Consider the following 72,089-nt stretch of genomic DNA (forward strand, 5'->3'; position numbering starts at 1 on the left):
CTTTAATAGTTGCTCCGTAATTTTCTTATTAAATTATCACATTTCTTATTGTCGGTTAAATGCTAGTTAATAAACTATACCTGAAAAGTATCTAGAACGTATTTGTAAAAGACAGTGACAAAATTTAGTACAATTATTGCCATATTGTTAACAAGAATGCTACACTCAAATGCTTCTCCCTCCGGTAACAATTCTAAATATAAAATTTCTTCAATAATGGTACCATATTTATGCACAAATGTTTCTCGTAGAGAGCACATTACGTGAGCTAATTTCAAAATTTGACTGGTAACGACTGACTCCGCTACTGTCTGTCTGCCTGCTGTGCAATTCGCCCAGCAAAAATCCTCCAGATAGTGAAAAGAAAGGTAAAAGGCGTCGTAGATCAGAATGGCAACGGTTCCCGCAGTTCTTCAGTTTTCCCTAGTTTTCTTTTCGTTACAATAAATTCGTCTTTCCTCAAGAGGACAGACTACAGTTTCAATTATTGAAAATAATTGTATACAGGGCGTTACAAAAAGGCACGGCCAAACTCTCAGGAAACATTCCTCGCACAAATAAAGAAAAGATGTTATGTGGACATGTGTCCGGAAACGCTTAATTTCCATGTTAGAGCTCATTTTAGTTTCGTCAGTATGTACTGTATTTCCTCGATTCACCGCCATGATTTCATACTGGATACTCTACCTGTGCTGCTAGAACATGTGCCTTTACAAGTACCACACAACATGTGGTTCATGCACGATGGAGCTCCTGCACATTTCAGTCGAAGTGTTCGTACGCTTCTCAACAACAGATTCGGTGACCGATGGATTGGTAGAGGCGGACCAATTCCGTGGCCTCCACGCTCTCCTGACCTCAACCCTCTTGACTTTCACTTATGGGGGCATTTGAAAGCTCTTGTCTACGCAAGCCCGGTACCAAATGTAGAGACTTTTTGTGCTCGTATTGTGGCCGGCTGTGATACAATACGCCATTCTCCAGTGCATCAGGGATTCCATGCGATGGAGGGTGGATGCATCTATCCTCGCTAACGGAGGACATTTTGAACATTTCCTATAACAGTGTTTGAAGTCACGCTGGTGCGTTCTGTTGCTGTGTGTTTCCATTCCATGATTGTAATTTGAAGAGAAGTAATAAAACGAGCTCTAACATGGAAAGTAAGCGTTTCCGGACACATGTCCACATAACATTTTCTTTGTGTGTGAGGAAGGTTTCCTGAAAGTTTGGCCGTAGCTTTTTGTAACACCCTGTATACGACAATGCTGTAATGCAATAAGGTATTAAATATAAAATACGTACTCACCTACGTAACGCCATTTGTTTCACATAAAGTATCGATATAACCGACAATGTCTGTGTATCACTACATACTGCACATTACTGAAAATAAAGTGTAATGTTGTTCTGTTACGAGCTCGAAGAGAATAACAGTGCAAGTGAATTGTTGTGGCCAGACTATTAGGAATGTATGACACCCCAATTACAGAAACCCTAATAAAAACCCTTTGTTGTAAAAGAAGTAGGAAAATTAGTCATCCTGACAGTAACGGCAGCTACTGACGGCAAAATTTATACTTGCGTTGATTTGATGGACAGGACTGTTATGTGAATAATATTTATCATGAGATAGACTGCATGACAGATTGATAGGATACGCAACAAAAGCAAAGGAAGAATTGCAAAATAATTAATAACGAAGGTTAAGGCCCAGATGGTAAGTTGGCCAAAGATAACAATTACCATAGAAGAGTTATCTCTGGAATTACGTCGTGTAGTTATTAAACACGCGACGTAGCGACGTCTTGACGACGGGTTAACAATTTTATCAACTTAACATCCTCGAAATTCGATAATTTGGCCACGACTTGGGTGATGGAGTGAAGATTCAAGACTGAATATTATTAATATTCAACATCAATTATCTAACCGGGCATAATAAAAAGAACTACAGTTAGCCATTTCGCGCAAGCCGAAAAGTCTGTCGCGGACTCACAACAAAAGAAAACTCGTGGTCATCACTTCAGGTCAATGGATTCATCGCGTTATCAAGGAGTGCAATAGCGGCGTTTATCAGTGAAGAAGAAAGGGCGGTTTACACTCTCTGACGTGCTGCTCTATTGAAATATTGACACTAATCACAAAAGACAGTATCTGAAATACGACCAAACCACGCGAAGAATTTTTTTCCACTAGTTACAGGGCGGTGTTGTCGTGGGCGACGGACGCCGTTCCATGTTATACCCACGGGGACAACCATCACCACCGAGTAGTCAGCTCTAAAGAGACCCGACGTCATAGCTGGAGACAGGTATTTTCCAGCACCATTAACAATACCGATACTGACAGTAACTAGTTTCATGAGGCAGCGCTTTCTGTAGGTAGAAACAGGCAACGACAATATTCATATGCTGCCCCTGTGGCAAGCTGGCTTGCAGAAATGTCTGCGAAAGTTGCAACAGACGGCTTGAAGTCGGTGCATTGCCTGTTAGCTCTCAAGTTCGGTGGTTGGATCTGATATTTCTGAATGTAATTAGACGGATACACAGCGTTTACTATTGTTATTGGCTTACAGTGACTATTTTAACCCCATCTAGCAGGTCAAAGCATGATTTGCAGCTGTTAAGAGCACACCACTTGCCATCAAATTTCCACAGTTCAGATTCCTTTTGCTACCTCACCATCTCGCCGCCATTTGGCTGCAAATTACGTAGAGGTCCTTACTCAGTCCACCCTCTGTATAGGGTGCGGAGTGAAAAGTACTTAATGTGCTACAAAGTATCTTATTGATACACCAGAGAAAATAAAGCGATTAACGAAAGTGTGTGTGTGTGTGTGTGTGTGTGTGTGTGTGTGTGTGTTTGTTTTGTAGCAGGAAATTTTAGCATCAACTCTTTGAGTTCATGAATCATGTTTGATACTAAGGCGCGTTCAAGTCTTTGACAACAAACGACCTAGTACTTTCAATGGGCTTCAGATTCGGAGCAACAGGCTATAGCAACAGGCATATACCCTTTCCATCGAGATTGGACAGCACCGGTATATTGTTGCAAGATGAATATCACGGAGACTTTAAAGATACGGCACAACCATATATCTTAACACGATATAAATTTAAACACTAATGTCCAAATTAACAACTGCCTGAAGTGATAGTTGCGTACCCAATGTCAATATGTAACATTACTCAGCTGTTGTGCCTGTAGCACAATGACATATGTAATCGGGCAGTGTTAGTTGTCATCAGAGGCTCCCCATGTACATACTTCCATCCACATGCTGCACGCACAACTGAGACCCTTCTGAAGAGATGTTGTAACTCATGTATCCGTTGTTGTCACCGGGCGCACACTTCAGGTGCGTCTCTCTGCAGCTATGCCAATGGAAGTTTCAATGATGGAAGTTTCAATGATGGAAGTTTCAATGATGGAAGTTTCAATGATGGAAGTTTCAATGATGGAAGTTTCAATGATGGAAGTTTCAATGATGGAAGTTTCAATGATGGAAGTTTCAATGATGGAAGTTTCAATGATGGAAGTTTCAATGATGGAAGTTTCAATGATGGAAGTTTCAATGATGGAAGTTTCAATGATGGAAGTTTCAATGATGGAAGTTTCAATGATGGAAGTTTCAATGATGGAAGTTTCAATGATGGAAGTTTCAATGATGGAAGTTTCAATGATGGAAGTTTCAATGATGGAAGTTTCAATGATGGAAGTTTCAATGATGGAAGTTTCAATGATGGAAGTTTCAATGATGGAAGTTTCAATGATGGAAGTTTCAATGATGGAAGTTTCAATGATGGAAGTTTCAATGATGGAAGTTTCAATGATGGAAGTTTCAATGATGGAAGTTTCAATGATGGAAGTTTCAATGATGGAAGTTTCAATGATGGAAGTTTCAATGATGGAAGTTTCAATGATGGAAGTTTCAATGATGGAAGTTTCAATGATGGAAGTTTCAATGATGGAAGTTTCAATGATGGAAGTTTCAATGATGGAAGTTTCAATGATGGAAGTTTCAATGATGGAAGTTTCAATGATGGAAGTTTCAATGATGGAAGTTTCAATGATGGAAGTTTCAATGATGGAAGTTTCAATGATGGAAGTTTCAATGATGGAAGTTTCAATGATGGAAGTTTCAATGATGGAAGTTTCAATGATGGAAGTTTCAATGATGGAAGTTTCAATGATGGAAGTTTCAATGATGGAAGTTTCAATGATGGAAGTTTCAATGATGGAAGTTTCAATGATGGAAGTTTCAATGATGGAAGTTTCAATGATGGAAGTTTCAATGATGGAAGTTTCAATGATGGAAGTTTCAATGATGGAAGTTTCAATGATGGAAGTTTCAATGATGGAAGTTTCAATGATGGAAGTTTCAATGATGGAAGTTTCAATGATGGAAGTTTCAATGATGGAAGTTTCAATGATGGAAGTTTCAATGATGGAAGTTTCAATGATGGAAGTTTCAATGATGGAAGTTTCAATGATGGAAGTTTCAATGATGGAAGTTTCAATGATGGAAGTTTCAATGATGGAAGTTTCAATGATGGAAGTTTCAATGATGGAAGTTTCAATGATGGAAGTTTCAATGATGGAAGTTTCAATGATGGAAGTTTCAATGATGGAAGTTTCAATGATGGAAGTTTCAATGATGGAAGTTTCAATGATGGAAGTTTCAATGATGGAAGTTTCAATGATGGAAGTTTCAATGATGGAAGTTTCAATGATGGAAGTTTCAATGATGGAAGTTTCAATGATGGAAGTTTCAATGATGGAAGTTTCAATGATGGAAGTTTCAATGATGGAAGTTTCAATGATGGAAGTTTCAATGATGGAAGTTTCAATGATGGAAGTTTCAATGATGGAAGTTTCAATGATGGAAGTTTCAATGATGGAAGTTTCAATGATGGAAGTTTCAATGATGGAAGTTTCAATGATGGAAGTTTCAATGATGGAAGTTTCAATGATGGAAGTTTCAATGATGGAAGTTTCAATGATGGAAGTTTCAATGATGGAAGTTTCAATGATGGAAGTTTCAATGATGGAAGTTTCAATGATGGAAGTTTCAATGATGGAAGTTTCAATGATGGAAGTTTCAATGATGGAAGTTTCAATGATGGAAGTTTCAATGATGGAAGTTTCAATGATGGAAGTTTCAATGATGGAAGTTTCAATGATGGAAGTTTCAATGATGGAAGTTTCAATGATGGAAGTTTCAATGATGGAAGTTTCAATGATGGAAGTTTCAATGATGGAAGTTTCAATGATGGAAGTTTCAATGATGGAAGTTTCAATGATGGAAGTTTCAATGATGGAAGTTTCAATGATGGAAGTTTCAATGATGGAAGTTTCAATGATGGAAGTTTCAATGATGGAAGTTTCAATGATGGAAGTTTCAATGATGGAAGTTTCAATGATGGAAGTTTCAATGATGGAAGTTTCAATGATGGAAGTTTCAATGATGGAAGTTTCAATGATGGAAGTTTCAATGATGGAAGTTTCAATGATGGAAGTTTCAATGATGGAAGTTTCAATGATGGAAGTTTCAATGATGGAAGTTTCAATGATGGAAGTTTCAATGATGGAAGTTTCAATGATGGAAGTTTCAATGATGGAAGTTTCAATGATGGAAGCTTCAATGATGGAAGCTGTACTCAATCCTTAATGTTCGACATCATCATCCTGTCTGTGTGGATTCTTACGTTGCTGCAAATAAGCCCTTTTGTGACTTGCAGTCCAGTCTACCCAGATATTAGTCGCTAAATGTTTGTCCTTAAGTTAGAGGGTAAATCATCTTATTTGATGTCTTACAGCAATAAAGCCAGTTTCCATTGTCATCCGTGATTGCTTTTTCGCTATGGAATGCCTTAAGTGGCACGTGTCTTCCCCCCATGTTATTACCTTCAAAAGTCATAGCGCCGAAGCCCATTACTTAATCAATCAATGTAGGTGTCTAGGGAATGCTTTGTTCCTCCTTAAATTTTTCTATCCCTTTGTCACAGGTGTGGCTTTGCTCTGCTCCTTCATAGGTTGTCCATGGCAGACATCCAACCCAGGCATTGTCCTACTGGGTGGCTTTTGTACAAATTCTTAGATTCTCTTGGAACACCTTGTGAACCATTCTGCAATGAAATTAGCGTCAGCCTCCTGTCTAGACATCTTCATCCTCCAGGAACAGCGGTCTAAGGCTTTCCACTTAGGTTTTACCTCTTGTCAGGTGTAATCCTACAATGAACCTTCTATTGAATGGTAATTACTTCTGGCCCTCTTCTATTCCCACGATTCATTCCCTGGCCCCAACTCCATCCATAGCCAATTCCTTCAACGCCTCAATCCTCCATAAGTTTCTTCTCCAGGTCTTCAACTGTATTTTGCTCCAAGGCATTTTCCTCTCTTAATGGACCGACAGTATTGATTCCTGTCCTTCAGCTTAGTAAGGACCCGTCATTCCTCAATAGTTACTGATCGACCAGACTGGCCAACGTCCCCTTTCAGTTATTTGAATGGATGGTGGCTAATCAGCTCTTACATCCTCGAATCTGGGGACTTTTTCTTCCCTTATCAGTGCAGCTTTTGGGAGGGAAGCTCTATGATAATCTGTTTTGATTGGAACCTGCTGTTCAGCAGACCTTTTCTCAGTGCCACAATCTTGTTGCAGTATTCTTCGACCTTCATAAGGCCTATGACATGGTTTCGTGCCATCACATCTTACACTCCATGAGTGTGGTCTTCATGGACTCCTCCCAGTCTTCATTCGTCAAATCCTGTCCCACTGTTCGTTCAGAATTTAGGTTGGCAACCTTCTCTGCTCTCTGCAGACCTAGGAGAATGATGTTCCACAGGGCTCATATTGTCATTCCGTTTCTCATATTAATGGACTCGGTCTCTGATGAATTATTGATCACTGCTGCTCTGTGTATAGGTACTTGTATCTGGGTTAGTTCCCACTCTGTGGAGTGACAGCGCCAGTGTGCCATCTGGCATGCGTCAGTTTGGACACTGTGACGTGGTTTTCAATTATCTCCATCCTGATGAAGAGTTCTATCTCGCTGCTGAACTCCTGACCATGGTTCCTTAGTCATGATTCTTGCATGTTAGTTTTAACAAGGTTGCTTGGTCACCTAAGACCGAGTGTTTCAGTAAATTCAATGTCCATCATGTCTTGTGACACAGATTCCTTGACACTTCTCTACCTTTATCAGGCCTTACTTCTCTCCTGTCTGGCCTATGCTTGTCAAGTTTATGGTTCAGCTGCCCTTTTCACACTGCTTCTCTTAGACCCAGTCCACCACTGTGATATCCATTTGGCCACTGGTGCCTTTTGCTCTCTCCTTGTTAATAGCCTTCTGGTTCATGCTGGAATCCCCCTGGTTTGTTGAGTGATCTCAGCTCCTAGTTTCCTATGCCATCGCTATCTGCTCTTTCCCTGCTCCTCCATCTTTTCTTCTTTTCACAGCTTCACATCACCTGCTTGCTCCTTGGCTTCAGATAGGCTTACTGGTAGGGCTTTACCTGACTTTTGTCACGATTTCCATATTACCTATGTCATGTTTCCCGTTTCTTCCCCAAATGCCCTTCCTTAGTTAGCTCCTTGGCCCCAGATTTGGATGGGTCCCATCTGGAGTTCAGAAGCCTCCATCGCTGCAGTAGTGATTTCATTGTTCTCTCCACCCACTCTTATGGGAGTTCAAGGATGGCATTGCTTTTACACGAATGGCTCTAAATCCACCAATCACATGGATATGCCTACATGTCTTCTGTTGGCATGGAACATGATACCTAGCTTGCCTCGTGTGGTGTGATTACTGTGAAACTGGTGGCCATTTAGTGCGCCATCTGCACTATTGAGCAGTCTTCGCTCACCCAAGTTTTGTTAGATATGCACTTGATGAGTGGCCTTCAGTCTATCATCCAGTATTACTCCCACCATCCCTTCCATGACCTTCTCGCTGATCTTGACCAAGCTGCTTGTTATGTTTATTCCCTTTTTGTCCCCAGCCTCACAGGTTTCCCACATAATGAGCTTGCTGATCGCTTGGGCAGCCATCTACCTCCATTCTCTATGAGTGAGGTAGATTTGTGGCTATACATGAAATTCGTTCTTGCTCAGTGCTGGGCTGACTATTGGGAGCCACCCCTCTAATATGCTTCATGTCATCATAGAGACTCCCACCAAGTAGCATATCTATTTCTCTCTCTCTCTCTCTCTCTCTCTCTCTCTCTCTCTCTCTCTCTCTCTCTCTCTCTCCCTCTCTCTCTCCCTCTCTCTCCCCCCCCTGCGGGTCCGGGGTAAGAATAGGCCCGAGGTATTCCTGCCTGTCGTAAGAGGCGACTAAAAGGAGTTTCAACCGTTTCGGCCTTCTATGTGATGGTCCCCCTTGGGGTTTGACCTCCATTTTTCAAAATTCTACAGAAGTACGAGCCTTTTGGGGAAGGACACCTTACATGGTGTACCACTGGTCCTAAGTGCACTAAGACCTTGGCACCCAGCATTGCTCCGGCGTTGTAACCATACCCACTATTCCTCAAATTGGGCCTAAACGCCTGATGGGTTGTCCAAGTTACGCCCATAGTGCATCTCCATCTGCACCAGCGATCATGATGGACTTTCCATGGCACCAGAAATCCAGCACGGTAGCCAGCCCGTTGTGGTGGGGTCGTCATGTACCCTCTAGGTTGTAGCCCCCTGACAACACAGGGATCGTACTGCCGATACCTGAGCTGCACCCTCCCCACGTCGGCCAAGGAGTAGATGCCCGTCTCCTTGGGGCATCAGGACTCCTGGCAATGGTCATCCTGCCAGGTGGCCCTTGCTGCGGCTGGGTGGCGCCCGTGGGGAGAGCCGCTGGTCGGAGTGGGTGGTATCGGGGCGGACGTTTTGCAGATGAAACGTCAACACGTATCAGGTTGCTCTGCGGCCGAGTCTTTCAAAACAAAAGGTACCGTTTCTAGTTCTGGTTCTCCTGCTCTTTCCCCCTTGGCCACTCCATGGGAGGAGGGACAGGCCCGCCGGCTTGGGGCAAAGTACTTCCCCCGCTATTTGGTCTGTCCTCGAACCGATGGGGGGACGTTCGCCACCTCCAAGCCCATATTCTTTGTTCAGCACATTGAGGACGTCTTCGGGGAAATCGAGGCTCTCAGCAAGATGCGATCAGGGTCCGTTCTTATCAAGACCACCTCCGCCACACAGTCGGCGGCGCTCCAGGCGTGCGACCGCCTAGAGGACATCCCAGTATCCATTGTCCCACATCTGGCACTAAATAGGACGCAGGGGGTTATTTTTCATCGTGACCTCCTGCTACAATCTGATGAGGAGCTCAGGGCCAACCTGGAGCGCCGTGGCGTGCATTTCGTCAGGCGAGTCCAGCGCGGCCCCAAAGACCGTCGCATCGACACGGGGGCCTTTATCCTCGCCTTCGAGGGGGACGTTCTCCCAGAGAAGGTAAAGGTGATGCGCTACCGGTGCGACGTGCGACGTGCGACCTTATGTCCCGCCTCCTATGCGCTGTTTTAGGTGTTTGCGCTTTGGGCATATGTCGTCACGGTGTGAGGCTGAGCCCCTTTGTGGCGATTGTGGACGTCCTCTTCGTGAGGAACATACATGCACCCCACCACCTCGGTGCATTAATTGTCCTGGCGTCCACTCCTCAGACTGCCCTGCCTATCAGAAGGAGAAGAAGATACAAGAAATCAAAACTTTGGATCGGCTCTCTTATTCTGAGGCCAGGAAGAAGTATGACCACCTTCATCCCGTGCCATTGACCACTTCGTTTGCCTCAGTTGTGTCCACTCCTTCCGCGGTGTCCTCACCCCTATCCTGTCCCCCCTCCGCCTCCTCCGCCCATCAGGGGGCTCTGCCTCCGCCTCCCAAATCCCTCCCTTCCAAATCCTCCTCCCCCGTGGCCCCCACCCCCTCTGCCCCAGGGGCCACCCTTCCTCCTCCTCCTCCTCCTCCCCCCACGCCACCTGAGAAGCGATCCTCTTCTCAGGCGTCCATCGGGGAAACGTTCCAGACCCCAGCTTCTGAGGTCCGGCGTTCCAAAACGGACCCCGCGCGTGAGGACCTTCTTCGGGTCCAGCCCACCATCCCTGTGCCTCCTCGGCCTTCCAAGAAGGCCTCCAAGAAGAAGTCTCTATCCCCCTCTCCACCCTGGCGCGTTTCGTCTGACGCTTCATCCGCGAGTCGCTGCTCCCGGCCGTCCTCAGTTTCGCCGGGACGCTCTGCTGCCAGGCGCTCCGCCGGCCTTTCGTCGGCAAATGATGCTGCCCCTCCTACACAATCAGGGACAGTGGCCGCAGCTGGCGACGAGTCGATGGAACCGGATCCGCCTCCCATTGGTTGTAGCGTTGTTCCCTCGCAGCCTGGCCCTCTGCGGCCGTCGAGGTGACCAGCTCTTCCCCCATCTCGTTCCCCCAACTTTTTGACTAGCGATGGCGTTGTTTCATTGGAACATAAGAGGTATTCGATCTAATCGGGAGGAATTACAACTGCTTCTCCGCCTGCACTGTCCGCTCGTCCTTGGTATCCAGGAAACCAAGTTGCGCCCGACTGACCGTATTGCCTTCACCCACTATACCTCTGAGCGGTATGACCTCACCCCTGTGGACGGTATCCCAGCTCATGGTGGGGTCATGTTGCTCGTTCGAGACGATGTCTATTACCATACCATCCCATTGACCACCCCACTCCAAGCAATAGCTGTCCGCATTACTCTTTCTGCTTTTACTTTTTCAGTTTGTACCATCTACACTCCACCGTCATCTGCTGTTAGTCGGGCTGACATGATGCACCTGATCGTTCAGCTTCCCCCGCCGTTCTTATTGTTAGGCGACTTCAATGCCCACCATCCCCTTTGGGGCTCTTCTGCATCCTGTCAAAGAGGCTCACTCTTGGCAGATGTCTTCAACCATCTCAATCTTGTCTGCCTCAATACCGGCGTCCCGAGTTTCCTCTCGGACTCTACTCATACCTACTCCCACTTGGACCTCTCGATCTGTTCTACCACTCTTGCCCGTCGGTTCGAGTGGTATGTCCTTTCTGACACCTATTCGAGCGACCGCTTCCCCTGTGTCTTTCGTCTCCTGCACCACACCCCATCCCCACGTCCTTCGAGCTGGAACATACTGAAAGCTGACTGGGGACTTTACTCCTCCCTGGCGACCTTTCCGGACCACGATTTTCCCAGTTGTGACAGTCAGGTCGAATACCTCACGGCTGTTATCAATGCTGCCGAACGTTCCATTCCTCGTACTACTTCTTCTTCACGTCGCGTTTCCGTCCCCTGGTGGAACGAGGCTTGTAGGGACGCTATCCGTGCTCGACGACGTGCTTTACGCACCTTTCGCCGCCATCCTACGTTGGCGAATTGTATTGAATACAAACGACTCAGAGGGCAATGCCGTAGAATCATCAAAGACAGCAAAAAAGCTTGTTGGGCCTCTTTCACCAGCTCCTTTAACAGTTTTACTCCGTCTTCCGTCGTTTGGGGTAGCCTGCGCCGGCTGTCGGGCATTAAGGCCCACTCCTCGGTACCTGGCCTGACCTCAGGTAATGAGGTCCTTGTTGATCCTGTGGCTGTCTCCAACGCCTTTGGCCGCTTTTTCGCGGAGGTTTCAAGCTCCGCCCATTACCACCCTGCCTTCCTTCCCAGGAAAGAGCCAGAACAGGCTCGGCGACCTTCCTTCCACTCACTGAATCTGGAAACTTATAATGCCCCCTTTACTATGCGGGAACTCGAACGTGCGCTTGCACTGTCCCGATCCTCTGCTCCGGGGCCAGATGCCATTCACGTTCAGATGCTGGCACACCTTTCTCCGGCGGGCAAAAGCTTCCTTCTTCATACCTACAATCGCGTCTGGACCGAAGGTCAAGTCCCCAGGCGTTGGCGTGACGCCGTTGTTGTTCCTATACCCAAACCCGGGAAGGATAGACACCTTCCTTCTTGTTACCACCCCATTTCTCTTAAAAGCTGTGTCTGTAAGGTGATGGAGCGCATGGTTAATGCTCGGTTAGTCTGGATTCTTGAATCTCGACGACTACTTACTAATGTCCAATGCGGCTTTCGTTGCCGCCGCTCCGCTGTTGACCACCTTGTGACCTTGTCGACATTCATCATGAACAACTTTTTGCGAAGGCGCCAAACGGTAGCCGTGTTCTTAGACTTGGAGAAGGCTTATGATACCTGTTGGAGAGGAGGTATCCTCCGCACTATGCACAGGTGGGGCCTACGCGGTCGCCTGCCCCTTTTTATTGATTCCTTTTTAACGGATCGAAAGTTTAGGGTACGTGTGGGTTCTGTATTGTCCGACGTCTTCCTCCAGGAGAACGGAGTGCCTCAGGGCTCCGTCTTGAGCGTAGCCCTTTTTGCCATCAATCCAATTATGGATTGCATTCCACCTAATGTCTCAGGCTCTCTCTTTGTCGATGACTTCGCGATCTACTGCAGTGCCCAGCGAACATGCCTCCTGGAGCGCTGCCTTCAGCATTGTCTAGACAGCCTCTACTCATGGAGCGTGGCAAATGGCTTCCGGTTTTCTGAAGAGAAGACGGTTTGTATCAACTTTTGGCGATATAAAGCGTTCCTTCCGCCATCCTTACATCTCGGTCCTGTTGTTCTCCCATTCGTGGACACAACTAAGTTTCTAGGGCTCACGTTGGACAGGAAACTGTGTTGGTCTCCACATGTATCTTATTTGGCGGCCCATTGTACACGTTCCCTTAATGTCCTCAGAGTTCTTAGCGGTTCATCTTGGGGAGCGGATCGCACTGTCCTGCTTCGCTTTTATCGGTCCATAGTCCGGTCGAAGCTGGATTATGGGAGCTTAGTCTACTCGTCCGCTCGGCCATCCCTCTTACGCCGGCTCAACTCCATCCACCATCGGGGGATACGTCTTGCGACTGGAGCCTTCTACACTAGTCCTGTCGAGAGTCTTTATGCTGAAGCTGCCGAGTTACCATTGACCCACCGGCGCGACGTACTGCTTTGTCGGTATGCCTGCCGGCTGTTGTCTATGCCCGACCACCCCTCTTACAAGTCCTTTTTCGCCGATTCTCTCGACCGTCAGTACGGGTTGTATGTGTCTGCCCTGCTGCCCCCCGGAGTCAGCTTCCGTCGCCTGCTTCGACAATTGGCTTTTGCCCTCCCTACCACCTTCAGAGAGGGTGAGAGCCCGACACCACCTTGGTTCCAGGCTCCGGTTCATATTTATCTTGACCTCAGCTCACTCCCGAAGGAGGGTACTCCGGCTGCAGTGTATTGCTCACGGTTTGTCGAACTTCGTGCTGGCCTTGCCGGTCACACCTTTATTTACATCGATAGCTCCAAAACTGACGATGGTGTCGGCTGTGCCTTTGTCGTCAGGGCCGCCACCTTTAAATACCGGCTCCTCGACCAATGTTCGAGCTTTACGGCCGAGCTTTTTGCTCTCCATCAGGCCGTTCAGTATGCCCGCCGCCACCGCCATTCATCGTACGTACTCTGCTCTGACTCACTCAGTGCGCTTCAGAGCCTTGGAGCTCCCTATCCGGTCCATCCCTTGATTCAACGGATACAGCAATCCCTCCATTCTTTCGCTGATAATGGTGGTTCTGTCAGCTTTCTGTGGGTTCCTGGACATGTAGGAGTGCCTGGGAATGAGGCTGTGGATGCTGCAGCCAAGGCTGCAGTCCTCCTGCCTCGGCCAGCCTCCCACTGTGTCCCGTCATCTGACGTTCGTGGGGATGTATGTAAGAGGCTTGTGTCGTTGTGGTGGGATGCTTGGTCATCCCTCCAAGGAAACAAGCTCCGGGCAGTAAAACCGCTCCCAACTGCTTGGACAACATCCTCCCGACCATCTCGGCGCGAGGAGGTCCTTCTGACCAGGTTGCGGATTGGGCATTGCCGGTTTAGCCACCGCTACCTGCTCTCCGGTGGCCCAGTCCCGCAGTGCTCTTGTGGTCAGGCATTAACAGTGTGCCATGTTTTATTGTCGTGTCCCCGTTTTAGTCAATTTCGTGTTGTCCTGTCCCTGCCATCTACTTTACCGGATGTTTTAGCTGATGACGCTCGAGCAGCTGCTCGTATTCTGCGTTTTATAACTTTAACTGGCTTGTCCAAAGACATTTAACCTTTTTACTTATTTTATCTGCATCTTTGTCAGGTCCTTCTGGTGTCCCCCATCCACTTGAGTTTTAACAGATTCCATGTGCTCTAACAACACTGACTGGGCGCTAATGACCTCAGCAGTTGAGCGCCCTTAAACCCAACCAAAAAAAAAACTCTCTCTCTCTCTCTCTCTCTCTCTCTCTCTCTCTCTCTCTCTCTCTCTCTCTCTCTCTCTCTCTCTCTCTCTCTCCCTCTCTCCCCCCCTCCCTCCCCCCCTCCCTCCACCTCCCCTTCCCCACCCCCCTCCCAGTGGGAATCTATAATGCTGTCATGTTTGTATTAGCCATAGTAGGTTGACCCATGACATTTTAATCCCTAATGAGCAGTCCTCCCCCTCCCATTTGTAGTTCCAGAGGCACCCACAGTGATACATAGGTTGCTGGACTGCCCTTACCTTTTGGCCCTTCACACTAAATATGCCCTACCACCTTCCTTGTCCACGTGTTAGTGGACAACTCTTGCATGGTTGCCTGTCCTCAGTTTTCTTCATGTAAGTAGTTTGTCCTCCCAGATTTAAGTACCTGAATTACATTCTGGAATTGGAGGACTCAGCATTCTTGGTTTGAGAGGCCTTTGGCCTTGCCTCCATGCTGACCAGGTTTTTCTCACTTTCTCCTACGTTTTGTCTGGTCTTTTGTGCTGTTCTGTTAATCCTTTTCGTGTCTTCTTCCCCTTGTGCTATCACCACCGTCACGATCATGGTCTGGTGCCTGCATCAGCGGCGTTGCTAGTGTGCCATCATGTTAAATGCCTTTGGGGCGCCTCCTGCTCTCGTCCTTCCCCATCTCTCCCTCCTGTTTTTTACTCTTCCTACCACTCCGACGTTACTTCTTTTTGCCTCTTTGTTCGCTTATTTTCCTTTCCCAGCGACTGAACTGCGCTGTTTGCTTTCTTCCTCCCTTAGTTTCTGTCACCTTAGATCGCGGGACCGATGACCTCGCTCTTTGGTCCCTTCCCCCATCCCCACTCAACCAGCCAATCAAGCATAAACATTTCGGACTGGGATATTGTATCTAAAGTGACGAACTATGTGATACCATCACCAAGAGACGTTGTTGGCAAATGGACTGAAGAGGACTTTTGTAACAGTGTTTGTCTCTCAGTGAACCTGGCGACGGTGTCTGCGGGCGCGGTGATGGCGTGGTCGTCGCCGGCGCTACCGCTGCTGCCGGGTCTGGGCAGCGCGCAGGCCTCGTGGGTGGGGTCTCTGCCGTCGCTGGGGGCGGCGCTGGGCCCCTGGCTGGGCGGCTGGGCGGCGGACCGCGCGGGCCGCCGCACCGCGGCTCTGCTGTCGGCGCTGCCGCTCGCCGCCTCCTGGGTGGCGCTGCTCTTCGTCCGGCAGCAGCCGCTCTGGCTGTGCGCCGTGCGCTTCTTCTCCGGCATCGGCGTCGGGCTCGTCTACGCCGTGCTGCCCATCTACTCCGCGGAGATTGCACAGGTACCTCTATTGCTAGCTGTCAACTAGGTCTTACGTAAGCTTATTCTCGAGAGCCCCCTGCAGCACGCATTCCTGGATGCACCAGTCACTTAATGCTGGTCGTTATCGTGAAAGCCAGCTGAATTTTCCCGGTTTCCAGGGAAGAGGGACTATGCTCCAGACTGGAGGTAATGAGCCAACCTTCCCTTAATGGAGATAAATCGTGGTGATCTGGACATATCCTACAGATTTCATACTGGAGCGACTTACACATGTTCGTATTTCCTAACTCCCTTTGTGAAAGATATTTCTCAGGGGGATGGCAGGAAGCGACATCCTCAGCGGGTACTATGAGTGTTGGTAGGAAATGGCTTATTGACTAAAAAGGTCTGCATGTTCAAAGAATTCGGTGGAGTGCTCGCTGAGTGTCAACTCAAAGGGGGCCATATGGCAGGCATCATTTCCTTCTACCAGAGTAACTGTAATGCAATTTTTGTCATCATACTGTAATCCACCTGAGATTTAAATTACCCTCTCTGCGAGTCCGAAGGTTAGAATAGGTCCGAGGTATTCCTGCCACTCGTAAGAGGCGACCAAAAGGAGTCTCTCACATTTCGGCCTTTGTGATGGTCCCCTGTAGGGTTTGACCTCCATTTTTCAAAATTTTCCCAAAGAGCGAGCCAACTGGGTAAGGATGCCTTACATGGTGCATCGTGTCCATGTCCTTCATCAACGTGGATCTGCACTTCTGCTCTTTCTCGGACTGTTGGGCGAGGTCACCCTCCTAGGTGCGTATTTTTCCATCAACTGTGCAGTATCGTTCTCTACGCTGACGATAATGGACTTGTTTACTTGGTTGCACTTGATACCCAGCACAGTAGCCAGTCTGTTGTGGTGGGGCCGCCATGTACCATTTTGGTTGTAGCCCCCTGTCCACACAAAGATTCCTCTGCTGGTACCTGCGCCTTTAACTCCCCACATACGCCAAGGGGTAGATGCCCATCTCCCTGGGACATAGGGACTCCTGGCAATGGCCATCCTGCCATGTGGCCTTTGCTGTGGCTGGGTGGCGCCTGTGGGGAGGGCCCCTGGTCAGAGTGGGTGGCATCAGGGTAGAGGACGTGCGTTGAAGTGTAGTACATCATCTCTTGCTGTTGGTCAAACACCTTCAGTCTCTAAGCATTCATGGACTCAATTCAGTGCACAGAAGTAAGACCTCAAATTGTTCCCCTCCCATGCCACACCATGGGAGGAACGTCAGGCTAAAGGCGGCAGCAGATCTTATTCACCTTGGTATCTTGTATGTTCTAGAACTGATGGGGAATCTTTCATGATGATGAAGGCTGTTTTTTGTTGAGCATTTAGAGGACAAGTTTGGGAGGTGGAGGGGCTTGTCCAAAATGAAATCTGGGTCAGTCTTGATCAAAACAGCATCCTCTGCCCTGTCGCAGGCGTTGCTCGCTTGTGACAAGCTGGGGGATGTTTCTGTAACCATCACGCCCCATAAGAGGTTAAATATGGTGCAGGGTATCATATTTAACGGGGACCTTCATCTGCAGCCCGATGACGAGCTGTGTGCCAACTTAGAATTACGACGTGTACATTTCGTTTGGAGTGTCCACTGGGGTCCAAGGGATAATCAGGTTGCCACCGGTGCCTTCATCTTGGCCTACAAGGGTGATACATTACCCGATAAGGTCAGAGTGATGCTCTACTGCTGTGATGTAAAACCCAGAATCCCTCCCCCAATTCGGTGATTTAAGTGCTGGAAGCTTAGCCATGTCTTCCTGCTGTACTTCATGTCACATGTCGAGATTGTGGACGTCCATCACATCACAATACGCATGTGCCCCACCTCCCATCTGCCAACTGTGGAGAGCACCATTCGCCTTGGTCGCCAGACTGCAGGATTCTCCAGAAAGAAAGGAAACTCATGGAATAGAACAACCTGGACCGACTGACCTACACTGAGGCTATGTGGACATTTGAAAACATCTACATCCTCTATGCATATCATCTTATGCCACTGCTACAACAGTTCTAGCCCCATCAGCGCCGCCAACCCCAGCCCCCTCTAGGAGCCAGAAGACGACACCTGCCCCCTTGTTGGTGGGGGCACTTACCTCCCTGTTGCTCCTGCATCACCAACTTCAGGAGACACCCCCCCCCCCCAATGAGGACATCCGTCCCCCATTCTATGCTGGAGAAGTGTACAACTTCTTAGGCTGCTCTCGCTAGTAAGGGGTCCCTTGGGTCACTCCCTTCCCAGGTTTCTTCTAGTGGTAAAGACGACAACCACCAGTGGCTGAAGAGCCCAGAAGTAGGTCACAGGGCTTCACACTCATCCTTCATCCTAGAGACTGAATCAGTGAAGTACTCCCAGCCAGGGAAACTCAAGGCACAGCGAGAAAAATCCAAAAAGAAGGTCCCCAAGACCAAAGGAATTGCGGTGGCACTCACACCACTGCTACCTCCAAGCTCTGTGTCTGCGGATGAGGTGGAGATTCTGGCGTCCACTGAGGACATAGATCTCCCTGGACCCTCAGACAGAATGAATACAGATAGCTCAGGCAAAAAGTCGGTGACAGCAGGTGCCCCTGAGGTGTAAACTGCCTCATCAAATGTTCCGTGCCTTTCCAGTCTCACGATGTCATCGTCCAGTGGAACTGCGGCGGGTTTTTCCACCGCCTGGCTGAGCTACGGCAGCTGTTAAGCTTTACACCTGCTTCCTGCATTGCCCTCCAGGAAACCTGGTTCCTGGCAATGCGGACCCCCTACCCCTATGTGGCTATAGGGGGTACTACAGGAACCACAGAGATTGTAATAGAATGTCAGGTGGAGTTCGCATCAATGTCTTAAACTCAGTCTGTAGTGAACCTTTGCCCCTCCAAACACCTCTGGAAATTGGACGCAGGAAATAACTCTCTGCCATGTATCTCTTCATCCAGGTGGTGTAGTATACCTGAATGTATTAATTGCACTGATTAATCAACTCCTTAAAGCTTTGCTGCTTTTGGGAGATTCTAACACCCATAACCCCTTGTGGAATGGATCCGTGCCTACTGGCAGAGGCAGAGATGTCGAAACTTTACTGTCTCAATTAGACCTCTGCCTCTTAAATACTGGGGCCGCCATACATTTCATTGTGGCTCGAGTTAGTCGCTCAGCATTTATTTATCAATTTGCAGCTTAGGGCTTCTCCCATCAATCCACTGGAGAGCACATCACGACCTGTGTGGTAGTGACCACCTCCCCATCTTCCTGTCACTGCCCTAGCATCAGGCGCACGGACGCCTGCCCAGATGGGCTTTAAACAATGCGGACTGGAGAACTTTCACCTCTGCTCTCACCGTTGAATCTCCTTCACATGGGAACATAGATGTGATGGTTGAGCAGTTGACTAAAACAATCGTGTCTGTGGCAGAAAACGCTATCCGTCGCTCTTTAGCGTGCCGCCATCGAAAGGCAATCCCTTGGTAGTCGCTGAAGCAATTAAGGAGCGTCGGCGAGCTCTACAGCGGCATAAGAGGCACCATTCCCTGAAGCTCCTCATGGCCTTCAAACGGCTCTGTGCTCGCGTTCTCAAACTTACCAAACAATGGAAGCAGGAGTGTTGGGAGAGATATGTCTCGACCATTGGGTGCCATACGTCACCTTCCCGAGTCTGGACAAAGATCAATCGTGATTTCGAGTGCCAGACCCCAACAGGTGTTCCTGGTGTTATCTAACGACGCAAACGCGATTGCCGAGTACTTGGCTGAGCACTATGCTCGAGCCTTTCGCACTATCAAATGGGGGATGGAAGAGAAACTCCTCTCGTTCACTACATGCCACAGTGAACACTAGAACGCCCCATTTACAGAGTGAGAGCTCCTTAGTGCCCTTGCACATTGCCCCAACACAGCTCCTGGGCCTGATCACATCCACAGCCAGATGATTTAACATCTCTCATCTGAAAGTGACATCTTCTCGTCATCTTCAGCCGGATCTGGTGCGATGGCGTCTTTCCATCGGAATGGTTGGAGAGCACCAACATTCCAGTGCTCAAACCCAGTAAAAACCCACTTCATGTGTATAGCTATTGCCCCATCAGCCTCACCAACGTTATTTTTAAGCTGCTGGAATGTATGGTGTCAGCAGTTGGATTGGGTCTTGGAGTCACGTAGCCTACTGGATCTACGTCAGGACGGCTTCCGCCAGGTCGCTCTACCACTGACAATCTCGTGTCCCTGGAGTCTGCCATCCGAAAAGCCTTTCCCAGACGCCAACACCTGGTTGCCGTCTTCTTTGATTTACGAAAAGCGTATGACACGACCTGGCGACATCACATCCTTGCCACATTCTACGAGTGGGGTTTCGAAGGCCCACTCCCGATTTTCATTCAGAATTTCCTGTCGCTTTGTACTTCCGTGTCAAAGTTGGTGCCTCCCATCGTTCCCCCATATCCAGGAGAAAGGAGTCCCGCAGGGCTCTGTATTGAGCGTCTCTATTTTTAGTGGCCGTTAACGGTCTAGCAGTAACTGTAGGGCCGTCAGTCTCGCCTTCTCTGTGTGCAGACGACTTCGGCATTTCGTCCTGCTCCACCAGTACTGGCGTTGCTGAGTGGCGCCTCGAGGGAGCCATCCACAAGGCGCAGCCATGGGCCCTAACCCATGGCTTCCAGTTTTCGGCCTTAAAGACGTGCCTCACGCATTTGTCGGCGTCGTACCGTTCATCCAGAACCAGAACTTCACCTTAATGACGATCCACTCACTCCGATTGACTTGGCTTCCTCACCTTCGTCAGTTTAAGCGGAAGTGCTGTCAGCACCTTGATTCCCTCCACTGACTGACAACACTGAGTTGCAGTTCGCTCTAAGCTGATGCAGTTCTACAGAGCCTTTGTTCAATCCTGCCTTTCCTCAGTCTGGTTTATGGTTCGGTGGAGTCCTCAGCATTGCGTTTCCTCGGCCCAGTGCACCACTGTGGCGTTCGCCTAGGGACAGGAGCTTTTAGGAAGAGTCCGGTGACCAGCGTCCTTGTAGAAGTTGGAGTGCGTCCATTGCAGGTTAGACATGCACAGCTGCTGGTCAGTTACATAGTACATGTTCTTAGTTCTCCTGCAAATCTGAATCACCGTCTCCTTTTCCCAACCACAGCAGTTCATCTCCCGCATTGGCGGCCCAGTTCATGTCCAATCCATTCTTTCTGAACTGGAGTCCTTGCCTTTACCAGATATACTTGAGGTCCATTCACGTAAACCTCCATGGTGTACACATAGGTCGCAGCTTTGCCTAAACCTTTCGCATGGTCCTAAGGACTCCGTTAACCCTGCAGCTATCTGCTGCCACTCTCTCAATTGTAGACAAGTACTGAGGCCACGAAGTGGTCTACACTGATGGCTCGATGGCTGATACTCTGGAGCACATCCGTTCATGCCCTGGTGAGTCGTTTCTTCTGTTTACGGACTCCATGAGCAGCTTACAAGCTCTCGACCAGTGCTACCCTCGTCATCCTTTGATAGCGACCATCCAGGAGTCCCTCTATGCCATGGAATGGTCTGGTCGATCAGTGGTCTTTGTGTGGAACCCAGGTCACGTCGGAATCCCAGGCAACGAACTCGCCGACGGGCTGGCCAAACAGGATACGCAGAAACCGCTTCTGGAGATGGGCATCTCTGAACCTGACCTGTGTTCTGGCTTATGCCGCAAGGTTTCTCGGCTTTGCGAGACGGAATGGCATAACAGTTCGCACAACGAACTGCATGTCATTAAGGAGACTACGAATGTGTGGAAGTCTTCCATGCAGGCCTCTCGCAGGGAATCAGTTTTCCTCTGCTGACTCTGCATTGGCCACGCTTGAGCGACCCACGGTTACCTTGTGGGCCGTGAAGAACTGCTCAGTGTTGGTGTGGCGCCGGGTTGACGGTGGCCCATGTTCTGGTGCACTGTGCCACTTTGACTGCCCATCGACGACATCTCCAGTTATCTGACAACGCCTCATTGACTGATCGTTTTTTTTATTTGTGTGGGTGGGTTTTATCATTTAGTCTAAGTTGTAGTACATGTCCTTCGTCCCTCTGTGTCATCCACCCTAGTGCTTTTGGGGTGGAGGTTTTAATGTGTTGGAGCATGGCTGGCTTCTCCTTTTTATTCTCGTGGTTCTCGTGGTGGGCCAGCCGCTATAATCAGCTTTCTTGTTTTTCTACTGTTTCCAGTCTGTTGTTTTCTTGTCCTCTTTTGTTTTTTTAGTGTTCGTTGGTTTTCCTTCGTTCTTGTGGTTTTCCTTTGTTTCCGTTTTGTGTCGTATGTTTCGTCTGTTTTATTCTCACACTTGTGGCATTGTTTTAGTAGGAACAAGGGACCAATGACCTAGTAGTTTGGTCCCTCCCCCCCCCCCCCTTTTAAACCAAGCAAACAACTGAAATTATTCCTAGGAGCCCAGCACCTCGAAGTTCTGCCAAACATCTGTCAGCTCGTATAAAGTTGTATACTGAAACTCAATGAATTCATGTTTCCCAGTGATACCTCCTGGGGATAGGATTGCTCCTCTCTGTTTCAATAGGGCTCTGGTTTATCATGACTGAGCTGTTGATGCCTCGTATATGGCTTAGCATCACCCTCAACATTGTCTGCTATAACCAGTTCACCATCTTGAGTATGGCTTACCACCGCAGCTTACTGAACAAGTCCAGAAGACAGTCCTCCAATGGAGTCTGGAATCGTGTCGTTGCTACATTAGTGTCATCAGCTACTACGCAAGTTTGCATCTACTGTCCGCCATTCTCAAACCTCCTGAACTCCCATTCTTCCCCTCCCAGGCGTTTGATTCCCCCTCCCCCCCCCATAACCCTGACGCTCGCCTATAGGAAGTTTCCAAATTAGAATACAACTTTAAATACTAGGTGCAGATCTTTCTCCCATTTTACTGCATCAAATGAATCATATCATGCACTTCTCCCTAGCGCAGGTTAGACTACATACCTCCTTCGGCCCTAAAAGTTACTTCTCTCATATCCCTACCGAGCGAGGTGGCGCAGTGGTTAGACACTGGACTCGCATTCGGGAGGACGACGGTTCAATCCCGCGTCCGGCCATCCTGATTTAGGTTTTCCGTGATTTCCCTAAATCACTCCAGGCAAATGCCGGGATGGTTCCTCTGAAAGGGCACGGCCGACTTCCTTCCCTAATCCGATGAGACAGATGACCACCCTGTCTGGTCTCCTTCCCCAAACAACAAACCAACCATCTCATTATCCATCGGTACATCTGTTATCCGTAAGTCCCAAGAGGCTGAAATTATTTATATCGATGGCTCTGCGGATACCTGAAAAACGGGACATGAGCTGTTGCCTTGCCGGTATAAATGATGACTATTGCCAGAGCCCTCTGTTTTGTCAATAAGACCACGACCTTTCTCTTGGACATTGTGAGCTAGCAGTCTGCCCGCTATTATTACCTAATACTACCGTCACGACTCAATGTTCATTATCAGTGAGAATCTTGAGTCACAGGGATCCAGAAGGAGACAGTTTATCGCCGAACTATTGAAGCGACTTAAATACCTTCTTGTCTGAGATACGGGACCTGACCAACGAAAGCTTCTGCGACAGGCAATCTCTCAGCTGAAATTGGCGAATGGCGTGCTTTCTCTCCCTCTAACAGCCTTCGAGGCATCAAGGAGACCACTGCTTTGTAGCATTCATCATCCTACTCAATTCAGAGGGAGTCCATGATTTTATGCTGGCCTATGTTGGACACTACACTGACCCATGTCTGCATGCTATGTAGTGACACGCTTCCCCTCACCCATCCATTTCTTGGTGTAGCTGTGCTGCTCTCTTCTTATAGCACTCCAACAGTTACATGGCCTTAAGGATATCTTATTCTTAATACTGGCCTACAACGAAATAAGTCGAACAATTTTTTGCAGACATCTTGTAGGTAGGTCTACCACAACTACGGCTAATCGTCTTGGGTGTTAATAAAACAATTCTGTTGTGTCTAGACAAGACAGCCTAGACACAATGAGAGGAAGCCGAAAGGCACGCGCTAAGCCAAAGCAGGGTGCGTGAGGTCTGAAACAGGATACGTAATGAATTCTATAAAGAAAAGTACGTAGCTTCTAGAATACTTAACTTTAATCCATCCTTGTGGTACATCTGGAGATTGTGGCGATACAAGTGAGACTCTTTAGATACATGCAATGTTAATAATGGCACCTTGCTAGGTCGTAGCCATTGACTTAGCTGAAGGCTATTCTAACTATTGGCTCGGCTAATGAGCAATGCTTCGTCCATGTAGTCGCTAGCAAAGTCGTCCGTACAACTGGGGCGAGTGCTAGTCCGTATCTCGAGACCTGCCTTGTGGTGGCGCTCGGTCTGCGATCACACAGTGGCGACACGCGGGTCCGACATGTACTAATGGACCGCGGCCGATTTAAAATTACCACCTAGCAAGTGTGGTGTCTGGCGGTGACACCACATTCCTCCCCCGCAAATCGGCGAACGGTCGTGTTATAAGGCTTCCGCCCGCCGTGGGGAGGACCCTATGTTGACGTATGCGATGAGGTGGGGAGCCTAACAGGCGAGGCTGTGCCACCCGCACCCGGCCATTCGGTCCGAGGGGAGCTAGGAAACGCCTGAAAACCTAGTCGAGGGTGCACGTCAACATGCGGTGTATGCGCCCGTAAAGACAGGAGGGGCCGAAGGGTCGACCTCCATTGCGTCGGGGTATCCGACGCGCGATGACGTCATGTGGTCCGGAGCGGGCAAGAGTTCCATGGCGGATGACAGCGGGTCACGGGAAGCGATCGGCGGCACGTGACCCAGGGAGGCGCGTGGCGGCTGCAGCGAAGCGTCGAATGCGGGCGGCGCCAGCTGGAGGACAGGCGGCGGCGGAGGCGGCAGCGGCGCGCCGCCATGGGGCAAAATGGAAGGCATCGTCGGTAACACCTGGGGATGAGGCGAGCCAGTAGATGGGTCCCCAGGGCGCTGACCGGACGGCACCGTCGCTGAAAGCAGACGGGGAGCGGCAGAAGCCGTGCGACGACAGAGGCGCAGCTGATTGAGATGCCGACGCACCTCACCAGAGGCCCCAAAACCAAATACACCGCGCGGCCGAGGCAGCGAAGAATGCGCCCTGCGACCGAACGCCGTGAACCTCGATAGTTGCGATAGAATAAATTCAGCTGTATTTAATCATTTATTTTTAGACGGTTACCGGTTTCATGGCACTAGAAGCCCCATATTCAGGTGAACATGTAACTAAAACTTTTATCTCTAATGCTGTAGTTATACGTTCACCAGATGATGTGGCTTTTAGTGCCATGAAACCGGTAGAGATAAAAAATAAACGACTAAATACAGCTGAAGCGGTTTATTAATACCCAAGATGAAATTTTTTAATGATGCTGCCACCATTTGACTATAATTTTTATGTTAGACATTTAAGATAATTCTAAATTGTTATTCCGTCTCGGTTGCACACTTTAATTCGGTTACATGTTTCGATCACTCTGTATCATCTTCAGATGTAAAACAAAGTAAAATTAAATATGCACCATCTAACATTTTACAACAGCAGAAAAGAAAATAACTGCACGTAAATGTAGAATTTACCTAAGTGCATCAGATACCTGTCCTGTATACTCAGAACAACATATCAGAGTACTGTATTTTACAACTGAGGTCAACGTTTTAGATACGTACAAGTAGATGTTGCAGTTATGGTAGGGGGGAGGCGGTGAGAATTTGAGTGAAGCTGATTGGGAGAGTATAGGAGGACCATGGAGGGAATGGTACGGATGTCATGAGTTTAACAAGAGGCAGGCACTTTGATACACTTCACTGAGCAAGCCTCATTTCATAGTAATAAAGTAGCGTTTGGTGAGCAGCTTTTAACATCGTAGCATGCTGTTGGAACTGTTAATACGCATTTGGAAGCGCTGCACAATGAACCTAAGGGATACCTGCTGACAATATTGGCAGAAATTGAGATTTGCTACACTCCATCTGCAAAAGCCTGGCAACACGATAAATCAACTGAACGAGTTTATTAACAGTGCATTTTTTAGAAACTTTGAAAGCCTCTTCCAACCGTCCACCTCACCGAAGCAGACGTGTGATCAACAGCCGCAATCACCGAGAGGAGACGAAGGCAGCGCATCAGCTCACACACTGTCCTCGCTGCAGGCCAGCATGAAGATTGGCCTCTGTACATACCCAAACTGCGCACCTTACAGCGCCACCAAGTAGGAGAAAACACAGTTAACCATAACTCACACCCTGTTCCCTATAACTTCAGTTGCTTCACATAGTTGAACTTTCATACTTCATTTTACGTTTCTTATGGCTTTGTACCTTCAATGTGTTCATTTTTGTAATTCATCATATTTAATTATACTTCATGCAGTGCTATGTCCTCTACACAATTCCACTTCTGTAATTTCACAATTTTTGTCTTTCAACATGTATATATTAATTGTTCTAGGCCTACAGTTTAAATATCATAGAGATGTGTGTGTTTCCTTTCTCTGACAAAGGCTTTGTTGGCCGACAGTGTTTTTGTTGTGCCTCTCCGCAACTCAGCATCTCCGCTGTATAGTGAGTAGCAAATATTGTTACTGTGAATGTATTCAGATACTTATTCTGTTTTCGCTACTTTATTTCCAACTTTGAAATCTACTATTTTATCACCCTTTTACAGTTCTATGCATCCATTCTGGTATTTTAAGTGACGGTTATTTACATTATTGACTTTGGCGGTTTTACGATATTGCAGAGACTGCGTTTTTCTGATGACGATGCACTGCGGTGACCACAGCCATTACGAAACACATCAGTAGAATTCACAATTGCGAATAATGACTACCATCAGTTGTAGAATGGAATGACAATCTGTGCTGGACTGGGACTCGAACCAGCATTTCCCGCCTATCGTGAGCAGTCGCCTTACCATTTGGCTATCCATGCAAGACTCACTGCCAGACCGAAGCTTCTACATGTCGTCGACCATACGTCTGATACTAAAATGTAAACTCTCACGGCCGGAAATATCATGTCCATTATAATTAACCGGGCTGTTATGCCGTGGTCGGTTGATGAATTCTGAGGTGATTCCCAACGTTTCGTCTCCGACTGCGGGAGACATCAAGGGGGTCCGTAGCTTGATGAAAGGTCCAACACACACACTGGCTCGCTACTGACTGCCGCTAAATTCCGTGTCCGCGCGCCCCCGCGTGACGTCACGTGTTTTGAAAACGTCAGTGCAATTGGCCGCTGTCCGTGCCGTCGATCGCCGTTGCCATCACCCAGTAGTGGACGAGTGGTACACATCTTTAACACTGGCACCCATATACCGTTTAATTTGACGCCCTCCTCCTTTCGGTTGAAATTATTTGGGTGTTAAGCGATTTCGATTGCCTCCCTGTAGAGCCTTTCGTAGTATCCGCTCGTGGCCGCTAGTATTTGCGTCTCCTCGAAACGAATATTGTGGTTCCCTGGCTGGAAAGCATGCTCCGCAACAGCTGATCGTTCCGTTTCTCCTCTTCTACAATTTCCCTTGTGCTCTTCCAAACGTTTAGAAGCAGTTCTTTTGGTGGTACCCACATAAACATCACCACAGCTGCATGGGATCCTATACACTCCAGGTTTTTCCAATGGTTTGCGAGCGTCCTTGGCAGGCCTAAGGTATTCCTGTATCTTCCTGGTGGGCTTGTAAATTACGGTAATATTCCGCTTCGTCAAGATCCTCCCTATTCTTTCCGTTACATTTTTAACAAACGGCAGGAAAACCTTAGATTTTGCAGTAGCCTGTACGTCAGTATGATTTCTGCGTAGCTGCCTCAACGCACGTTTTACTTCGGCGGACGAATATCCGTTCTTCATTAGTGCATTGTGGAGATGTTCCATCTCAGCGTCGAGCAACTCAGGTTCACAAATATTTCTAGCTCTGTCCGCTAACGTCTTGATAACACCCCGCTTCTGTTGTGGGTGGTGGTTCGAATCCCGGTGCAAATAACGGTCCGTGTGCGTCACGCCGCGGCGCGGGGGCGCGCGGACACGGAATTTAGCGGCAGTCAGTAGCGAGCCAGTGTGTGTGTTGGACCTTCCATCAAGCTACGGACCCCCTTGAAGATGTCTCCCGCAGTCGGAGACGAAACGTTGGGAATCACCTCAGAATTCATCAACCGACCACGGCATAACAGCCCGGATAATTATAATGGACATGAAACCATACGTCTACGATCCGTACTCGCACATCCATTATGTGTATTTCCATACAGATCAGATGTTGTGCTTTCAAGCACGTATGGTTGAAGACATACGCAGGTTTGGGTGTGGCCACGAGTCTTGCACGGATAGCCAAATCATGCCAGCATGGTAGCTTAGCGTTTTCTGTCAGAGGGTTAGCTGCCCTCTGTAATAAAAAAAAAACTGAGTGAATGGATCAACAAAACTTAAGTGGGTGTCATGGGACGTCCGTTCCGAACAAATGCAATGAACAAAATGAGATTATCTCCCTGGTTCCTTTTCCCTACCTCAATCAGCTTCACTCCATTTTCCCCTTCCCCCTACCTCCATCATCTATGCAATTAAAACCGAAAACATTGACCACAGTTTCAAAATACAGTGCTCTGATACATTGTTCTGTGTGGACAAGATGGGTTACTGATGCAGTTACTTGGGTAAATTCTACATTTATGTACAATTCTTGTGCACATATTTAATTTTACTTGTAGGTCTGAAAATGGTCGAGTGATTCACACGTAATCGAATTAACGGAACTGTAAATAAGAATTATGTTAAATATCTACTCGTATACAATTGCTGAAGTCTCTACAGATGATTATGTTGACTACAGTGAATTTTTATTGTATCGTTCCACGATCCAGATTTTGACCTTGAACCATTTTCAAGTACAAAAACTTGTGTGTTAAAAGCAGTTTTTATACTGGAAAATGGCTATGGCCGATATCTGGATCGTATAACAATAAAATAAAAATTGTTATAATCAAACGGCGGCATCATTCAAAAAATTTACGTGACTGTGGCTACAGCCAAAAGAAAATGATCAACAATAACAGTTTTTATACTTCCTCTCAAAGATTATATTTTATTGCAGACTTTTTCGATCATACCAGATTGACTGTAAGACATGTGTGGGAGGGATGCCTCTCGCCACACTTGAAACATTGTGATCGTTAATTTGTTGACCTGGAATAGAGATGTGCTTGTTGATGACTTTGCGATTCAAAATCCGAGGGACAACTAATGTAAATAGTTCGAAAGATGTAATGGAAGCCAAATATCTAAGTATTGAAGGATTAGCTGCATGTTGCATTGCAAAGTAGTGGGTTATTGGAAGATGCCCCCAAACGTTTGGGGTGCGATCGCTTCGCTGGTCTTAAGACAGGTACTAAGATTCAGCACCCGGTGCAGAAGAGTCCTTCAATTCAAACAAATTTAACCATCTCAGTTTGGAAAACACTTCTGTAGTACTAGCAGGACAACGTCCTGATCAACCGGTCATCCAGTGTTTCCTCTGTATTTAGTACATAGTAGATGCGATCAGGTTGCCACCTATCTCAGTGTAAAGTGACGTGCTCTGGCTAGCAAACCAGGCTGAAGATCATGGCGTCTCCAATGGAAGGACCAGATTGGAAACTCACGGATTTCTTATATCGTTACCGAGCGAGGTGGCGCAGTGGCTAGCACACTGTACTCGTATTCGGGCGGACGCCGGTTCAATCGCGCGTCGGGCTTTCCTGATTTAGGTTTTCCGTGATTTCCCTGAATCGCTCCATGCAAAGGTCGGGATGTTTCCCTTGAAAGGGCACGGCCGACATCCTTCCCTAATCTCTAATCTGACCTCGCTCTCTGGTCTACCTCCCCCCCCCCCCCCGCCCCCAACAACCCAACTCTTATATCGTTAAGATTACTTTTTTTCGTTTTATTAGTTACTCTACCTATTTTGCATTGATACTTTTTGTATGTATATAGTAGTTAAACTGAAACTTTAACTGAACGAATTTTGCTAATAGAGAATCTAGTATTTCTTTCCTTTTCGGCCAGGCCCGCAGCGTATATAATCATATATCTGATCGGTAGTGTCTATAGATAATTTTGTTAAAATGCACGATCAGACACATTACAATTTGTTTTAAGCTTTTAAGCAAGGATTTTTTCTTTTGGAATTATTTAGCTATTACCTGTAACAGAGGAAACGGTAAATTTCGTACTGGTACACACACTGTGTACTTCCGTTGGCTTTTAGACTTACTTCAAAGTTAAATTTAAAATATTTGTTAATATTAGTACCCCTACATCGGTTTAGTGTCGTGGGTGACAAATGTAAATGCTCTAGCAGACTGTTTTGAGACTGGTAGATTCTATAAATTCTGGCTTAATGTGGGCAACTGCAGTGGAGTTCAAAAGGAAGCACCTAATTTCATCCGAGACTTTCCAGGGGGTACACAAGATCTGTAGTAGTGGACAGAAAGAACACTTAAAGGACTCAAGAATTTGTGCTTTAAGCACAACTAGAGGTGGCATAATTTGGACTTCTTGTGGGAGGGGTGGTGTAGAAAAGGGGCGTAGAGGGGAGAGTTGACTAAGCTTATTCGGCGACTAGCTAAATAAATTTGAGGTAAGACACGAAGAGCCAGAAAAAAAAGTTGCAGCACGTCGCTAGGATGCCTGTTGCAGCCACATCAGATGCAAACTCAAGCGAACACTCCAGTTGTAGGCAGTAGTCGTGAGGGAGGAAGGAGTATTCCAGTAACTAGCTGTATGGCGAATAACTGAGAACAGGGTTGCGGCTACCTTCAGAAACATGTCACCTAAGAGATGTGACAGTTGATACTGGGATGTGGAAGGCGTCCGTTGCTCTCGCTGCAAATGGTATACACCAGACAGCCATAATATTATTACTTGTGCGTTCTATTTCCACACCAGCACTTTTTCGATCACGCTGTGACAACGATAGGAACAAATAGTTTCCAGTCACATTACACTCTCCCATCCAGAGCTCAATGTAAATGCTGTATTAAAATGTTGCTAAAACTACTTTCAAAGAATGTTTGAGAGTTTAATACTAAACTTACACTACTGGCCATTAAAATTGCTACACCAATAAGAAATGCAGATGATAAACAGATATTCATTAGACAAATATGTTATACTAGAACTGACATACGATTACATTTTCACGCAATTTAGGTGCATATATCGTGAGAAATCAGTACCCAGAACAACCACCTCTGGCCGTTATAACGGCCTTGATACGCCTGGGCATTGGCTCAGAGCTTGGATGGTGTGTACACCATCGCAGGCGCTCCTGTCTGTGATGCAGCGTCAAGGGTAACCGCAGCCACGGTCTCAGAGCTGATTGTCCATGCTGCTGCAAACGTCGAACTGTTCGTGCAGATGGTTGTCTTGCAAACGTCCCAATCTGTTGACTCAGGAATCGAGACGTGGCTGCACTATCCGTTACAGCCACGCGGATAAGATGCCTGTCATCTCGACTGCTAGTGACACTAGGCCGTTGGGATCCAGAACGGCGTTCCGTATTACCCTCCTGAACCCACAGATTCCATATTCTCCTAGCAGTTATTGGAGCTCGGCCAGCGCTAGCAGCAATGTCGCGATACTATAAACTGCAATCGCGATAGACTACAATCCGACGTGATGGTACGCATTTCTTCTCCTTAGAAAAGGCATCACAACAACGTTTCACCAGGCATCGCCGGTCAACCGCGTTTGTGTATGAGAAGTCGGTTGGAAACTTTCCTCATCTCAGCACGTTGTAGGTGTCGCCGCCGGCGCCAACCTCGTGTGAATGCTCTGAAAAGCTAATCATTTGCATATCACCGCATCTTCTTCCTGTCGGTTAAATTTCGCGTCTGCAGCACGTCATCTTCGTGGTGTAGCAATTTTAATGGCCAGTAGTGTATATTGTTTGGTATGTGGCATTATTAGTAAATCTATGCGGACTGTTACTAGTAGGCATGAGTGAAATCTGTACAGCAACTGAAACTTGTGTTGACAGGCAGACGTCAGAGGGGCCTTAGGTTCACTGATGCAGACGTCTATAACAGTGGGCTTCATGATCGACTACTGCGCCGGGCCGTTCGTGTCGTACACGACGCTGGCAGCCATCGGGCTGGCGACGCCCCTCTTGTTCGTGGCGTGCTTCGTCTGGATGCCGGAGTCGCCCTACTACCTGTTGGCTGTCGGGGACGAAGCCGCGGCGGAGCGAGCCCTGCGCTGGTTACGCGACATCAATCAAGACGTCATCTTCGAGCTCCGTGAGATAAAGGTATCCACTGCCATCTGTCTCCAATCCTCATATGTAGTCTGCGGTCACTGTTTATTGCCCCCGTACTTGGCTAAAGCACTTGACCATGTGACGGCGTACGTAATACCTTCGGAAGCAAGTCTGTCGATTTCGAATACTGCAGAATCGAAATGGTGCACCATATTGAATTTACAGTTGAGACTTGCAGCGTCAACCTAATCGGCTAAAACATTCTTTATAATTAATTATTAATGAATGAAAGGAAAAAAGTTGACACTGAACTTTAACAGAAATATATATTTATGTTGTTGTGGTCTTCAGTCCTGAGACTGGTTTGATGCAGCTCTCCATGCTACCCTATCCTGTGCAAGTTTCCTCATCTCCCAGTACCTACTGCAACCTACATCCTTCCGAATCGGCTTAGTGTATTCATTTCTTGGTCTCCCTCTACGATTTTTACCCTCCACGCTGCCCTCCAGTGCTAAATTTGTGATCCCTTGATGCCTCAGAACATGTCCTACCAACCGATCCCTTCTTCTCGTCAAGTTGTGCCACAAATTTCTCTTCTCTCCAAGTCTATTCAATACCTCCTCATTAGTTACGTGATCTACCCATCTAATCTTCAGCATTCTTCTGTAGCACCACATTTCGAAAGCTTCTATTCTCTTCCTGCTCAAACTATTATCGTCCACTTGGTCAGAACATTCTTAATAAGATAAAATGTGCTGTAAATGCTGTAGTACCGGGTGATTAAAAAAGTCAGTATAAATTTGAAAACTGTATAAATCACGGAATAATGTAGATAGAGGGTACAAATTGACACACATGCTTGGAAAGACATGGGGTTTTATTAGAACCAAAAAATACAAAAATTCAAAAAATTTCCGGTAGATGGCCCTTCATCTGATCAAAACAGCAATTAGCGTAACAAAGTAAGACAAAGCAAAGATGATGCTCAATATGTCCACCATCATTCCTCAACAATAGCTGTAGTAGGGGAATAATGTTGTGAACAGCACTGTAAAGCATGTTCGGAGTTAGGGTGAGGCATTCGCGTCGGATGTTGTCTTTCAGCATCCCTACAGATGTCAGTCGATCACGATACACTTGCAACTTCAGGTAACTCCAAAGCCAATAATCGCACGGACTGAGGTCTGGGGACGTAGGAGGCCAAGCATGACGAAAGTGGCGGCTGAGCACACGATCACCACCAAACGATGCGCGCAATAGATCTTTCACGCGTCTAGCAATATGGGGTGGAGCGCCATCCTGCATAAACATCGTACGTTCCAGCAGGTGTTTATCAGCCAGGCTGGGGATGATGCGATTCTGTAACACATCGGCGTACCTCTCACCCGTCACGGTAGCAGTTACAAAACCAGCATCACGTACTTCCTCGAAGAAAAAAGGCCCGATAATGGTAGATGTGGTAAATCCAACCCTACCGTGACTTTCTCGTCGTGCAGTGCAGTTTCCACGACAGTTCTAGGATTTTCGGTAGCCCAAATTCTGCAGTTGTGGGCGTTGACAGACCATCGGAGCGTGAAATGAGCTTCGTCGGTCCACAACACGTTACTCAACCAATCGTCATCTTCCACCATCTTTTGAAACACCCACACCGCAAATGCCCTCCGCTTCGCTAAATCTCCAGGTAACAGTTCATGATGCCGATGGATTTTGTACGGATAGCATCGGAGGGTACGCCTAAGTGTCAACCAGACAGTGTATGGAATGCCGGTGCGACGTAAGACTGTTCGAGCGCTGACTCCCCGTGCATAGACGAACCCGCTACAGTCTCCATTTCTTCCTGAACTGTCTCAGCAGCATTACGCCTTGTGCTCGGTCGGCCACTACGGGGTCTATCGTCTAAACAACCCGTGGCTTCGAACTTCGAATTCATTCTCGCCACAGCTGCATTTGTCAACGGACCTTTACCCGTTCGAATCCCCTTCCTATGGCGATAGGATCGTAACGCTGAACTAGGTCATTCCCCATTCTAAAAATATAGATTCACTAAAAGCGCCTTTTCAGGTAACGTCAACATGCTGCGACTGCTGGCGCATCTGATTCTCTCTCTCATTACAGATCCTTTTTATACACGATTGTCATGCGCAGTCACCGCCGTTTTGCTGTCCAGCGCCATATGTCGGACATTTTGTGAAATTTTTTTTTTGTTCTAATAAAACCCCATGTCATTCAAAGCATGTGTGTCGATTTGTATCTATCTACATTATTCTGTGGTTTATTAAGTTTTCAAATTTATACTGACTTTTTGATCACCCAGTGTATCAATACCATTGAATACATGAACATAGCAGCACGTTAGCGCTTAGCATCACACCTTTATTTTTAAATGAATTAAGCAGAATAGAAAGAAACTTTCAAACCACCGAACGCACTGTGAAAGAAAAATTGTTGAAACATCGTTGAAATATAGCACAAGAAGCCATCAACACACAATTACACTGTAGTGCTACTGTATATGCCAATTTGTCAGTATGTTTACAGATAGTACTCAAATTATTTTCAAATAAAATACTAAGCTCAAGGCCTGTTAACTATGCAAACTGGTTGTTAATTTAGATGCTCAAGAGTTATTCAGAAGAACAATATTTGATAATTCTGTCACACATTTCCGATACTCGGTCATGCCAGTAGGAATCTTGGACTCAGAAACCCATCCGAAGTAATAGTTTACAGGTCGGTAACGTAGTCTACCAAATTTCCCACACACAATCTACACCGATGCAATACAGTATAAGAGAAATCCTCAAATTCCGGAACATTCGTATTTTAGCGTCAAGTGTGTCGGAGCGAAATGCGTTTGGCATCCCTGCGCACGCCCGTTTACTGTGTAACTGCCAGAAGTTTCATTGTTATACGTCAGTTAGCCGCCGTTCAATGCTGCATTGAGTAGAACGTTATGTTACACAGTTAGCGAATTTCGAGATGGCATAGTTAGAGGAACAACGCCCCTGCATTAAATTTTACGTTAAACTAAAGGAAACCTTCAGACACACAACAAATAATGCAGGAAGCCTATGGTGATGAGTGCTTCATCCGTACTCGGTGTTACGGTTTAAAAATGGCTGGACGGAAGTTAAGGATGACGTCACTCAGGACGCCCTTTGAACTCGGCCGAAGCAGCTCATGTCAGGAATGTCAACGAAAATTGTGTGTGCGAACCGATAGAAGACCGACTGACCGAGAGATTGCAGAAGAATGTAACATTTCAGTTAGATCATGTCATGAAATCCTGACACAGCATCTTGAAATGCATCGTTGCCGCCAGGTCGGTCCCAAGGTTAATGAGTCAAGACAAAAGACCTTCCCTTCGCAATCTGTGAAGAGCCTTTGGCTCGCGCAAATGAGAACGGGATGTTCCTTAAGTGCATCGTAACTGGTGCTGAGACGTGAGTCTCAGTCTGATGTTGAGACTAAGGCCCTGTCTACACAGTGCGTCGGGAAACTTTCTCAAAGGCAAAAAAAAAAAAAAAACGCTGGTCAGGTCAGTCATACTAATAGTTTTCTTTGAAGGATTATTTCATTGTGAATTCGTGCCACAGGGACGAACTGTTAATCGATGGTACTGCCGCGACGTGTTGACACCTGCGGCTACACGGATAGACCGTAGGCTGTGTGGAACGGACTGAGAGGTTTTTTAGGTTAGATGGTCTCAGGGAACCACAGAAAGAGCATCCGTCTAAAAGGGGGCATGTAAAACACAGTAAAGTAGTTGTAGAAACTGTCGGTATTGCAGTTGTAAATTGTTGTAGCTGTGTTCGGGAAGAACCAGAGCTCAAAGCACTAATAGAAAGCACTGAAGCTCAAATAGTTACAGATATAGAAAGCTGGCTAAGGCCGAAAATAAGTTCAGCCGAAATTTTTTCAAACGCTCTAACAGTGTTTAGAAAGGATATATTAAATAAGTTGGAATATTTATTGCTGTCAGAGGTAGCTTGCTTTGTAGTGAAATTGAAGTAGTTCCTACGAAATAGTGAGGTTATACCTGACAATCGGACTAAACTGTTAGGTGGATCGTTTTACCGACCCCCGACTCAGAAGATATAGTTGCTGAAGATAGGTACCCCACCCATACAATTATAGTCGGTGGTGACTTTAATCTACCCTCGATATGATAGAAAAATTATACTTTTAATGCCGGCGGCAGGCATAAAACGTCATCCTAAATTGTACTGAATGCTTTCTCAGAATATTTTGAACAATTAGTTCATGTGCCCAATGAAGCGTAAATGGTTGCGAAAGCACACTTAACCTCTTAGCAACAAATAATCCTGGACAAATAGTGAGTATCGTGGCAAATACAGGAATTAGCGACCACAAGGCAGTTGCTGCTAGGCTGAATTCCGTAGCACCTACAACCATCAAAAAGAAACGCAAAGTATATCCATTTAAAAAAGCTGACAAAATGCTCTTAACGCCTTGTTGAGAAACAGTCTTCTCTCCTTCCGATCTGATCACGTAAGCGTAGAAAAGTTACAGAATGATTTCAAAGAGATAGTATCGATAGAAATTGAGATTATATATAATCTCAATCACATAAATTAATAAGTGATTGTACTGAACCCCATCGCGCACAAAACGGGTCAGATCGCTGTTGCAGAAGCAACGAAAAAAAGCATGCCAAATTTAAAAGAACGCAAAATCCCCAAGACTGGTAAAGTTTTGAAGTTAGAAATAAAGCGCGTACTTCAATGCGAGATGCTTTTAAAAATTTTCACAACTAAATTCTCTCTCGAAATCTGGCAGAAAACCCAGAGAGATTCTGGTCATACATAAAGCACACCAGTGGCAAGCCGCAATAAAAACCTTCACTGCGCGATAACAACGGTGAAGTTACTGATGACAGTGCCACTAAAACCGAGTTATTAAACACGGTTTTCCGAAGCTCCTTCACCAAAGAATACGAAAGAAATATTCCCGAATTCCAATCAAGAACTGCCAAGATGAGAAATAGAGAAGTGGATATCCTCGGTGTAACGAAGCAGCTTAAATCACTTAATAAAGACAAGGCCTCCGGTCCAGATTGTATGCCAGTCAGGTTCCTCTCAGAGTATGCTGATCAAATAGCTCCACATTTAGCAATTACATACAACCGCTCGCTCACAGAAAGATCCGTACACCTAAAGACAGGAAAATCGCTCAGGTCACACCAATACCCTAAAAGAGAAGTAGCAGTAATCCGCTGAATTACAGATCCACATCACTAACGTAGATTTGCGGTAGAGTTTTTGAACATAAACTGTATTCGACATTATGAAGTATCTCAAAGAAAACGATTTGACACACAGTCAGCACGGATTCAGAAAATATCTTTCTTGTGAAACACAACTAGCTCTTTATATTCATGAAGTAACGAGTGCTATCGAAGGGATGTCAAATTGTTTCCACATTTTTAGATGTCCGGAAGGCTTTAGACACCGTTCCACACAAGCAGTCTTCTAACCAAACTGGGTGCCTGTGGAATATCGCCTCAGTTGTGCGACTTGTGATTTCCTGTCAGAAAGGCTACAGTTCGTAGTAATAGACGGAAAATCGAGTAAAACAGAAGTAATATCCGGCGTTCCCCAAGGAAGTGTTTTAGGGTCTTTATTGTTCCTGACTAACTACATAGGTGACACTCTGAGTAGCCGTCTTAGATTGTATGCAGATGCTGTCATCTACAGTCTTGTAAAGTCATCCGGTGACCAAAACGAACTGCAAAATTTTAGATAAGATGCCTGTATGGTGCGAAAAGTGGCAATTGACCCTCAATAAATAAAGGTGTGAAGTTATTCACATGAGTACTAAAAGAAAGCCGTTAAATTGCGATTACGAGATAAGTCATACAAATCTGAAGGCTGTAAATTCAACTAAATACGTAGGGATTTATCATTACAAATACCCTAAATTGGAACGATCGTATAGATAGTGTTGTGGGCAGAGCAAACCAAAGACTGCGATTCATTGGCAGAACGCTTAGAAGGTGCAACAGCTCCACTAAAGAGACTGCTTACGCTTGGCTTGTCCACACTATTCTGGAGTATTGCTGTGTGGTGTGGGATCCGCATCAGGCGGGACTGACGGATGACATCGAAAAAGTACGACAAAGGGCGTCTCGTTTTGTATTATCGCGAAATAGAAGAGAGAGTGCCACAGGCGTTACACGTGAATTGGAGTGGCAATCATTAAAACAAAGGCGTTTTTCGTTGCGAAGAGATCTTATGAAATTTCACTCACCAGTTTTCTCCTCCGATTGCGAAAACATTGTTGGCACCCACCTACATAGGGAGAAATGATCATCACGATAAAATAAGAGAAATCAGGGCTCGCACAGAAAAATTTAAGTGCTCGTTTTTCCCACGTGCCGTTAGGGAGTGGAACAGTAGAGACAGCTTGAAGGTCGTTCATTGAACCCTCTGCCAGACACTTCATTGTGAATAGCAACGTAATCACGTAGATAAAGATAGATGCAGAAAAACTGAGAAGGAAATGGCATGAAACGGCCTGAAATGCGGCGAGACAATTCATGACTCGTGCTTCAAGATAACGCACCCGCACTTTCATCCCTCCTGTTGGATGATTAATACACAAAAAACGAAATCACTGTGCTGTCTCTTTCTCCGTACTCCATAGACTTGACCCCTGTGGACTTTCCTTTGTAAACAAACTTCAAAGCCGTGTTGAAAGGACGAAGATTAGCAACGATAGACAAGATAAAAGGAAATTCAGACAGCGGTTTGCGCGATCCAACAAGTGGGATACCAAGACTGCTTTCGGGAATGGAAACGGCGTTCGGAGCGTTTTCAGTTGGGAGGACAGTCTCTCGAAGGAGATCGTGCGAAGTAAGTGAAAGGTAAACGTAGAAAAAATGTTGTGGAGAAAGTTGCGAAATTTTTTGAACAGACTTCGTATTCTATGGAAATCACTGTTCCGGAAGACCCGCTGCGATTTAAATTAAAATTACAGATCACATTGTCATTCTTACAGTCTCGTGATTCTGGTGTTCTCGATCGTCGTCATCTTACGGAGAGGTTGATCGGTGTCAACAGCGGTCCAGGACTGCTCCATATCCGAAGTTTGCCGTAGTTCACTAATATCGTACAGCGGCATAAACTTCTGATAGTGTCCTTCCCTCTCCACTGCAGCCCACGAATCTCAGGATCGCGAGACAGTCGCATGCTGTAACTGACGCTTCATAAATGCAAGCGGTCTCAGTCCCCTGCTTACAAGCACGCCTCGCCACTAAAACGTGCTGCTGAAGAAGCGCATAGCGGCCGTACCCTCTTACTGTGTCCAGAGCGTGCGCGCACACCAACGGACGCCAGGTTTCAGCCTCACTGTTAGGAAGACTTACCAGTCGTGGTCTTCACAGTTCTCTTCCCGCTATCATATCCCACCAGTTACAATAGTTGGATATCAACACTGTAAGTAATAAATTTTTTAATTAACCCTAGCAATACCAACATATTTTTCGTAATGTGCATTACAAAGGGGTGGGGTGAGGGATGAGGAGGGGGTACTCTATGCCCATCCTAAAGAATTTTAAAAAAATGCAGATTTCGTCAACTGTTGTTGACTTACATGCTTTTTAAAGAGATATTGATGTCAGTAAGGTCTTCAATCTGCAAACAGTGAATATTAGGTTCACTGCGGAATGTGACATCTACGACTGACAATTATACATTTTTAGGGTCCAGTTTTATGAGATCGGATAGAATAATTCATTACAAACAACACTTTTTGAGATTTTAAAAATATAAAATACACTCCTGGAAATGGAAAAAAGAACACATTGACACCGGTGTGTCAGACCCACCATACTTGCTCCGGACACTGCGAGAGGGCTGTACAAGCAATGATCACACGCACGGCACAGCGGACACACCAGGAACCGCGGTGTTGGCCGTCGAATGGCGCTAGCTGAGCAGCATTTGTGCACCGCCGCCGTCAGTGTCAGCCAGTTTGCCGTGGCATACGGTGCTCCATCGCAGTCTTTAACACTGGTAGCATGCCGCGACAGCGTGGACGTGAACCGTATGTGCAGTTGACGGACTTTGAGCGAGGGCGTATAGTGGGCATGCGGGAGGCCGGGTGGACGTACCGCCGAATTGCTCAACACGTGGGGCGTGAGGTCTCCACAGTACATCGATGTTGTCGCCAGTGGTCGGCGGAAGGTGCACGTGCCCGTCGACCTGGGACCGGACCGCAGCGACGCACGGATGCACGCCAAGACCGTAGGATCCTACACAGTGCCGTAGGGGACCGCACCGCCACTTCCCAGCAAATTAGGGACACTGTTGCTCCTGGGGTATCGGCGAGGACCATTCGCAGCAGTCTCCATGAAGCTGGGCTACGGTCCCGCACACCGTTAGGCCGTCTTCCGCTCACGCCCCAACATCGTGCAGCCCGCCTCCAGTGGTGTCGCGACAGGCGTGAATGGAGGGACGAATGGAGACGTGTCGTCTTCAGCGATGAGAGTCGCTTCTGCCTTGGTGCCAATGATGGTCGTATGCGTGTTTGGCGCCGTGCAGGTGAGCGCCACAATCAGGACTGCATACGACCGAGGCACACAGGGCCAACACCCGGGATCATGGTGTGGGGAGCGATCTCCTACACTGGCCGTACACCACTGGTGATCGTCGAGGGGACACTGAATAGTGCACGGTACATCCAAACCGTCATCGAACCCATCGTTCTACCATTCCTAGACCGGCAAGGGAACTTGCTGTTCCAACAGGACAATGCACGTCCGCATGTATCCCGTGCCACCCAACGTGCTCTAGAAGGTGTAAGTCAACTACCCTGGCCAGCAAGATCTCCGGATCTGTCCCCCATTGAGCATGTTTGGGACTGGATGAAGCGTCGTCTCACGCGGTCTGCACGTCCAGCACGAACGCTGGTCCAACTGAGGCGCCAGGTGGAAATGGCATGGCAAGCCGTTCCACAGGACTACATCCAGCATCTCTACGATCGTCTCCATGGGAGAATAGCAGCCTGCATTGCTGCGAAAGGTGGATATACACAGTACTAGTGCCGACACTGTGCATGCTCTGTTGCCTGTGTCTATGTGCCTGTGGTTCTGTCAGTGTGATCATGTGATGTATCTGACCCCAGGAATGTGTCAATAAAGTTTCCCCTTCCTGGGACAATTAATTCACGGTGTTCTTATTTCAATTTCCAGGAGTGTACGAGGGTAATGACAAAAGTAAGGTCTCCTATTTTTTATAAGTACAGAACTCTGTGTAGCATTTGGTCACACTGTTATGAAGAGTGCTTCACGCACTGTGTGTAAACATGTACACGCCGCGCTGAGGCGCTGAGTCTTGGCTTGGCAGCCGTTGACAATGGAGCTCCCGTCGGATGTTACCGCAAAGTGCGAATTGCGCGTAGTTATTCGGTTGTTGAACGCAAAGGGCACTGCACCGATTGAAATCCATCGGCAACTAACGGAAGTGTGTGGTGAGTCGTGCATAGATGTCAAAAATGTTCGTAAGTGGTGTAGAGTGCTTGCAGCTGGTCGGACCGAAATACAGGACGAACAAAGGAGCGGGAGACCGTCAATATCTGAGACAGTGTTAAAGGTTGAGCAAAGCACGTTGGTTCCTGAGGTTTCCCCAGAGCCCCGCTCACTGAATTTTCACGGAAACATTGAACTACCGGAAGGTGTGCCCAAGATGGGCGCCACGCATGCTGACTGAGGACCACATACGGCAACGAGTTGATGCTTCCCGCGCATTTCTTTACCGCCTTGCAGCCGAACAGGACAACTTTCTGGACTCAATTGTCACGGGTGATGAAACCTGGACATACCACTTTACACCTGAGACCATGTAACAATCACGGCAGTGGCGGCATCCTCCTTCACCAAAGCCGAGGAAATTCAAACAAACACAGTCTGCCGGTAAAATCATGACAATCGTTTTTTGGGATAGGAAAGGCGTATTGTTGGTCGACTCCATACCCACTGGGACCACAATTAGCGCTGACAGGTACTGTGAGACTCTGAAAAAACTCAACGGGCAATTCAGAATCGGAGAAGAGGAATGTTAAGCAAGGGCGTACACTTTCTCCATGACAACGCTCGCCCACACATCGCTCGGCAAACCGTTGCTCTCCTGCAACAGTTTCAGTGCAACATAATCACCCACCCTGTAGCCCTGATTTGGCGCCCAGTGACTATCACCTGTTCCCTAAGTTAAAAGAACATTTGGCCGGAAAGCGATTCAGCTCGGACGACGATGTGAAAGAAGAGGTTCATAACTTTCTGAACAGCATGGCGGCGAGCTGGTATAACGTGGGCATAGGAAAAACTGCCACAGCGTCTACAAAAATGCATCGACAGAAATGGTTATTACGTCGAAAACTAGCTAAATGTTCAAGTTGTAAACCATAGTAGAAATAAACAGGAAACCTTATTTTGGGATTACCCTCGTAACTAGATTACAATATTTCAAAAGGCGAGCAAAAAGTTACCCCTCCCATTCGTATTTCGAGGGTTAAGCTGCACTTCATCGAAAATGTAGAGGAAACGCTAAATCTGACTTGAGAAATAAAATTTTTTTGACACTGTATTGGCGTTACAACTGGATAAAAAGTTGCCTATAGCCGAGCAGCCTACATTTTGTCATATATATTTTCTCGAATATAGTGAGTAGTAGATTATTTCATGGCCTCAGGATGACTTGGATTAATACATTCTTGTAGAATTCCCATCCGCGGCAGGTAATACGTGTAAGCAGGCCTTGCTGAGTGGGGACGACGCGAAGTTCGGCACTGGACGCTGGCTGTAAGCACTGGCTACAGTCCGGAGATCCTCAGAGTCAGATGTCACGGTCGACGTGTTCATTCTGGACAGCAGTCATAAGCTTCCGTCGCTGGCGCTCTGCGTACACTCTCTGCAATCCACCTTAAGGTGAGCAACGGAGTGTCTGATTTATGAACTATGCGGGTGTTGAAAGGCCATCAATTTCAGATTTCTCGCACGCGCATTTTCATTTCGCTGTGTATATGTGGAAGTAATGTTACCTGACTCAAAGGAACGTACAATTTCTGAATTTAAATAGAAAATCTCTCCATGGTAGTCAACATGTCTCTTATATAAGACTAGCAGCATTCTGTGGGTAATTTACCATTCTATCTCACGTTACATTAACCTCAAAAGGATGTGGTTAGTCATTTGTTTGCCCATTTAATAGTTGCACCTTTTCCGTTGTATCAATAGTTAAAGGTTATGAGGTTTGTGTGTTTTTGAAGTCGCTCTCTTTTGTAAACACAAATGTAAGAAATTTCAAATATTGTCAGAAGACAAGGGATAAAAATAACTCACCAAGACAGCCCCATTAAAAAATTTTGCCCAAAACTATCAGGAAAACTAGATCTGTACCAGATATCAGGAATTAACTAACAACTGGAACATATTTGGTATCAAGTGCCAACAGCTCGTCGGTGCATTCTAATATTGAATAAATGTAAACTTTGGCAGCCCACCTACGCCAACACAATAAAACATCTCATACGCCTCAAGCTCTCGTATCATCCCTGTCTCGCATCCTTGCAACCACCTGTACCTTCCGCCGCCCGCCACCTTTGCTGTGCCATCCCACTCTCATTAAGAAGTTGTTCATCACGTTCGATAATTTTTCGTTTGTCAAGCATTCTGTTTAAAACTTTGTTTAAACACGTAAAACACAACGATGTTAAGGTAAATATGCAGTGTGAGATCGCGTAAACAGTGTAATCTAGTAATTAAATACGGTTGTTATATGGTTTTTATAATTCCTTCTGATGCCAATTTTTAGCTATGTATAACGCCTTTTTGCCGGTCTACTTTAATGATTTATTATGAGTAAGGCTTCGGTCTCGTTGTTGTTGTTGTTTCTAAGTGTGCTGTAAACGTAAGGTGATGGCAAATTCAGAAAGGTGTACATACGCACATCGAAGCGATGAATGAGTGTTTGAACCAACGCCAATTTTAACTCTGGTCACCAGCTCACTAGGCACAGGTGCTGACCACTATACCACCATGGTTCAGTGGCTTTCCACAACTGCACCTACTTACAATAGTACACCTCCATGCTGAGTCCCAATTCCCATTCAGGCCCACTAAACCAGAATAGCATTGCACATGCTCTCAAACTGTATTGGCATAGCACCTGAGCATCGAAGGAAGCGGAGTTTCCTGTCTGAAACCCAATCCAGTTACAGAGCCCCTGAAATGCTGTTAGAGTTTAGGGAGAATACCAGGTGGATTGAGGCGTGAACGTGAATTTGGATTGAGGGAGTTGTGCTGGCATAGTCTGTGCAGGTGTCCAAAGCCATTGTGCCAAGGTGGCGAAATCGTTAGAGCATCTGCCTAGTGAGTGGGAGACCCAGGTTGGAACAGCTTTGGTACAAATTTTCATTTCCCGCTTCAGTCTGCGCGCGTAGTTGGGTGCGCGCGTAGTTGGGTGCGCGCGTAGTTGGGTGCGCGCGTAGTTGGGTGCGCGCGTAGTTGGGTGCGCGCGTAGTTGGGTGCGCGCGTAGTTGGGTGCGCGCGTAGTTGGGTGCGCGCGTAGTTGGGTGCGCGCGTAGTTGGGTGCGCGCGTAGTTGGGTGCGCGCGTAGTTGGGTGCGCGCGTAGTTGGGTGCGCGCGTAGTTGGGTGCGCGCGTAGTTGGGTGCGCGCGTAGTTGGGTGCGCGCGTAGTTGGGTGCGCGCGTAGTTGGGTGCGCGCGTAGTTGGGTGCGCGCGTAGTTGGGTGCGCGCGTAGTTGGGGTGCGCGCGTAGTTGGGTGCGCGCGTAGTTGGGTGCGCGCGTAGTTGGGTGCGCGCGTAGTTGGGTGCGCGCGTAGTTGGGTGCGCGCGTAGTTGGGTGCGCGCGTAGTTGGGTGCGCGCGTAGTTGGGTGCGCGCGTAGTTGGGTGCGCGCGTAGTTGGGTGCGCGCGTAGTTGGGTGCGCGCGTAGTTGGGTGCGCGCGTAGTTGGGTGCGCGCGTAGTTGGGTGCGCGCGTAGTTGGGTGCGCGCGTAGTTGGGTGCGCGCGTAGTTGGGTGCGCGCGTAGTTGGGTGCGCGCGTAGTTGGGGCTTGCATGAGAGAAAGGGGGGTGAACTGACTGTTATAAAAGGATCTGCAGCTCCACTGGCCTTCAAGTTGCCACCATCGCAGCCTATAACACTGGTGGTCCCATTGCAGAAAGCCGTGGAAGAGTCTCGGCTGTCGGAGGGCTCGCTGCTGGCTGTGTTCCGGACGCGGCGGTCGCGCCGCGCGCTGGCCATCTCGCTGGGCGTGGTGTGCGCCGAGCAGCTGGCGGGCATCAATGCGGTGCTCTTCTACACGCAGAGCATCTTCGACGCCGCGGGCGGCGACGTGGACAGCCGCGTGGCGCCCATCATAGTCAGTGGCGTCATGCTGCTCGTGTCGTGCCTCGTGCCCTTCCTGGTGGACCGTCTCGGCCGCAAGTTCCTGCTCATCTTCTCCTCCACGGGCATGTCTCTCGCCCTGGTAAGCCACCAGTCCTAGAGCGTTACAATACCACCACTGTCATCATAACCTAGCATTTCTGGTGTGAAACTCAACTTCCCTTCCTCACACGAATCATGAAGGGCTATGGCCATAATCCATAGTCTTAAATTTCCAGAAAGCGTTTAGTGCAGTGCCGTACAGCACTCAATTGACAGTCCTGAACATATGCAACAGGTTCAGAAATGAGTCGCATGAAGACCTTTCAAATAAAAGAACCCAGTACATTGTCTTAGAGGGTGAGTATTCCTCAGACAAGGATACTATCAGTGGTGTCCCAGGGAAGTGTAATAGGACTGCTCTTATCCTTCGTATACATAAACCATCTGACATGTAGAGTGCAACAATCTGCGTGTCAGCTAATGATGCTGTAGTGTACATGAAAGCGTCATAATTGAGCCACTGAAAGGTGATACAGAAAGTGTGTCCAGTTCGTTTGAAGTGATATATGGCATCTTGCCCTAATGTTGGAAATTCTTCGTTAATGAAGATAAATAGGAAAAAAATTCATTATATTGCTCGAATACTACAGTATGAGAGGAAGCGTTGATTAAGCATCTAGTCTACTTGTGGTTAGGTAGGTAAGCACGGGGGGGGGGGGGGGGGGGGGAGAAAGAGAGGAGAGTTACAAAAATTAAATAGGAATAAGAAAAGAGCGACGTGGGTAAGGTACTATGAAACCATAGTCAGCACTTAGTCGTAGACAAGCTACCCAAGGAACAAACAGCCGCCAGAGTTCGTGTTCGAACATGCAGAGGCTGATGGAGTGTATGATGAGATAAAAGAAATTATTCACATAATTAAGAAGAAATTTTGTGACGATGGACTGGAATTAGATAGTAGGAAAACGATTAGAGAGGTAAACACGCGTGTGTGGACGGTGGGGGGGGTAGGGGAGGGGGGGAGGTAGGAAGGAACGGGCCCAGATGGGAAAATTTTGCACGGATTATAATTTAAGTATCGATAACATTTGGTTTAACTATCATGTAAGAAGATTCTGTACGTGGAAGGGACCTGGAGAAACTGAAATGTGTCGCAATGACTACATAGGTATGGCAGCTACTTCAAAACCACATTTTGAAGAGCAAAACATTACCACAGGCAGATTTTGACTTTGGTCATAATTTATCGGTGGTTAATTGGGTGTTGAAACTGAAACAGTTGCAAATGTAGGAGATGGCACTTGCATAAGTTGAAAGAACTGGAGGTTGTCGACAGTTTCAAGAGCATTAAATAATGACTGAGGGAAACTAGTGAGATGGATAGGCTTCACACATTGACAGTATTATCGAAAGAGAAGACAGAGTGAATATGACATGGGAAACACTGCGAGTAGGTTTCGAAAGAACACTAAAAGACCTAACCCGAAACAGGGTCCTGGAACAGGCTATATTTCCTCAGACCTGCTGATTTTGTGGGAGGAGCCAGCTATTACAAAATTACTTCATCTGGTGTGTAAGACAAGGGGCAGAGGAAATACTTTGATTTTAATAAGAATTTAATAATTCAAATTCCAAAGAAGGTTGGTGCTGATAGATGTGAATATTAGCGAACTATCAGTTTAATAAGGTATGGTCACAAAATACTAATACGAATTATTTTCAGAGTAATGGAAAAACTGATTGATTCCGACCTTCGGGAAGATCATTTTGACTTCTGGGCAAACGTTAAAACACGCGAGGGTATACAGACCCTACGACTTGTTTTAGAACATAGGTTAAAGAAAGACAAACCTAAGTTTATAGCTTTTGAAGATTTGGAGAAAGCTTTTGATAATATCGATTGGAATACACTCCGAATTATGAAGGTGGTAGGGCGAAACTAGAGAGCGAAAGACTATTTACAACTTTGTCCGTCTTCTGCAACCGTAAGTATTTTTTAAAAAAATCAGCAACCAGTACCACAAAGTTTTTATGGCTTTACCGCATTCAGGCACCTAGAAGGGTGTTACTAGCGATCATTCGCACATTCTGAAAAATGGCACAAGGTGCCTGAAACCCGTAAAGCAGTAAATGTTCTTTCGTGGAACTGATTGCTGCTTTTTATCGACAAATATTTAAGCTGTGCATCAAAGGACATGTAAGGCAAACAGTGGTTGAGAAGGAAGTGAGACATGATTGTAGCCTATCCCTGATGGCGTTCAATCTGTGTATTTAGCAAGCATTAATGAAAAGAGAGGAGAGATTTGGAAAGGGAATAAAGGTTCAGTGAGAAGAAATAAAAACTTTGAGGTTCGTCGATATATGGTAATTCTGTCAGGCAGAAAAGGACTTAAAAGAGCAGTTGAATGGGATAGTGTTTATAAAAAGATTGATAAATGAACATGAACCAAAATAAAATAATGGTGATGGAATGTGGTCGAATCAAATCGGGTGACGTTAAGGGAATTAGATTAGGAAATGATACTACAACTAACCGATTGATTTCGCTGTTTGAGCAGCAGAATGACGAAGGTTGAAGTGAAGATGACAAAAAATGTAGACTGAAAACCGCAAGAAAATCATTTCTGAAGAGTAGACATTCGCTAACGTTAAATATAAATTTACCTGTTAGGAAGTCTCTTCCAAAAGTATTTGTCTCGAATGTAACCCAGCACGGAAGTGAAACGTGGCAAATAATTTTAATGAAGAAAAGTAGTTCTTGAAATGTGATGCCACTGAAGAGCACTGAAGGTTACATGGGTAGATAAAATAACTAAGGAACTCCCCCATGGGGCTCGCCACTCTTCGGCAGGTTCGCGCTTGGCTGCCATAGGGCCCCGGTCTCTGTAGCATCTTTTCTCTTCCGTTCTGCATGTCTATGCTCTTGCTATTCTTTTTCCCCTCCCTTGGGGAACATGTCTGGGGTGTTCTTGGGAATAATCCTCTTTGTCTGTAGCTGACATGCAGTCAGTCTCACCACTGTTTTTCGTTCCCTTTTCCTTTCTTTGTTCCCCTTCTCCTCGCGTTCCTCCGCTTCGGCGTTTGAGGTTGCTCTTTTTGTTCTTCCTCTCTGTGCGCTCCTGACGACCGGCCCACCCATCCGACGTGTAATAGGTGACTGGGTAACACGTAATTCCCAGCCCAGGGTCGACAGGCAGAGTTCGCACATACCCCTGGTACGGGCCAGGCCCAGGGAGGGGTGATTGCCTGAGTTGCTACCTCCCCAAATTGCTGATTGGTCCCTCTGTCAGGTGTTGAGGTGGTGTGATCTGAGATGTGAACGACCACCTAAGGATGGTGCACCCCTTGGGAAGTGGCCCCCCAGTTGGAAGGAGTGCACCATCAGACACACTGGCAGGCATGGGGATATTCTCACAATGAGCCAATTATCTTCACAATCAACGTCTACGAAATGTAAACGGAATGAGTCTAAAGATTCAAAGATCCTTCCAGCTGCACCACGGTTCCTCATGGTTTCATATACTGAAGACAGTCAGTCCTTCACAACGGTAAATCCGTGTAATATTCAGAAAGGTGTTCATGCTATTGCCGGTCCTGTGAAATACTGCTCTCGTTTATGGAATGGCACTTTGCTTTTGGAGACTACTACTGATTCTCAAGCACAACAACTGCTTGCCACCTCGCTTCTCCACTGCTATCCTGTTCGTGTCTCGGCCCACAGACATCTGAATTCTTCCCATGGCGTTATTTACACTAGGCTGCTCAGCAGTCTGACTGAGACCGACATATAGTCTTACCTCTCCGATCAGGGTGTGATTACCGTCCATCAGGTGATGAAGGTAGATTCCTCCTTAATGCCCACCCACTCATTTTCTCGCCTTGGATAGAGTGGTGCTTCTGTCAAAGATAAAAGTAGGCTCCGAAAGTCTCACAGTCAAACAGTAGACCTATATACCGATCCGAAAGCGCTACCAGTGTCACCATTTCAGCCACACTAGAACGTCTTGTGGACACGCAGCCAAATGTATCACCTGTGGTAGGCATGCACACGAGGGCGATTGGCCGCCTCCTCCTCCTCCTCCTCCTCCTCCTCCTCCTCCTCCTCCTCGCTATATCAACTTTCGGGACTGTCCCATGTATCTTGATGAGCAGCCTATCCAAGAGATCTGGGTAAAGGAAAAACCCCTTTACCCAGTCGCTCGCAACGTTATTGGCTAATCGCAAACCCTGTGTTCTCCCGTCTGGCACTTGCAGTTCTGTTCTTGGTACCTCTCGATCCATGAAAGACATGGCCACGGAGACATAAGACCTCAAATTCCGCTCTGAGGTTGTGAAATCGTCCAGTGTCAAGGTAGCATCGCCATCCACCTGTCCACCTGTGCAACAGTCGATCACTCTCTCGCCTCAAGAGGCGAAGCCACCAGCTACAGAACTGATAGCCCGGAAAGAACGGTAGTAGTACTCATGTGTAGACTTCCTATGTCCCTCCCGTGTCTTCCTCTATTTATTGGAAAGGCCCGAAGAAATCCTCTTCCTTCGGCGACTCAAAGATCCTCTTTGACGGTGTTGCCATGTGACACCTTAGCCCAGCCCCTCTGTGTCGCCGGTGCGCACTGCCAACAGTTTTTCTGCATTGGACTCCACAGACCGACAGCACAAGAAAGCCGATGCTTGTGTGGACCTCATGGAGTAGGATCCTCCTGTTTCTATGCCCTGTAACAGCGAGTCTACGCAGGTTGCCAGTCGGCAGCCGCTTAGGTGACACCCCCTTCATTTATTCGTGACTCTCCTCCAATGTAACGTTTGCGGTCTTCGGGCACACAGAGGATTTTCAGCTGCTTTTAGCATCACAGCGTCCCCTTACACTCTTCTTTCAGGAAAAAAAACTGTCCTCACGACCACTTTAACCCTCTGCATTTCTTCCCAGTTCGTTTTGATCTTCCCAGTTCGTTTTGATCTTCCCAGTTCGTTTTGATCTTCCCAGTTCGTTTTGATCTTCCCAGTTCGTTTTGATCTTCCCAGTTCGTTTTGATCTTCCCAGTTCGTTTTGATCTTCCCAGTTCGTTTTGATCTTCCCAGTTCGTTTTGATCTTCCCAGTTCGTTTTGATCTTCCCAGTTCGTTTTGATCTTCCCAGTTCGTTTTGATCTTCCCAGTTCGTTTTGATCTTCCCAGTTCGTTTTGATCTTCCCAGTTCGTTTTGATCTTCCCAGTTCGTTTTGATCTTCCCAGTTCGTTTTGATCTTCCCAGTTCGTTTTGATCTTCCCAGTTCGTTTTGATCTTCCCAGTTCGTTTTGATCTTCCCAGTTCGTTTTGATCTTCCCAGTTCGTTTTGATCTTCCCAGTTCGTTTTGATCTTCCCAGTTCGTTTTGATCTTCCCAGTTCGTTTTGATCTTCCCAGTTCGTTTTGATCTTCCCAGTTCGTTTTGATCTTCCCAGTTCGTTTTGATCTTCCCAGTTCGTTTTGATCTTCCCAGTTCGTTTTGATCTTCCCAGTTCGTTTTGATCTTCCCAGTTCGTTTTGATCTTCCCAGTTCGTTTTGATCTTCCCAGTTCGTTTTGATCTTCCCAGTTCGTTTTGATCTTCCCAGTTCGTTTTGATCTTCCCAGTTCGTTTTGATCTTCCCAGTTCGTTTTGATCTTCCCAGTTCGTTTTGATCTTCCCAGTTCGTTTTGATCTTCCCAGTTCGTTTTGATCTTCCCAGTTCGTTTTGATCTTCCCAGTTCGTTTTGATCTTCCCAGTTCGTTTTGATCTTCCCAGTTCGTTTTGATCTTCCCAGTTCGTTTTGATCTTCCCAGTTCGTTTTGATCTTCCCAGTTCGTTTTGATCTTCCCAGTTCGTTTTGATCTTCCCAGTTCGTTTTGATCTTCCCAGTTCGTTTTGATCTTCCCAGTTCGTTTTGATCTTCCCAGTTCGTTTTGATCTTCCCAGTTCGTTTTGATCTTCCCAGTTCGTTTTGATCTTCCCAGTTCGTTTTGATCTTCCCAGTTCGTTTTGATCTTCCCAGTTCGTTTTGATCTTCCCAGTTCGTTTTGATCTTCCCAGTTCGTTTTGATCTTCCCAGTTCGTTTTGATCTTCCCAGTTCGTTTTGATCTTCCCAGTTCGTTTTGATCTTCCCAGTTCGTTTTGATCTTCCCAGTTCGTTTTGATCTTCCCAGTTCGTTTTGATCTTCCCAGTTCGTTTTGATCTTCCCAGTTCGTTTTGATCTTCCCAGTTCGTTTTGATCTTCCCAGTTCGTTTTGATCTTCCCAGTTCGTTTTGATCTTCCCAGTTCGTTTTGATCTTCCCAGTTCGTTTTGATCTTCCCAGTTCGTTTTGATCTTCCCAGTTCGTTTTGATCTTCCCAGTTCGTTTTGATCTTCCCAGTTCGTTTTGATCTTCCCAGTTCGTTTTGATCTTCCCAGTTCGTTTTGATCTTCCCAGTTCGTTTTGATCTTCCCAGTTCGTTTTGATCTTCCCAGTTCGTTTTGATCTTCCCAGTTCGTTTTGATCTTCCCAGTTCGTTTTGATCTTCCCAGTTCGTTTTGATCTTCCCAGTTCGTTTTGATCTTCCCAGTTCGTTTTGATCTTCCCAGTTCGTTTTGATCTTCCCAGTTCGTTTTGATCTTCCCAGTTCGTTTTGATCTTCCCAGTTCGTTTTGATCTTCCCAGTTCGTTTTGATCTTCCCAGTTCGTTTTGATCTTCCCAGTTCGTTTTGATCTTCCCAGTTCGTTTTGATCTTCCCAGTTCGTTTTGATCTTCCCAGTTCGTTTTGATCTTCCCAGTTCGTTTTGATCTTCCCAGTTCGTTTTGATCTTCCCAGTTCGTTTTGATCTTCCCAGTTCGTTTTGATCTTCCCAGTTCGTTTTGATCTTCCCAGTTCGTTTTGATCTTCCCAGTTCGTTTTGATCTTCCCAGTTCGTTTTGATCTTCCCAGTTCGTTTTGATCTTCCCAGTTTGTTTTGATCTTCCCAGTTCGTTTTGATCTTCCCAGTTCGTTTTGATCTTCCCAGTTCGTTTTGATCTTCCCAGTTCGTTTTGATCTTCCCAGTTCGTTTTGATCTTCCCAGTTCGTTTTGATCTTCCCAGTTCGTTTTGATCTTCCCAGTTCGTTTTGATCTTCCCAGTTCGTTTTGATCTTCCCAGTTCGTTTTGATCTTCCCAGTTCGTTTTGATCTTCCCAGTTCGTTTTGATCTTCCCAGTTCGTTTTGATCTTCCCAGTTCGTTTTGATCTTCCCAGTTCGTTTTGATCTTCCCAGTTCGTTTTGATCTTCCCAGTTCGTTTTGATCTTCCCAGTTCGTTTTGATCTTCCCAGTTCGTTTTGATCTTCCCAGTTCGTTTTGATCTTCCCAGTTCGTTTTGATCTTCCCAGTTCGTTTTGATCTTCCCAGTTCGTTTTGATCTTCCCAGTTCGTTTTGATCTTCCCAGTTTGTTTTGATCTTCCCAGTTCGTTTTGATCTTCCCAGTTCGTTTTGATCTTCCCAGTTCGTTTTGATCTTCCCAGTTTGTTTTGATCTTCCCAGTTTGTTTTGATCTTCCCAGTTTGTTTTGATCTTCCCAGTTCGTTTTGATCTTCCCAGTTCGTTTTGATCTTCCCAGTTCGTTTTGATCTTCCCCCTGAGGTCAGCATTCCATCTCATGCGGGTGTCATTGTGCTCATACGGGATAACGTTCATAGACAAACCGTTATCAAACTGTTGAAGTTCGCCTTTTCCCTCATCTCACTTTCTCCCTCTATACCATACCATTTATGTGTCTGTCATTCGATGTCACAAGTGTTGACTTCGTCCAGCTTATTGGGCAGCTACCTCCCCCATTTCTGCTACTTGGTGACTTTTATGCACATAATTCCCTTTGGGATTCTCGCAGAACCTGTCAGAGATGCCCTCTTGGCTGATCTTTTTAATCAACTCAACATCTTCTGTCGTAACACTGGAGCACCCACATTCCTTTGACTCCTCGCACACCTTTTCTCATCTGGACCTACCCTTCTGTACTGCCCAGCTTTCCCATCGTCTTGAGTGGTCGTTCTGACACCTACTCGAGTGACTATTTACCGTGTGCTATCAGTTTGCTGACACCTACTCCACCTGCGTGCACACCCAAATGGCAGATTACTGACTGGCAGCTTTACTCCTCCCTGGCGACCTTCGAAGAACAAGATTTCTCCAGTTGTGATGACCAGGTGAAATCTCACCAACGTTATCCTTACTGCTGCAGAGCGTTCCATTGCTCGCACTTCCTCTTCACGACGCCGTGTCCCAGTCCCTTGGTGGACCGAGACATGCCGCGACGCAATTCGCGCGTGGAGACGTGCTCTCCACGTTTTTAACCGCCATCGTACAGTGACTAACTGCATTAATTATAAACAGATGCGTGAGAAGTGTCGTCGCGTTCTTAGGGATAGCAAAAAATGCTAGCTGGATTTCATTCACTAGCTCCACCCCTTCATCTGTCGTGTGGGCCAACCTTAGACGGATCTCTGAGAAAAAGATCCGTTAGACAGTTCCCCTCCTGACAGTTGCAGAGGATGTCATCGTGGACCCTATTGCTATCTCCATCGCCTTGGGCCGCCATTTTTTTTTTTCGGACATTTCGAGCTCATCACACTATCACCCTGCCTTCCTCCATCGGAAACGATCGGAGGAGGCTCGGCCGGTACCCTTCTCTTCTCAGAATCGTGTGCGCTACAATGCCGCCTTTACTATGAAGTAGTTACACAGATGTAAAAAGGTCTGAACAGGGTACGAAATACGTATGGTCACGGATGCAGACCACTATGGCAGTACTAAGCTGTGGAGATACTTACTTGCGCTTCCACAGTATCTGTAATAATGGAAGGAAGGCACAATGACAAATGTTCTCTACGTAATCAATATTGTGAACCACCAGCACTCCTTCATGCCTGATGTATCTCTCAACGTCTATGGCATCTTCCAGCAGGATAACTGTCCGCTTAGATGGCTGGAATCAAGCTACAGTGATAGAGGAGCGCGATAATGAACTAACGTGGATATCCTAGCCAGCAAACTGGCGAACCCTATGAACCACAGACGCAATCGCGAGGCAGCTAATCGCCTACAAACCACAGGCCTTAAAGTTCGTAGACATCTGGTTCCACACACCTCCAGAAACCTAGCGAGGAATTGTTGAAATAGGGCCACGCAGAACTATTGAGTTTTGCTTTCCCAAGTTGTACCAACAGAATTAAGATTGCCGTCCGGCGACACCACAGTGGTGGTGTGCGCGAAATAGCGGTTAACGGCCAGCGACACCACAGTGGTGTCGTCTGCATAGTACCACGCAGTGGCCGGCGACAGCACTATAGTATCTTTCTCATCCTGTTGTTTTGTTTAGGTAACAAGAAGTTACACACGTCTACAAGTTTTTTTGTTTTGTTTTTATAAGTACTTGTGCGCTTTCATCATGGCAGACGAAAGAGACGATACGATTATTTACGATTAATGAGCGGAAATCTTGTCTGACGTTCTTGACGACTTGGCCGATGGCGAAGAAGACATCGGATATAAAAAATGAAAGTGAAGCAGAATTGTCGGAAGCTAGTTAAATACGTCCAAGAAGAATTCGGCGAACGCTACGGTTGCCAACTGATTCGGATGAATCAGACGAAGATGATAATGATTTACTGAGGACCAATAATAAATTTGAAGGATCTCAGAGTACCCACACATTTCTCGAAGATACATAGAGCGTCGCGGATATCGTAGAATTATATATTGCAAACTATCTATTTGAATATATTAGCAACGAAACCAACGAGTATAATAGTCAAAATGGCAATAGAAGGAAACTGGATTTTAAAAAATGCCAAATTTGTCGCCGTTACGAGACCCGAACATAGAAAATGGTATGGGGTTACTATCCTTATGGGAACTGTAAAAAAGCAAGGATCGATGATTATTGGTCAACGAATCCGTTGATATACGGATATTTCGCAAAACGATGTCTCGCAACCGATTCAGACAAATATTATAATTTTTCCCGACAACAATTAACCGGATAATGCTGACCGGCTTTTCAAAGAGCAATTCGTAATTCATTTTTCCAAAAAGTTTAAAGAAACGTTTAATCTAAGTTAAAACATTTCATTTGATGAAGGAACGATACCGTGGTGTGGACAGTTAAATTTTAAAGTTTACAATCCGTCGAAAATTACGAAATATGGTACACTCATTCGGATTCTGTGTGATTCGAGTACGGGATACATTTCCTCATTCAAGATATATTCCGGTGCTGGACAACCTTTAGCAAAAACAGTGATGGAACTATGGACACATTCTTATGGAAAGTGGCATCACCTCCACATGGATAATTGTTAGAACAAAGTTGAACTTGCAGAGAAGTTACTTGGAAAGAAAATTAGAGTTTGTGGAACGACTCGGCAAAATAAAGGATTTCCGGAAAAATTAAAGCGCGCAAAAGTCAATGTGTCTGAAGCTTGTCATCAACGGAAAGGTGACAAGCGGCCGGCGACAAGCCAAGTAATCCGAATTAGCGCTGCCGGCGCCAAGCGAATAAATTTGTACGAGACGTGCGGACGACAAAGTGTTAAGCAAATGGTCATAATGTTTTCACCTGTCAGTCTATTTGCTTCTTCTTCTCCTCCTCCTCCTCCTCCTCCTCCTCTCTGTGCTCCAAGCACGCCATACGCTCCGTAAACAGATACATCCACACAATATTTTCCACAAGCATGAAGGGGCGAAGCTACTGCCATTTGGTCCTTAATTCACCTGACAAAAATGAATGAAAACTTTTGTGTTTTAAAGGGGTGGTGGGCTTCTTTTAAAGCGTTTGGAGGGCCTTTCAAAGGTTATAATGCTTTTGCACCCGTCAGTTCTTGAAATAAACTGTAAAAATAGCTGGGTGTTGGCCTGAAGAGGAACGCCACGATTATCGGCATTTAGCAGCAACATCTCAAACTGCAGGGTTACATTTGCAACGTGGCCGCAACTACTAGTATGCCCAGAGCTCTACTTCGACCTATCATTTAGAACACTTACTCGACACTTCTGCGAAAAGTTCAGAATTCGAAGTGATTATGTCGTACTATAATACACTACTCACCATTAAAATTGCTACACCAAGAAGAAATGCAGATGATAAACGGGTATTCATTGGTCAAATATATTATACTAGAACTGACATGTGATTACATTTTCACGCAATTTGGGTGCATAGATCCTGAGAAATCAGTACCCAGAACAACCACCTCTGGCCGTAATAACGGCCTTGATACGCCTGGGCGTTGAGTCAAACAGAGCCTGGATGGCGAGAAAAGGTACAGCTGCCCATGCAGCTTCAACACGCTACCACAGTTCTTCACGAATAGTGACTGGCGTATTGTGACGAGCCAGTTGTTCGGTCACCATTGACCAGACGTTTTCAGTTGGTGAGAGATTCGGAGAACGTCCTGGACAGGGCAGCATTTTCTCTATCCAGACTTGCAACATGCGGTCGTGCATTATCCTGCTGAAATGTAGGGTTTCGTAGGGATCGAATGAATGGTAGAGCCACGGGTCGTAACACATCTGAAATGTAACGTCCACTGTTCAAAGTGCCGTCAATGCGAACAAGAGGTGACAGAGACGTGTAACCAATGGCACCCCATACCATCACGCCGGGTGATACGCCACTATGGCAATGAGCAATACACGCTTCCAATGTGCATTCGCCGCGATGTCGCCAAACACGGATGCGACCATCATAATGCTGTAAACAGAACCTGGATTCATCCAAAACAATGACTTTTTGCCATTAGTGCACCCAGGTTGGTCGTTTCGTACACCATCGCAGGCGCTCCTGTCTGTGATGCAGCATCAAGGGTAACCGCAGCGATGGTCTCCGAGCTGATAGTCCATGCTGGCGCAAACGTCGTCGAACTGTTAGTGCAGATGGTTGTTGCCTTGCAAACGTCTCCATCTGTTGACTCAGGGATCGAGACGTGGCTGCACTATTCCTTACAGCCATGCGGATAAGATTCCTGTCATCTCGACTGCTAGTGATACGAGGCCGTTGGGATCCAGAACGGCGTTCCGTATTACCCTCCTGAACCCACCGATTGCATATTCTGCTAGCAGTCATTGGATCTCGACCAACGCGAGCAGCAACGTCGCCATACGATAAACCGCAATCGTGATAGGCTAGGATCCGACCTGTATCAAAGTCGGAAACGTGATGGTACGCATTTATCCTCCGTACACGAGGCATCACAACAACGTTTCGCCAGGTAACGCCGGTCAAGTGCTGTTTGTGTATGGGAAATCGGTTGGAAACTTTCCTCATGCCAGCATGTTGTAGGTGTCGCCACCGGCGCCAACCTTGTGTGAATGCTCTGAAAAGCTAATCATTTGCATATCATAGCATCTTCTTCCTGTCAGTTAAATTTCGCGTCTGTAGCACGTCGTCTTTGTGGTGTAGCAATTTTAATGGCCAGTAGTGTAACTATTCGTCCCATGACAAAGGTACAACGTTCCTTACGTTATGAGCAATAGATGAAGCGTAGTTTTTGTTCTGCCTGTAGGGGCCGCCCTCTATCGAACTGGTAACTTGAGCATCTTTGCGTCGTCGTAACACGCATTAAAACGGTACATAAAATTATTCTATTTATTACTAAAAATGAAAGTCGTTGCTGATTCTTCCGCGTCGACTGCCGGTTACGCGATCCAGAGGAGAATCCGCAGAATCAATTTGCGGACTCACGGCTGCCGAGAACGCTGCATCAGCACAGAGAGGAAATCGATGACACTCTGCTTTGGATGTTTAGCTCCCAACTGGCGATGTATGGACGCCCGGTCGGTAACGGGGCTTGGACACAGCGGTGACCAAGACGTGTGTGCTTTTTATTCACACACCGTTTCGAGGAGTACTCAGTTCCTCCCGGACCACTTCCTGCGTCGTCCTCGCAGGTGGACCGCAGTGTCGGATGCTGTGCAGTCGTGCTAAATGCTGAACCTGGCCAGCTCCTACGTTAGGCCTTCAGACCTGTGCGTCGCCGGAGTGTAGGGCAGCTTCTGCTCTGGACCGCAGTCGTGTTAGTAGAGCCCCGGACTGTCCATCAGGGTTGGCTGCTGTGCGTCATTACTGGATGCTGGACTCCGTCAACACTGGTTTCGGATCGCTAATCGTCTCGCATGGCAGCAAGTGCAAGACCAACACTACAACAGTCTCACACAAAGGGTTACCATACTGTAACCAGAGAGTCACTTGTGAAAGACATGAACGCTAACGATCCTACTGATAGTGCAGAAAACTACTGGTGGAGGAGTACTCGTCGCCGAGGAGAGGCTCTGCCCTGACATTAGTAATGACCGAACTGATTCTGCTCTTCCCGAGTCATCAGCGGTCTTCAGTTCCGCTGCGTTTAAGACATCAGTAAGAGGGCCTTCACTGTTTTTCAAACTCCTGCCAGATGTTGTTGCGTCCTACCCAATGTATCTCGTGAAAAAGTTACGGGAGTAACAAAGGTGATTTGGTCTGTACTGTTCAAACCAGGCCCGTAGTCTCTCGTAAGAGTGCCTAGGTGGCTGTCCTCCTGACCCAAGAACAGTGTTGACATATTTCCGCTTTCTGGATGCTAGCTGGCGATAGTTCAGCGTGATTAACGCTGGCTGCTCTAATTTAGAATACAAATTAGTCTCAAGTTTCGATACTAGTTTTGTCGCATAACATGCCTGATGCGTTTCGTCTAGCACATTTCAGTGATCTAAGAAAGATAAACTCCGAAGTACAAGATACAAGCAAAAGATTAACACCTAACACTACCCCCCACCCCTCCCAAAATGGTGAGAGCTCACATGTTTCTTTAGATATGACACGTCCAGCTTTAGCCACTCATTGAGATTACAACATTTATAGCTCCCAAAGTGCACCGATATTTATCGCTATTTTCACTCAGTGTCCCAAAGAGCCCCCAGGTATTTTATGTGGGATGAACATCTGTTGAATTAGCGGACCCCTTGAGTTCATCTACATCTACATCTACATCTACATTGATACTCCGCAAGCCACCCAACGGTGTGTGGCGGAGGGCACTTTACGTGCCACTGTCATTACGTCCCTTTCCTGTTCCAGTCGCGTATGGTTCGCGGGAAGAACGACTGTCTGAAAGCCTCCGTGCGCGCTCTAATCTCTCTAATTTTACATTCGTGATCTCCTCGGGAAGTATAAGTAGGGGGAAGCAATATATTCGATACCTCATCCAGAAACGCACCCTCTCGAAACCTGGCGAGCAAGCTACACCGCGATGCAGAGCGCCTCTCTTGCAGAGTCTGCCACTTGAGTTTATTAAACATCTCCGTAACGCTATCACGGTTACCAAATAACCCAGTGACGAAACGCGCCGCTCTTCTTTGGATCTTCTCTATCTCCTCCGTCAACCCGACCTGGTACGGATCCCACACTGATGAGCAATACTCATGTATAGGTCGAACGAGTGTTTTGTAAGCCACCTCCTTTGTTGATGGACTACATTTTCTAAGCACTCTCCCAATGAATCTCAACCTGGTACCCGCCTTACCAACAATTAATTTTATATGATCATTCCACTTCAAATCGTTCCGTACGCATACTCCCAGATATTTTACAGAAGTAACTGCTACCAGTGTTTGTTCCGCTATCATATAATCATACAATAAAGGATCCTTCTTTCTATGTATTCGCAATACATTACATTTGTCTATGTTAAGGGTCAATTGCCACTCCCTGCACCAAGTGCCTATCCGCTGCAGATGTTCCTGTATTTCGCTACAATTTTCTAATGCAGCAACTTCTCTGTATACTACAGCATCATCCGCGAAAAGCCGCAGTTGCTGTATGATTCGTTGCACCTGGAACGTGTGTGTCCAGCCCTGTGAACGCATCTGTTATTTTGGAAGATTGAAATGTGTCAACATACTCACCATAAAGTATAAGAATGGGCAACACTTAGTCAACAAGAATGCTGACATAAAAAAATGTCATTTCATGTTCTCGGTAACGTAAATAAGTTGCCCCGAGTCATGGTACGGAGAACATATCCAAAACATACCAGGCCATTTCCAGCTCGTCTCCCACGCCGGCCGGAGTGGCCGAGCGGCTCTAGGCGCTACAGTCTGGAACCGCGCGACCGCTACGGTCGCAGGTTCGAATCCTGCTTCGGTCACGGAAGTGTGTGATGTCCTTAGGTTAGTTAGGTTTAAGTAGTTCTAAGTTCTAGGAGACTGATGACCTCAGATGTTAATTCCCATAGTGCTCAGAGCCATTTACATCTCCCACATACCGCGTATTCAACGCCTCATGAACCATCCGCGCATTCGACAGCGTGCATCATTTGAGAAAATATACTCGTCAGACCACACTACACACCTTGCGACAAGGCAACAGCGACTCTAGATTCCAATAACGTTGCTATAACAATTAGCTCTTCGACGCTGGCAAGTTTAAAAATGGAATAATTGCGAAATTCTGTTGACAGATGTGAAAATTACCGAACTATCAGTTTAATAAGTCACAGCTGCAAAATACTAGCGCGAATTCCTTACAGACGAATGGAAAAACTGGTAGAAGCCGACCTCGCGGACGATCAGTTTGGATTCCGTAGAAATATTGGAACACTTCAGGCAATACTGACCTTACGACTTATCTTAGAAGCTAGATTAAGGAAAGGCAAATCTACGTTTCTAGCAGTTGTAGACTTGGAGAAAGCTTTTGACAATGTTGACTGGAATACTCTCTAAAGGTGGCATGGGTAAAATACAGGGAGCGAAAGGCTATTTTTAATTCGTACAGAAACCAGATGGCAGTTACGAGTCGAGGGGCATGAAAGGGAAGCAGCGGTTGGGAAGGGAGTAAGACAGGGTTGTAGCCTCTCCCCGATGTTATTCAATCTGTATATTGAGCAAGAAGTAAAGGAAACAAAAGAAAAATTCGGAGTAGTTATTAAAGTCCATGGTGAAGAAATAAAAACTTTGAGGTTCGCCGATGACATTGTAATTCTATCAGAGACAGCAAAGGACTTGGAAGAGCAGTTGAACGGAATTGACAGTGGCTTGAAAGGAGGATATAATATGAACATCAACAAAAGCAAAACGAGGATAATGTAATGTAGTCGAATTAAGTCGGGTGATGCTGAGGGAATTAGATTAGGAAATGAGACACTTAAAGTAGTAAAGGAGCTTGCTATTTGGGGAGCAAAAAAACTGATGATGGTCGAAGTAGAGAGGATATAAAATGTAGACTGGCAATGGCAAGGAAAGCGTTTCTGAAGAAGAGAATTGATTTAAGTGTCAGGAAGTCGTTTCTGAAAGTATTTGTATGGAGTGCAGCCGTGTATGGAAGTGAAACATGGACATAACTAGTTTGGACAGCAAAAGAATAAAAGCTTTCGAAATGTGGTGCTACAGAAGAATGCTGAAGATTAGATGGATAAATCACATAACTAATGAGGAGGTATTGAATAGAATTGGGAAGAAGAGTTTGTGGCACAACTTGACAAGAAGGGACTGGTTGGTAGGACATGTTCTGGGGCATCAAGGGATCACAAATTTAGCATTGGAGGGCACCGTGGAGGGTAAAAATCGTAGAGGGAGACAGAGATGAATGCACGAAGCAGATTCAGAAGGATGTAGGTTGCAGTAGGTACTGGGAGATGGAGCAGCTTGCACAGGATAGAGTAGCATGGAGAGCTGCATAAAACCAGTCTCAGGACTGAAGTCCACAACTACTACTACCAAATTCTGCCATTGCAATTGCAGTCGGTTGGTATAATTTTCTCCTATTGATAAATTGTCAGTTTTTATTTTTGTAGACACGTTTCCAGACTTCAGTTAAATCTTACAAGGGAACCTCCCCATCGCAGCCCCCTCAGATTTAGATACAAGTTGGCACAGTGGATAGGCCTTGAAAAACTGAACACAGATCAATTGAGAAAACAGGAAGAAGTTGTGTGGAACTATGAAAAAAATAAGCAAAATATACAAACTGAGTAGTTCATGGGAAGATAGGCAATATCAAGGATATTGGGATCGCGGGAGCGCCGTGGTCTCGTGGTAACGTGAGCAGCTGCGAAACGAAAAGTCCTTGGTTCGAATCTTCCATCGAGTGAAAAGTTTATTTTTTTATTTTCAGTGTGTGACACTCTTATGTTTTCATCACTTTTTTGGGAGTGATTATCACATCCACAAGAAAACCTAAATCGGGCAAGGTAGAAGAATCTTTTTACCCATTCGCCAAGTGTACAAGTTAGGTGGGTCGACAACATATTCCTGTCATGTGACGCACGTGCCGTCACCAGTGTCGTATAGAATATATCAGATGTGTTTTCCTGTGGAGGAATCGGTTGACCTATGACCTTGCGATCAAATGTTTTCGGTTCCCATTGGAGAGGCACGTCCTTTCGTCTACTAATCGCACGGTTTTGCGGTGCGGTCGCAAAACAGACACTAAACTTATTACAGTGAACAGAGACGTCAATGAACGAACGGACAGATCATAACTGCGAAAATAAAGAGATTAAACTTTTCACTCAAGGGAAGACTTGAACTAAGTACCTCTCGTTCCACAGCTGCTCACGCTAACCGCGGGACTACGGCGCTTCTGATCTCAGACGGTCCTTGTGTTGCCTATCTTGCACATAGACTACTCAGTTTGTATATTTTGCTTATTTTTTTCATAGTTCCACACAACTTCTTCCTGTTTTCTTGATTGATCTGTGTTCAGTTTTTCAAGGCCTATCCACTGTGCCAACTTGTATCTAAATCTGAGGGGGGTGCGATGGGGAGGTTCCCTTGTTAGTCAAAACAAGCTCATATTCCCTTTCGGCAAACTATATTTTCACATTGGCAACTCATCTGCTTCTACCAAAGGTATTAACTTCCAGAACATGATAATGAATCCATGAAGCTTAAAAGCCGACATTTGTACCAGATTGTCTACTGGGAAACAAATTACTGGAACTTACGTCCCTTTATTTCAAAAAATGTCATTACACTATAGGAAGTGGCGCAACGCGACAAGGGGCCATCATTGATACTTTCCACCCCCCACCCCCACTGACTTTTGTGGTAGTACCACCCAGTGGCGGACAAATATCAGGGCCGCGCGGGAAGCTTGCGCCCTCTCCCCCCCCCCCCCTCCCCCCCCCTACCCCTCCTCCTTGCGTGTCCGAGCGCGTTGCCACCCGCGCCGCCCCCGCTAGTCAGCCTGCACGCTATTCGTTCTTCTGTTTCGTCAGTCGACTCGACTGAATAGAGTTATCGAATAGTTGTACTTTACTATATAGCACGCGCGTCCGCGTTATCGTATTTTATACGTTTCTCTCTGGCACATAGATAGCTAACACACACCTACGAGAAAAGTCGCGGCCATTCTAGTGATCTCGATACGTTATTCTGTCTGGCATTTGAAAAGTCGCGGATACTCTATTTTCTTGCACAGAGAACCTTCCATGCGTAGCGTTAAAAATACGGACTATTCGTCGAATAGGAAGCTAGTTTCCATTCAGAAGCAGAAATATTAAGACTGAAGAGTAAGTAAAAAGTCTTAGTTGTAGCAAGTGCAAGTATGTTCAGTCAGGAGTGAGATCAGTTGATTAAGTATTAATAATACTAATTCATAGTAATTTCTCAGTAAAAATATTGTTAAGAGACTCGTAACAATATTTTTACTAATAACGGAACAATAGTCACCCATGCCTAACACGTAATACGAGTTAGGTTTGGAAAACTGTTGATATCTACGTCTCCGCTAATAGTGGCTTTCGAGAAGATTCCTAAAAACGCATTGTTACTATATAGGCCCTCTATTGAATGCACTAGGAAGGAACGGAATAGACTATAAAAGTTTCTCTCTCTCTCTCTCTCTCTCTCTCACACACACACACACACACACACACACACACACACACACACACACACTGCCGGATGACGTGATCTTTGGAAACTCGGCCTTATATTGTACTTCGTAAGGTACATATTGGCTTGTTGCTTTCATAGTAGGTGTTTTCCAGGCTCTACAAAAGTCTGGAAGCAAACATTCTGGCGGCGAATGTTCTCGAAACAACGAGCCACATGTATAAGGAAAGCAGAGTCGCTGCCAGATAGTCAGTTTGAAAGCTACAATCGTCACGATAACTTGGAAGTGATAAAAAGTGAACAACTGCGATTATTGGCTATAACCCCGGACTTCAGTGTTTAGCTTAGTGATATTAGAAACACGCGGAGGGTGAGCGCGTGTGTTTAGGGCTAAGTCTACTAGTGTCGCATTTTTCTGTGCGAATAAAGTGTTTATTCGAGAGTAATTGGCATCTAATTTACCTACGTCGTAACAATATAACAAAATGAATCGTTATGAAATAAGAAAAAGAAAAGTAGAAACATCTGAAGTTTTCGGTCACCATTCAGCTGCAAAAACACCACCAGATGTATAGACAGACCCCAGCACTTCGTCGAAACTTCCACAACAAAGTTCGACTTATTCCTTTAATCCCATTGCTATTGGTAATTATTTAGATATATCAGCGTCAGGAAACATTAGTGATACAAAACAAAAGATTCTCACAGCTCCAAGGAAACCTGAAAAAGGTTACATCTTTCCTACTTCCGAACTCAACAAGAGGGGATGGCTTGAATGCAGACAAGTGAAGGATAAACACTTGGAACAGTATCCATGGCTGGTGTCCTCACACGTTAAAAAGGGACTTCTTTGCATTAACTGTTTAATTTTTGTGAATAATATATTGGAGGAAAGAAATCCATTATTGCCAAGAAACTTGTGACTCTACCACTAACAAAGTGTGCCAAACTCACTGGTAAAGACGGTGACCTTGAGACCCCACTCTCAGCTGAAGTACCACGTTGAAACGTCAACAGATGCAAAATTATTTTTGGCGACACGAGACAACAGCGTACTTGAAGTCACAATCCAGAGAATGGAAACCATTAGGGAAAAGTGACAGTCTTGTATCTATAATAAAAACAATCATATTTCATGGAAACCAAAATAATCCTCTGCGGGAGCATAGAGATGATGGGAGTCTATTAGAAAACGAAAATGACCTTGAAAGTTTAGTGAATAACGAGGGAGACTTTAGAGCTCTTCTAAGATTTAGAATTGACGCTGGGTACTGACGGCTTAAATATCACCTTGAGACCACTAAAGCGAACGCCACTACATAAGTAAAACAACGTGTAACGAACTTATTTCATGCTGTGAAACAGCAGAAACAGCAGAATACTGGAGGAAATCAAAGATTCACAGTGCCGTAGACACTGGCGAGCAGATTGATGCCGTATTCCTGGACTTCAGGAAGGAATTTGATACGGTTCCGCACTTACGTTTAGTGAACAAAATACGAGCTTACCGAATATCGGACCAAGTTTGTGATTGGATTCAGGATTTCCTAGAAGAAAGAACACAACATGTCATTCTTAACGGTTCAAAATCTGCAGATGTAGAGGTAATTTCGGGAGTACCGCAGGGAAGCGTGATAGGACCTTTATTGTTTACAATATACATAAATGACTTACTTGACAACATCGGTAGCTCCGTGAGCCTATTTGCAGATGACACGGTTGTCTACAAGAAAGTAGCAACATCAGAAGACTCGTACGTACTCCAGGAGGACCTGCAGAGGATTAATGCATGGTGCGACAGCTGGCAGCTTTCCCTAAACGTAGATAAATGTAATATAATGCGCATACATAGGGGCAGAAATCCATTCCAGTACGATTATGCCATAGGTGGTAAATCATTGGAAGCGGTAACGACCGTAAAATACTTAGGAGTTACTATCCGGAACGATCTGAAGTGGAATGATCACATAAAACAAATAGTGGGAAAAGCAGGCGCCAGGTTGAGATTCATAGGAAGAATTCTAAGAAAATGTGACTCATCGACGAAAGAAGTAGCTTACAAAACGCTTGTTCGTCCGATTCTTGAGTATTGCTCATCAGTATGGGACCCTTAGCAGGTTGGATTAATAGAAGAGATAGACATGATCCAGCGAAAAACAGCGCGATTCGTCATGGGGACATTTAGTCAGCGCGAGAGCGTTACGGAGATGCTGAACAAGCTCCAGTGGCGGACACTTCAAGAAAGGCCCCCCCAGGGGGTCCACAACTCTTTTGTGGACACGTGCGTAGCGAGCACGGGACCCCGAGCTAATGTGGCCCTCCTTTCTTTCCGGGCTGCATACCTTACCTTCCCTTCCCTTTCCGCATCCCTGCCCGTCCCCCATCTTCGCCCCCCCCCCCTCACCTCTCTCTTTCCTTCCCTTTCTCCCCCTCTGGGAGTATGGTTTGTGCCTACGTCCGGAGACGGACGCTCGAAACTGTTCCAAATTCCTTGCTTTTACACTTGCAAGTCCTCGTCCTTCCTCTGTCCTTCTCTTTTCCTTCCCTCTTCTCCTTGCCCTTTTCTCCACTGCGGCGTTTGAGACCCCCCTTTTCTTTCCTTTCCCTTTCTCTTTTTTCCTCCCTGTGCGTGTCTGAAGGCCGACCCACGCACTTCCATGCGTAGCCGGTGACGGGGTAACGCGTAATTCCCCGCCCCGGGTAGACAGGTAGGACACGTACGTACCCCCTGGTAACGGCCAGGCCCAGGGAGGGGTGATTACCCGAGCTGATACCTTCCGAAAGTGCCGATTGGTCCCTCCGTCCGTTTGTCGGGAGGTGTGACCTGAGGTGTGAACAATCACCTAAGGCGGGTGTGCCCTCGGTGAGGGCCCCCACAAGGGAGGAGCGCGCCATCGGAGACGCCGGTAATCATGGGGGATTCTTCCGCAATGGTTTCCTCACCTTCCACTATGTCTGCTCACAAACGTAAGTTCACTTTCTCAGCCACAGACGGTTCTTCAATCGTTGCCACAGTTCCTTGTTGTTTCTCGGTCTGACGAAGGTCACGACTTTTCCACGGTCAACCCTTTCATTATTCAGAAAGGTGTCGACGCAATTGCGGGTCCTGTAAAGTCTTGTTCCAGATTACGGAATGGTACCCTGTTGTTAGAAACACACAGTGCCCTCCAGGCTCAAAAATTGCTGCGTACTTCTCTGCTCCACACCTTCCCTGTCCGGGTGGAACCGCACCGTACCTTAAATTCCTCGCGTGGAGTCGTTTATACACGCTCCCTCGATGGATTGTCTGACGAAGAAATTCAGCACTACCTGTCTGAGCAGGGCGTCACCGCTGTTCATCGGGCTATGAAAAGGGTTGACTCGAACATCATTCCAACCCGCACTGTCTTCTTGACATTTGACAAAGTTCAACTCCCATCAAAAATCAAAGCAGGCTATGAGATAATTTCCGTTCGCCCTTATGTCCCAAACCCTACGCGTTGCTATCGATGTCAGCGGTTCAATCACACCAGCCAGTCCTGTTCCAATCCGGCCAAATGTGTTACGTGTGGCAAGGATGCCCATGAGGGTGCTTGTCCACCTCCATCCCCTCACTGCATCAACTGTATGGGTGACCACGCTGCTTCCTCTCGAGATTGCCCCGTTTTTAAGGATGAAAAGCTCATCCAGGAAATAAGAGTGAAGGAAAAGGTGTCGACCTTTGCTGCTCGAAAGTTACTCGCCAGTCGACAGCCCACCGTGCCTCAGAAAGGAAAATACAGCACTGTCCTTGCTTCTCCTCGGCCAACAAAGGAGGCGGCCACGCAGACTTGCGACCTCACATTTAGTACCACGGTCGTCAGATCGGCCAGCGCAAAGATCGCCCGTTCAGCCTCACCACTTTCGCCTGCCCACTCTATGGCTCACCCCTCGTCGGGTTCTGCTAAATCTCGAGCCCAAAAGTCAGACGCCAAGTCTTCGAAAAAAGAGCATTCTCGTGAAGAGTTTTTACGTACCGCAACTTCACAACCATCGGTTCCTCCTTCATCTAAACATCATACCTCCAAGAAGGCTACGAAGAAACACAGTTCCTCTCCTTCTCCGCCAAGGCGTGTCCCAACTACAGCACCACCTGGCGGAAATCGCCCTCGGCCATCTTCTGTGTCGCCGAGGCGCACTGCTGGTGGCCGGTCAACTGGCCGATCGTTGGTGGCAGGAGCTGGTCCTGACCAACCTATGGATCAGGATCTTCTGCCTTCGACTGAATGCCATTCCATGCTGTCGGTCGCAAGCTCTGAGCAGTCGTTGAGTTGACAGCACCCTTGGTCACGTTTCTCCATTTTCTGTTCACCCTATGTCCATTATCCACTGGAATATCCGCGGCATTCGAGCCAATCGGGATGAATTGTCGATCGTCTTACGATCCTACTCGCTGGTCATCTTCTGTCTTCAGGAAACAAAGCTGCGTCCCCATGACCGCTTTGTTCTCCCTCATTTTCAGTCCATCCGATATGACCTCCCCTCTGTTGAAGGCACTCCAGCCCATGGAGGACTCATGATTCTGCTCCATGATACTCTCCATTATCACCCAATCCCCTTAAACAGTTCCTTCCAAGCTGTCGCCGTCCGTCTTTCCCTTTCTGGATACACGTTCTCTCTATGTACGGTATACATTCCATCGTCTACACCAATAGCACGAGCTGATCTCCTTCATCTTCTTGATCAGCTTCCACCCCCCAATTTGCTGGTTGGGGACTTCAATGCCCACCACCCGCTTTGGGGATCTCCACATCCTTGTCCACGTGGCTCACTATTGCTAGACGTCTTCCACCAAGCGGATCTAGTCTGCCTCAACACTGGGGTCCCCACATTTTTGTCTGCCTCCACGGCAAATTTATCTCATTTGGACCTTGCGGTCGGTACTGTTCCGCTAGCTCGGCGCTTCGAATGGTTCGCCCTTGATGATACACACTCGAGTGACCACTTTCCATGTGTTCTTCGACTGCAGCCTCAACTGCCATATATGCGCTCGCGACGCTGGAAGTTTGCCCAAGCCGATTGGACACTTTTTTCGTCTCTAGCGACATTCGATGACCGTCGCTTTCCCAGCGTCGACGATGAGGTCACACATTTTACCGACGTTATTCTCACAGCTGCGGAACGTTCAATACCACGCACCTCCGAATTGCCCCGGCGCCCCCCAGTTCCTTGGTGGAACGAGGCATGCCGGGACGCAATACGTGAGCGGCGACGTGCTCTTCGCATTTTCCGTCACCATCCAACTTTGGCCAACTGTATCCGATATAAGCAGCTCCGTGCGCGATGCCGTCGCGTCATCCGCGATAGCAAGAAGGCAAGCTGGCAATTCTTTATTAGCTCATTTAACACCTTCACTCCCTCCTCGGAAGTTTGGAGTCGGCTTCGACGGTTCTCAGGCGCGCCTAGTTTCTCCCCCATCTCTGGGCTCACTGTCGCGCATGATACCTTAGTGGACCCCGTCGCAATATCTAACTCATTGGGTCAGAACTTTGCTGAGATTTCGAGCTCTTCAAATTACCCGCCAGCGTTTCTCCCGAAGAAACGTGCAGCGGAAGTGCGACATCTTGCTTTCTCCTCTCAAAATCGCGAAAGCTACAATACTGTTTTCTCCATGCGCGAACTCCAACATGCACTCTCTTCTTCTCGCTCCTCCGCCCCAGGACCGGATGGTATCCATGTCCAAATGTTGCTGCATTTATCAACCCATAGCCTGCGCTACCTCCTTCGCCTTTATAATCGAATTTGGACCGACAGTACCTTTCCCAGGCGATGGCGGGAAGCTATTGTCGTTCCCGTTCCGAAACCTGGAAAGGACAAACATCTCCCCTCTAGCTATCGCCCCATTTCTCTCACGAGTAGTGTCTGTAAGGTTTTGGAGCGTATGGTGAATTACCGTTTAGCTTGGTGGCTGGAATCCCGCAGTCTTTTAACACCAGCCCAATGCGGATTCCGACAACATCGTTCTGCCGTTGACCATCTTGTTGCTCTCTCCACTTATATCATGAACAATTTCCTCCGGAAACGCCAAACGGTAGCAATATTTTTTGATCTGGAGAGAGCATACGATACCTGTTGGAGGACAGGCATCCTCCGCACACTGTTCTCTTGGGGCTTTCGAGGCCGGCTACCCCTTTTTCTTCGCGAATTTATGGCAGAGCGCACATTTAGGGTGCGGGTGAACACTACTCTATCCCGTACTTTCTCCCAAGAAAACGGGGTACCCCAGGGCTCCGTGCTGAGTGTTGTACTGTTTGCCATCGCCATTAATCCAATTATGGATTGTCTCCTTCCGGATGTCTCGGGCTCCCTCTTTGTGGACGATTTTGCGATCTACTACAGCTCTCAACGGACCAGCCTTCTTGAAAGACGTCTTCAAGGATGTCTCGATCGCCTCCACTCGTGGAGCATCGAAACCGGCTTCCGTTTCTCACTCAGTAAGACCGTTTGTGTTAATTTTTGGCGACGTAAGGAGTTTCTTCCGCCCTCCTTACATCTAGGTCCTGTCAACCTTCCGTTTTCCGACGTCGCTAAATTCTTGGGTCTTATGTTTGACAGAAAACTGTGCTGGTCCTCCCACGTTTCCTATCTTTCGGCTCGCTGTCTGCATTCCCTTAACACCCTCCATGTCCTGAATGGCACCTCTTGGGGAGCGGACCGAGTGGTCCTTCTCCGCCTCTATCGCGCCTTAGTGCGCTCGAAATTGGATTATGGAAGCATAGTCTACTCCTCTGCTCGGCCGTCTATTCTTCGGCGTCTCGACTCTATCCACCACCGTGGATTACGTTTAGTGTCTGGAGCTTTTTACACCAGCCCTGTGGAAAGCCTTTATGCTGAGACTGCTGAACCTCCGCTATCCAATCGGCGGGCAGTCCTTCTGAGTAGTTATGCTAGCCATCTGTCTTCCATGCCTGCTAATCCAGCCCATGACCTTTTTTTCGACGCCTACCTTGATGTCGGGTATGCAGGCCGCTCCTCCTCCCTACTACCCCCGGGAGTCCGCTTCCGTCAACTGCTCCATTCTCTTTCCTTCCGCTTTCCTAAAACCTTCTTGACAACTTGGGGTACAGCACCGCCTTGGCTCCGTCCCCGGATCGACTTGCTCAGAGACCTATGTAAATTCCCCAAGGATGGTACCCCTACACTTGTTTACCGTCGGGCATTTGCTGCTCTATGTGCACAAATGACGGAAGCCACATTTATTTACACCGATGGCTCGAAAACATCGTTAGGTGTAGGGAGTGCCTATATTGTTGGCGACACCCCAAATCACTTTCGGCTTCCCGACCAGTGTTCGGTTTATACTGCGGAGCTTTACGCTATTCTCCAGGCTGTCCACTACATCCGCCGCCATCAGCGGATACAGTACGTAATCTGCTCAGATTCTCTCAGCTCTCTCCTAAGTCTCCAAGCTCTTTACCCTGTGCACCCTCTGGTCCACCGGATTCAGGACTGTCTGCGCTTGCTCCACCTGGGGGGCGTCTCGGTGGCGTTCCTCTGGCTCCCAGGACACGCTGGTATCTGTGGAAATGAGGCGGCCGATATAGCGGCCAAGGCTGCAGTCTCTCTTCCTCGGCCAGCTATTCAGTCTCTTCCGTTTACCGATCTACGGAGCGGTTTATGTCGCCAAGTTGCTCATTTATGGCATGCGCATTGGTCAACACTTCCCCATAATAAATTGCGGGAAGTGAAAGCCCTTCCTTGCGCATGGACCTCTTCCTCCCGAACGTGTCGTCGGGAGGAGGTAATTTTAGCTAGACTCCGGATAGGGCACTGTCTTTTTAGTCATCGACATCTTTTAAGCGGTGATCGTCCCCCACTCTGTCCCCACTGCTCTCAGCCGTGGACGGTCAGACACCTTTTAATTGAATGCCCCTATTTTAATCCGTTACGCTCCCGTCTACAGCTATCGCCTGATCTATCGTCGATTTTAGCAGATGACACGCGCTCAGCTGACCGCGTTCTACAGTCTATTAGTGACAGTGAAATGACGTCAGTCATTTGAAGCCTTTTTTTTG

The 72,089-nt window shown here is 46.8% G+C and overlaps 1 protein-coding gene across 1 annotated transcript; it reads left to right on the forward strand.

The window, feature by feature from the left end:
• The first annotated feature begins 15,284 nt into the window (after positions 1–15,284).
• Positions 15,285–45,338, forward strand: LOC124789232 (sugar transporter ERD6-like 4). The gene is made up of 3 exons (XM_047256526.1): positions 15,285–15,587; positions 31,594–31,863; positions 45,012–45,338. Exons 1-3 carry the CDS (start codon positions 15,285–15,287, stop codon positions 45,336–45,338), a joined length of 900 nt encoding a protein of 299 aa, XP_047112482.1.
• The last annotated feature ends 26,751 nt before the right edge of the window (positions 45,339–72,089 follow it).

This window comes from Schistocerca piceifrons, chromosome 3 (genome assembly GCF_021461385.2).
Source record: "Schistocerca piceifrons isolate TAMUIC-IGC-003096 chromosome 3, iqSchPice1.1, whole genome shotgun sequence".
NCBI lineage: Eukaryota > Metazoa > Arthropoda > Insecta > Orthoptera > Acrididae > Schistocerca > Schistocerca piceifrons.

Bases quoted from the DNA above. Each gene is read 5' to 3' on its own strand.
- LOC124789232 (XM_047256526.1), top strand. From the start codon at position 15,285: ATGGCGTGGTCGTCGCCGGCGCTACCGCTGCTGCCGGGTCTGGGCAGC. The intron at 15,588-31,593 runs GTACCTCTATTG...TTGTGTTGACAG, and splicing joins ACTCCGCGGAGATTGCACAG to GCAGACGTCAGAGGGGCCTT. The intron at 31,864-45,011 runs GTATCCACTGCC...GTCCCATTGCAG, and splicing joins TCGAGCTCCGTGAGATAAAG to AAAGCCGTGGAAGAGTCTCG.